Source organism: Schistocerca nitens, chromosome 6 (genome assembly GCF_023898315.1).
Source record: "Schistocerca nitens isolate TAMUIC-IGC-003100 chromosome 6, iqSchNite1.1, whole genome shotgun sequence".
Taxonomy (NCBI): domain Eukaryota; kingdom Metazoa; phylum Arthropoda; class Insecta; order Orthoptera; family Acrididae; genus Schistocerca; species Schistocerca nitens.
In genome coordinates this window covers 422,466,242-422,538,330 of record NC_064619.1, presented here as the reverse complement: position 1 = coordinate 422,538,330, position 72,089 = coordinate 422,466,242, and positions in this window count along the sequence as shown.

The window sequence follows — 72,089 nt, the reverse complement described above, 5'->3', positions numbered from 1 at the left end:
ACGAACAAAGACCTTACAACTTGGAAAATTTATCAGCGGCTAAGAGAACCGCCCTTGAAAGCCTTAGTATGATTCAAAGAAGAGCCTGTAAGTTCGTCTTGGGTTCTTTTAGTCCGTCCGAGACCGTCAGGCAAATTCTCAACTCGTCTGAAAACTCTGCAAGGAAAAACTATTTCTCTATCTCACAAGGGAACCTCCACATTGCACCCCCCTCAGATTTAGTTATAAGTTGGCACAGTGGATAGGCCTAGAAAAACTGAACACAGAGAAAACAGGAAGAAGTTGTGTGGAATTACGAGAAAAATAAGCAAAATATACTAACTGCATAGTCCATCCGGAAGATAGGCAACATCAAGGACAGTGTGAGCTCAGGACAACCGTGGTCCCGTAGTTAGCGTGAGCAGCTGCGGAACGAGAGGTCCTTGGTTCAAGTCTTCCCTCGAGTGAAAATTTTAATTTTTTATTTTCAGACAATTATTATCTGTCCGTCCATCCATCCGTCCTATGCGAGGTAACTGCGTCGTAGTATGGGGACGCTACACCCAAGTCGACTACAGCGCACGGAAGAGAGAGTATTCCTGCTAACTAGGCTCCCTGGCTGGCAGTTGACTGTTCGCTACTTTGGACGAGAGTGCATTAAACACGTGAGATGTATTCCGTGGGCAATATGAATCCAGCAAATATAGCTCACGACTTCAGTAACAAGGTCAATTAATGTTTTCCGAATTTTTGCGGTGCGGTCGCAAAACACAGACACTAAACTTATTACAGTGAACAAAGACGTCAATGAACGAACGAACAGATTATAACTTTGCGAAAATAAACTTTTCACTCGAGGGAAGACTTGAACCAAGGACCTCTCGTTCGCTGCTGCTCACGCTAACCACGGGACCACGGCGCTCCTGAGCTCACACCATCCTTGATGTTGCGTATTTGCACATGGACTACTCAGTTTGTATATTTTGCTTACTTTTTTCATAGTTCCACACAACTTCTTCCTGTTTTCTCGATTGATCAGTGTTCAGTTTTTCAAGGCCTATCCACTGTGCCAACTTACAACTAAATCTGAGGGGGGTACGAATTAAAATACATATTACTTCTTCATACCTATGTCTCATGTAATAGAGGTAAAATTAGAGAGATTTCTGCGGATACAGAGGTGTTCCGAAGGTAGTTCTTCTCTTGCACCACCTCCGAAAGGAACAGAAAGTCGAAGAAATGATACAGCAACGTAAAATAGGCTACTGATTTGCCACTGCACTTCAAGGCAGCAAGTATTGTAACGAAAGAACATACTGTAGCTGCAGTGATCCTTTGTCAGTGCCTCTGAATGTGCACAGCGGTGTACTAACCACGAAGGAGGGCTCGCTAGGTGTATTTCAAGTAGCCGAGCACCTGAGGCGGCCCGAATATAACGAGCGCACCTGCCACGCAAATATCGGCGACCTGTTTTCCAGTTCGGGCGGCCGACATTCGGGATGGAAGGCTGGCGGCGGCTGCAGCGCCAAGGCAAACACGCGGCCGAAATGTCGGAGCGCGAGGCACAAGTCGTGTCCCCATTGTACAGCGGCGGAGGCCATTCATCTCTCAAGGATGGCGCGGCGCGTGCCGAACAGTTTCTGCGATTCACCACGGCGCTGCGTGCATGGCGTGACGCAACGCGGCTGTTTCTAGCGGTGGGCGGCGCGCTCGTGCCCTGCGTGCGGGAGGATGTTCGCCGGAAGTTTAAACAGCCGGCCGTACAGTACCTGGCTGCTTCCCAGTTTCCCTCTCGCTGCAGACATAAATGGGTCAGCGACAAACATGCCGGTAATGCCACCACGCTCAAAGGACGCCTCCCAACTGTTCTCGTTAGTACAATTAACGATATCTAATTTTTAGACCTGCCTATTCAGCATTTTGACGGCCTCCCTGACCTGCCCATGGAATTAAAAACTAGGAGCCAGGTGACATTATCTGCTATAAAAGCAGTGGAAATATAGAACAGTGTATCAAAAAGGACTTTACAATTTACAGACTTAGTCTCGGCGTTGTCTAGAAGAAAAATAGATCAAGTTTGACTCACTTGGTACGTTAGTAGGGTAACCTACAATTCACAAGACTTCATGCAAACGTAACGTCATTTTGACGTCACTCGCACTTATCGAAGACCACAGGAACTGCTATCGACTTTCGCTAACCATTGGAAGCTGGGTGTTTGGGAAACACCATAATGGATTCCGAAATTTCGTATCGTAACCCGCATGTTACCAAAGTATGCCTTTTCAAGGCGACGGCAAATTGAAGATTTATAAAAACACGTCATTCTTGGTGCGATTTTTTATATTTGTCTGTCAGGTAGTGACGCATCGGCTGTTAAAGCCTTCATAATATCAACTTGCAGTACGAAAGGTTGAATACGGCTATTTCATCATGGTTTAGTGGTTATAAGCGATGAATTACGAACTGCAGGATAGTTATGAAGGTGGTTCGCATCCACCTAGAAGTAATTTTTTCCGCCTTGGCGTTTCTGGAAGGTTATGGGACTTCGTCATGAAGCTAATGCAAGTATGTTCCTCCTGTAATGTTCGTTTCTGTGTACAGAGTGAACTTTCTCTCTCTCTCAGGCGTGAGTTATCGTTGTCAGTAATTTACAAATCTAGCATGAAACACGCAAATGCGTTGATCATCTGGTAAAGCGAACTAACATTCAGAATAAAAAGCACAGAGAAGACTAATACATTGACTACAAAATTATAAGGTAACTTAGTCTCAGCCATCTATAAAGTGTACAAAAGACAATCTACAAACGAGCTAGTTCTGTTAGGCAACTTCTTTTCCAAACAAACGTTTTCAACTAAAGTACGGTACATCATTAGTCACCAATATAAAGCTTTTCGTCATTTTATTACAACAAATTTTACCAATAGCCTCAATGTGTTGGCGTTTTCAAACAACATTTACTCACTGGATATAAGATACATAAATTAACTGCTGCTTTAAGTCGTAGCTGCTAGAATTGCTATCCATCGTTCCTAATTATAGACCAACTTCTGACTAGTTTTCAGAGTTTTTTTAAAAAAATTGATTTTGTTGAGACACCTTAAAGAAGACTGTTGAACGTATACCTTATCGGATTCAGTGCTGGCTGGCTGCAGCCTATTTTTTTTTCTTTTTCTTCCTGCTTGCAAATCAGTAAGTCGTCTCACTTTCGCCGTTGTTATGGCGTATTAGGAAAAACAGTTTTTACAACTTTTACAGCAAGTTTCGGAGTTAAATCTTACCAACGCTTTACTTTCTCCCTTATCCGCAGCGCAGTCCACATGAAAGCAGAACTTTACAAATTTATAAACGATGTAACGTCGAGGCGAGCGTACCCTGCAGTAAAGAAAAAGAGTAACCTCCAGTAATCTCTTCTTGAGGTGAATATTTTCGTTTTGAACGCCATGTTGGATTCGCGTGTTATGAACCAAACGATCGCGAAAGTCCATACATATCTCCCTTCGTCTTCTATCCAGCGTGTGACGTAGAAATGACGACACGTTTGTACGATGTCTTGTGAACTACAGGTTACTCACCCTAGTACAGAATTACGGTATCGCAAACGCTAGCGTCAGTTTAGCAAAGATGGTTGCCTTTACCGGTCCCGAACATGCTCGTTGTGTGTTTTGGTTTGAAGGATCAGAATCTGTGACAACTGTGCAACGTAAATTTCGTAGAGAGTATTGTAAAGACCCTCCCAGTTGGCCAACTATTTACGAGTGGCATGTGTGTTTTACTGAAACTGGATGTTTGGTAAGATGCAACAAATCCTCAGGTCGTCCCCATGCCACTGAGGATTTCGTAGAGCAAGTGGCACAAAGTTCTCGGAACAGTCCTGCAAAATCGACCCGGCCTGCTTCTCGAGAGCTAGGTGTACTACATACGACTGTTTAGCGCGTCTTAAGAAAACGGTTGCATTTCAACGTTTACAACGATGCGAGAACTAAAAGATACTGATTGGATTGCTCGTAAGGACTTTTATGTGGGAAAGTTAGATCGGTTGTCTGAAGATGAAGATTTCATTGAAAAGATTATCTTTAGCGATGACTCAATTTTTCATGGGATTTGGGACAGGGAAAATCTACGAAAGCCCTTGGAACACGAACATGAGAGCCCAAAATTGAATGTGTTTTGTACATTGAGCAAGAGAAAAGTTAGGGACCTTTCTTTCACATAGCAAGTGAACAAGTCACGCCTGACATGCTGCAACGAGTGTGGCGAGAAATCGACTCCAGATGGGATGCGTGCGACATATCCAACTGAAGTCACACTGAACCTGTTTAGAAATACGGTAAAAAACTTGATGTATTTTGCTACAGCATGACACCAAAGCCATGTTTTTAAGTTAAATGAATAAAGCAACATGAGTTTTCAAATTTGTAGTCTTTTTTGATACACCCACTATATGCATGGAATCATTCATAACAGCAGAAAGAACAGCATCAGCCACTATAGCAGTAGTTAAGTCAAAAGCAGTAGCAATTATAAGCAGTTTATCACATAATAGACAGTATATTAAAGCAGTATATGAGTAATATGAATATTAGTTACAACATCTCTAGAGGAAGCAGAAATGATGTTATTAGCAAAAGCTTCAGCGAACGTTAAGGCAGCCTAGTGTGCAACATCTAGATTGGAATGACAACCTGCAAGAATAGCTGAGATCAAATGAAACGATAGGTTTACTGTTACTAGTTGTCACAGAGTGATGTGCTTCGGGCAAGTGAGAGACTGTTTGTTTACTCTTAGGAGAGTGTATCTTTGACATGTTGTATTGTATGTTTTGTGACTATGAGATAAAGTGTTGTTAGACTGATAATCGCTGCTCTAGTGTGATTCACGACATAAGACTTTGGTGCCGGAACCCGGGATCGAACCAGCCGTACACCTCGAACTCTCTACAGACTTGTCAACGGACAAGTTTCTTATGGTACTTCAGCGATTCGCCGGAAGACACGGACTACCCCACTCGATATATACAGATAACGCTAAAACATTCCACGCCACGAATATGGAACTAGCCCAACTTTGGAAGGCATTAACCACCACAAAAACTTATCATTTCCTCGCCCACCAAGGTATTACTTGGAAATTCATTGCCTCCCGGGCGGCTTGGTGGGTAGGATGGTGGGAAATAATGGTGGGCACTATAAAGCGTTGCCTACGGAAAGACCGGCCGGAGCGGCCAAGCGGTTCTAGGCGCTACAGTCTGGAACTGAGCGACCGCTACGGTCGCAGGTTCGAATCCTGCCTCGGGCATGGATGTGTGTGATGTCCTTAGGTTAGTTAGGTTTAAGTAGTTCTAAGTTCTAGAGGACTGATGACCACAGCAGTTGAGTCCCATAATGCTCAGAGCCATCTGAACCATTTTTGAACCTACGGAAGGTATTGGGACTCGCAAAGCTCACTGAGGAACAACTGAACACCACCTTGATCAATATTGAAGTCGCGGTGAACTCCAGGCCCATCACACCAGGAGATGATTGTGACGCACTCACACCTTCTCATCTTCTAACGGGAGAAAATTTTACGACTATTCTGACGGGACCAGAGCCTTCAGCGAACACGAATTTAACAAAGAAATTCCGACTGAGACAGCAACTCTGTGACAGTTTTTGGAACGGTTGGATTAAAGAATACCTATTGGAGCTCCGGAACTACCATGAAGTTAAATGCCCATCGGGACGAGTCATCCCCTTTCGCCCTGGCGACATCGTGCTGATCCAAGAGGACCTTCGTCCGCGACATATGTGGAAGAAGGCCGGGATAGAAAAGGTACTACCAGGAAGAGACGGCAGGGTAAGGACGATAATACTCCGGACACCAGAAGGTCACATCATTAGTCGTCCTGTGCAGCTGGCGTACCTTTGGAGGTCGACCAGGGTGGGGAGGATGTCACAGAGTGATGTACTTCGGGCAAGTGAGAGACTGTTTGTTTACTCTTAGGAGAGTGTATCTTTGACATGTTGTATTGTATGTTCTGTGACTATGAAATAAAGTGTTGTTAGACTGATAATCGCTGCTCTACTGTGATTCACGACACTAGTCACTGTTCAGCTTGGTAACAGTAAACTTGTTGTTTCATTTGATGTCCGCAACAGTCACGGCAAAGTCTAACCTAAAGTGTTCACATTTAACGAATGGCTGAAATAGCATGCAGCATGAGCATCCGATCGAACTAAATTCCCATGCGCCACCTGAGTTGGAGGACCAAGGTGCTCACGCAGCGAACTGACCTCATGGAGAAGGGAGCATAACGTGATTCTCTTGACAAAATATAGTGAAGCAATAACGCCAGAGTCATACGCAAGAACGACTTTCAGAACACAGATGCTGCAGGAATAACTGAACTAAAAGCCTGAAGAGCGGAGTTGGCACACTGTGGCGTGGGTAGAACACTGACAGGTTCAGAAAATGGGGTACATTCCATCCTTCTTGCTACATGATAACGTCACTGATGCACACTGACTGGTACAAATACCCTGTCGTCCACAGCTTAGTGCTCAGTTGTAGCTAACCAGTCCTGAGGTACAGTGCTCAGTTGTAGCTAACAAGTTCCAGGGTGGACCCTGTGATGCTCCATCTATGACCCACATAGGCGACTACGGTCTGTGATGCGACAGACAGCCTGGTATGAAGGACTTATCTGCCATGGGCTCCTGCAGTCTCACTTCTGCCTTCACTGATGAAACATTTTGGGTGCCTCCTATCATCGGACTCTCTGAAGGTCTAGCTGATGGTACGTTGTGAGCTGCTGGACTACTGTGAACCCAGGGGAGCACAGTAGCTTCTGCCCCCCCCCCCTCCCCAACCTGTGTATATGAGCAGACACTGGCGACAGTAGCAATTCTCTCACTGAGGAGTCGTGACGTACACTTCACACCTATGGCCTCTTCTTCCAGAGATGTTGGCTGTCTTGCAGGGTGTAGTCTATGTTAGCAATGAAAGCACTGTGACAGCCTGCTGGCTGCCACAGCCACTGCGGGCAACACTGATTGTGCTGCTGTGGTGCTGCTGTGAAATCACAGGGCACTGATTACGCACCTCCTTCGCTGTGGCAGCCAAGACTGTGAAAGACTGGCGTCAGTGCGTACTGGCTTGGCCAGTATCCTTCTGCTCGCCTGGCTACTGCCAGCTGAGAATGAATAATAAATGTGTATTCTGATAACAATGTCTCATCGACTTCTGATGTGCAACAGATCCTCACCACAATCCGCTCCATGCCATCCTGTCAACATAGATGCCACAGCTCAAGACCTCTATATTTGGTGTCAACAAGTAGTCGCCAGCAGTAGAAATGTTTACACTTTGTACCACACTCACACATCTACAACATCAGTATTTGATGTCCTGGAGCTTGTTGACTACAGTTCGAAGTTCCGCACTATGTGGTCTGGTGAGTGACTGTGTTTTGATGGCCTGTTTGTGTTTCTTTTCTTTAGCCACGGTGGGGTGTAATGATCACCACATAAACTTGAAAGTGTCCTCTGTTAAACTGCAGGAACATGTAGTCTTCTCCCAGTCCTGTGGCAATTATAGGAAAGTTCACTTGTGACTGGTGAGGTGCCCAAATTGCAGTTTTTCTGGTATGAAGGACTTATCTGCCATGGGCTCCTGCAGTCTCACTTCTGCCTTCATTGATGAAACATTTTGGGTGCCTCCTATCATCGGACTCTCTGAAGGTCTAGCTGATGGTACGTGGTGAGCTGCTGGACTACTGTGAACCCAGGGGAGCACAGTAGCTTCTGCCCCCCCCCCCCCTCTCCAACCTGTGTATATGAGCAGACACTGGCGACAGTATGTGGGCTATGTCAGCTATATGTAACAAATGTCGAAGGTCTGGCCATGAAGCATAGCAGTGCAAAGAATCCTGCTGGGCTATGATATGGCGCACAGTTAATAAACTTTGTTTCTTGTTTGTCCACTGTGGGTACAATTTCCTCATTGTTCTCGTATAATGATGGATGGAGATTACAAAAATGCCACTAACACTTGTGGCGACTTTGCACGAGACAGCTGAATCTTTGAAAGGGCAGATAACCACGTTGTTCGGAACTACAGCTGGACAGGAGTTGAATGATCCAATACTAACGAAAGCACCAGTGTTGGAAACCATTAGAGGACAAAATAATCTGATCCAGGAGAAATAAAAGGCTTTTTGAATATATCTATTCCTTCCATTAATGCCGTAGCAGGTAACCTACTTTTTCGGGGAAAACAGCTGAAGATGTGTAGATATACACTCCTGGAAATGGAAAAAAGAACACATTGACACCGGTGTGTCAGACCCACCATACTTGCTCCGGACACTGCGAGAGGGCTGTACAAGCAATGATCACACGCACGGCACAGCGGACACACCTTCCAATTAACCTGAGGGCTTTTGGTCTCCACGATGTTTGGTGGGCGCCTCTGCTGTAGGACATGATATACATCCCGCGCCGACGCCTGTTTCGTCGGTGGTACTGCGATACGGACATAGCTGTGTTCAATGTAAAAGTTCCCGAAGTAGTAGAAGGGTGGGGGTATGTCTTGCGTCGTCAGTGGGGGCATAAGGAAGGGTGGAGCTAATGACTCCAACAGCAAACCTGTCAAACTTTCCGGGTGGTGGCGCCACAGCTTGATGTGTGAGCTGACATGCAGGGCCACAGCTCTGTCGTGGACATGGACTAGACCAAGTCCTCCCCATTCTGGGGGAATGGTCAGTGACTCATAACTGACTTTGAAGAGCATGCCTGTACTGACGTAGGCTCCGAATGCCGCTAATAGACGTCGAGCCATCAGTAACGGTATTGGAAGAACACGCGCTATGTGTGGAAGGCGCGAGGCGAGGTAAACATTGACGAAGTGTGTCCTTTGTAGAATGTCGAGGGTCCGCAGACGAAGGTTGAAGATCTGGACACGAATTTGTTGTAATAAGCGGCGGTAGTTAAGAGCCGCAGTGCGCCGTATGTCGTCGTGAGACTCTATTCCAAGACATTTGATAGTGCCACGAAGCTGTAGGGGTTCGACACATGCTGGGGTCAACCCGTCTCCTATGGCCATGGCGACCGATTTGGCGACGTTGAGACAGCTGCCGGAATCCACACCGTACGTGGTAATCCATTCTAGTGCTCTGTTGACATCGTCGCGATTGCGGAACACGAGAACCAGGTCGTCTGCATATGCTGTACAGCGAAATGTGACGTCACGTAGGGTAAGACCGGTGAGGCGTTGACGGAGGCCACAGAGGAGCGGTTCCAGTGCCAGAGCATATAGTAACGTCTACAAGGGGCAGCCTTGACGCACGGAGCGGAAGATCGGGAGGGACTGCGAGAGACGCCCGTTGACGAGCACTTTGGAAGTCGCCCCTCGGAGGAGGCGCATCATGACGTCTGTGAATTGCTGTGGGTACTGCATGTGCTGGAGAACGGACGTTAGGTACGCGTGATCCACTCGATCAAAAGCTTGGCTAAAATCTAGTGATGCCAGCGCTCCCGGGATGCGGCGTGCCCTGGCTAGGGCTATTAAGTCACGGTATCGACACAGTGCTGTGTGGATGTTGTTGATACCCCCTAGGGACGTCTGATCTGGCGAGATGACGTAAGGTAGGGTCGGTCGTAGATGGTTTGCTAATAGTCTGGTGAATATCTTCATGTCGCAGTTGACGAGTGTTAGCGGCAGTAATCTTGTATTCGAGCCCCACCTTTAGGTTTGTGAACCGGTATAATTATTCCTGCTACGAAGGTCGCTGGGAGCGGCACCGCGGGGGACATAAGCTCCCGACAGATGTCTGTTAACTTGGGAGCCAGTAAATACTGGAAAGTTCTATAAAACTCCACAGGGAGCCCGTCGGGGCCAGGAGACTTATTCGCCGCTCCTTTACCGATGGCGTCGATAACTTCGTCTTCCGTAATGTCGTTCAATAATTCAGTTTGTAAATCCTGTGGGACAATGCCGTAAACCAGTTGTGAGACTGCTATCACCGTCGTCGGGTCGGAACATTGAGCAGAATAAAGTCGTGCGTAATGGTCGAAGAAGGCTGCAGCAATATCGCGTTGTGTGGTGTGATGACGGCCGTCCTCAGTGGTGACGGCATGTATCAGCGCCCGTCTTCGCAGTGTACGTTCTCGGATGACGTGGTACATGGTGGGTCGTTCCGTTGCGAGTCTGTCTTGTGTTCGCGCTCGGACGATCGTCCCTTCGAGGTGTCGGCGCATATGGGCTACGATCTGTGCTTTCGCACGCTGAACTGTCAACTGTCGTTCCGGTGTGGGTGGCAAGGAGGCGCATTCGCGAAGGACGGTGAAATAAAAATCAAGGGTCTGCCGCTTCCAAGCAGCAGTCTCACGACCATACGCAATAAAGGTTCGCCGTAGGGCCGGCTTGGCGCAGGTTAACCACCAACTAATCGACGTAGGATACGTTGGGAGGCGGCGGACGCACAAACTCCACGTGTCTTCGATGGCGCGTCGACAATCCGGAGAAGCGAGATGAGCAAGGTTTAATTTCCAGGGATGTCGGCTGCGCCACACCCGTTGGCGACGAAGGGTGACGGCACATATATAGGCCTCGTGATCAGAAAAGGCTACTGGCCACACCTCCGCGTCACTCACCGTTGCCGCGAGAGAACGGGAGACGTAAATCCTATCGATGCGACTAGACGAGTGACTCGTGAAATGGGTGTATCCCGGTCTATTGCCTCGGACATGTTCCCATGTATCTACCAGCTGGAGATCGCCGATGAGTGTCCCAAGTTCGGGGCACGGTGAATGGCGTGGCAGCTGATCTTTAGGTGCTTGGGTGCAATTGAAATCGCCCCCTAATATCAAGTCATCGTGCCTGCCCTGAAAAAGCGGTGCTATTCCTTCTGCGAAGAAGAGCGATCGGTCACGACGGCGATTCGTTCCGGAAGGGGCGTACACATTGATAAACCGGACGCCTTGCACCGTTACGGCCATTCCTCTAGCGTCGGGGAGATATCGGACTTCGTCCGCCTCGAGGCCCTCTCTGAGGAGAATTGCGACTCCACTGTTAGTTGCGAGGCGTGGGACACATGAGCCGTATAACCATACATACCCGGGAAATCGGCGATGGTGGTGGTGGTGGTTAGTGTTTAACGCCCCGTCGACAACGAGGTCATTAGAGACGGAGCGCAAGCTCGGGTTAGGGAAGGATTGGGAAGGAAGTCGGCCGTGCCCTTTCAAAGGACCCATCCCGGCATTTGCCTGAAACGATTTAGGGAAATCACGGAAAACCTAAATCAGGATGGCTGGAGACGGGATTGAACCGTCGTCCTCCCGAATGCGAGTCCAGTGTGCTAACCACTGCGCCACCTCGCTCGGTGGAAATCGGCGACGAAGACTTCTTGGAGAAAGACAATGTCAACGTCTGCTGCATTGAGCATGTCTTGGAGCAGCGACAACTTCGTACGTGTCCGAATGGTGTTAATGTTGATGGTCGTTAAGCGATAGGTCTGTAGATCATCTCCTGCGGTGGGGGCCGCCGTCAGTGTCGCCGTAAAAGGTGGGGCCTGTGATCTGCTGGCCGCGTCCGCGCCATCATTTGTTGCTACTCGGGAGAGGCCGAGGTGTGGGAGGAGAGAACTCTCCCCTCGTCCACCACAGGGGGCGTAGAATCGTCTTCAATGTCATCCGCCCAAGGTCCGTAAGTTAACGGTGGCTGCGGTAGAACACTTGTGGGCTGAGTACTAAGGGTGAATCCGCAGTTGTTTCCGGTTGTGTACTAACGGCGAGCGCTGTGCTGGCCACCCGTTTGTCCGAGAGAGCGGAATCGGGTTTGTCAAAATCAGACGAAGTGAGAGGTGAGGGCGATCTCGTGTCATCCATTTTCCTCGTCGTTTCGTCGGCCGTCCGGTCGTCAACTGGAGAAGTCCGCTGGAGGCAATCGTCTGAGGGTGTGCGACGTCGCTTTTTATGTTTTCTCGGGGACTTTTGTTTGCGGACGTGGGTTTCTGTGTCCGAAAGGGTTTGTGGTTCCCGTATAGCATCCCCCTCAGGTATAAAGGCAGAGGTCAGGACAACCCTAGCGTCGAGTTCCATTCTCTCGTCCGAATCTTCATGTGGAGTCGATGGGCGGCGTTCTTCAACCTCTGCAGACACCATAATGGAGTTGGTCAATCCAGGACCGGCGACAGGTGCGCATTCTAACGCTTTCTGTCTTCCGGGGAGGTTGTCGTCTGTCATGACGGTCGATCGTGTCACCTCTGCGTAATTGAGTGGGAGGGCCGTGAGTGTAGGAGGTGGTGTCGTATCATGCAATGGAAGTTGTGTAACCCGACGTTGAATACACGCCGAGCGCACATGACCCTCCTGGCCGCAACCAGAACAAGTACGAGGTTGTCCGTCGTACATTTCTATTGCTCGACAGCCACCTATGACTAAGTAGGACGGCACATGTTTCTTTAATTCTATTTTCACTTGTCGGACGCCGTTGAGGACTTGGTACGTCTCGAAGGTGTTCCATTTTTCGGCCACGTGGCTAATTACCGTCCCATAAGGGCGGAAAGCTGAGGTAACGACGTCCGGTGGTACTTCGAAAGGGAGTCCGAAGACTCTTAGTGTGCGTAATCCTAGTCCAGCATGGTCAACAGTAACCTCTCCGATGTGACCATCGGAGTGTTTGAACTTGAGAGTGTTCGCGCATCTGTTCACAACTGCGTGACATAACTCGTCATCGACCATCTTGACGTAAACGACGCTACTTGTGATGGATAGGTGGATACCGATGATGTGCTGTGTTGGTATTTGAACTTCGTCACGAATGAATCGTTCGACTTCAAAGGCTCGTGGTCGTGCGTAGTCGGGCTGGAAGCTGATCTTGATGGTAGCTTTTCTGTACGAATGAGCCATGGCGACTCAGTGTTAACGGACGCGAGTATTAGCTGCGGCGAGGAAGTAACCAAACTACGCGCGCTCGCGACTCTGCGGACGGGACGTAAACAAGACGTCCTCGCCGCTCACCGGCCGAAAGCAGACTGGTTACGCTAGCGCAGCTCGTCCTGCAACATCTCTCCATAAGGACTCTAACAGGTCACGCAAAATTCTGACAAACACTGTTGGTATGCCTAAGAATTACTCGCACTTCGTCGAAGTACAATAGGAAATAAACAATTACCGCTGTTCTTTATTGTGAAAAAGCGGTTCGTGAAATTGATACAAACACCTTTCCTTGCTATCGCCTGAATTAAGAGTCTTATTGCTTGTTTGGTTTAATTAATTAATAGAAAATGAAGCAATTGGTATAAAGAATGGTTTTTACAAACTTTCAAAAAACAAAGTCTGCTATCAAGACATTGCTTTTGTTCTATTACTTTATTTATGACTGAACGTTTCTAAAACTAAATACACTCGTCCGTGCTCTGCTCTGCAGTCGAGATCTGGCAACGTCGTTCTATGTTCATTGGCTGACTGTATTTTTTGACGTCAGATGCGCAGAACAAACCTAAACTCGGCCGCCAACATAAATGACGCGCACTTTAGTGACTGAAGCTAGATTATATTGTTTCTCAAGTGGAGACTGACATCTGACATCATAATCATTTAGCAGAACTATTTCTAAAAATCTTCTCCCAGAGTTCTTCCAACATCGAATACCATATACATCCAACGGGTGTGTTTCTCCCATCGAGCCTTTTTGGATCACTAGATGAAAAAGTTCCATGTCCTCAGGTACAATGCTCAAAATGGTTTTTTATCACTGACCAGCCCCCTTTTCATAGTGTAAAAAAAAAGTAATGGAGACAGAATGAGATTTTCACTCTGCAGTGGATTGTACGCTAATATGAAACTTCCTGGCAGATTAAAATTGCGTGCCGGATCGAGACTCGAACTCGGGACCTTTGCCTTTCGCGCGCAAATGCTCTACCATCGTTTTTTTTCCCTTCATTTTGTTCGTTGTTGTTCGTTGCGTTTGGTCTGGGCGGACGTCACAAGACACCCATTCAAGTTGATCGCTGGTTCCTTTACTCAGTTTTTTTGTTACAGAGGGCCACCGCCTCTCTGACGGAACACGCTGAGCTACCGTGCCGGCATCTGAGCAACCCAAGCACGACTCACGACGCGTCGTCACAGCTTCAATTCTGTCAGTACCTCGTCCCCTACCTTCCAAACTTCACAGAAGCTCTTCTGCGAGCCTTGCAGAACTAGCACTCCTGTAAGAAAGGATATTGCGGAGACATGGCTTAGCCACAGCCTGGGGGATATTTCCAGAATGAGATTTTCACTCTGCAGCGGAGTGTGCGCTGATATGAAACTTCCTGGCAGATTAAAACTGTATACCGGTCCGGGACTCGAACTCGGGACCTTTGGCTTTCGCGGGCAAGTGCTCTACCATCTGAGCTACCCAAGGACGACGCGTCGTCACAGCTTCAATTCTGCCAGTACCTCGTCTCCTACCTTCCAACCATCTGCCAGGAAGTTTCATATCAGCGCACACTCCGCTGCAGAGTGAAAATCTCATGCTGTAAACATCTCCCAGGCTGTGGCTACGCCATGTCTCTGCAATAACCTTTCTTCCAGGAGTGCTAGTTCTGCAAGGTTCGCAGAAGAGCTTCTGTGAAGTTTGGAAGGTAGGAGACGAGGTACTGACAGAATTTAAGCTGTGACGACGCGTCGTGAGTCGTGCTTGGGTAGCTCAGATGGTAGAGCACTAGCCCACTAAAGGCAAAGGTCCCGAGTTTGAGTCTCGGTCCAGCCTACAGTTTTAATCTGCCAGGAAGTTTCAAAGTAATGGAGAGTTTGGACTGAGAATTCAAGAGACTATTTTGGAAAGCCTAAATGTTCTTATGAGTGCCTCAAAATCTGGTAAACTAACGTGTACCACGTCAAAAGGTATTTAACGTAAGTTTTCTTTTCCAGTGTGGGAGAAAAGTCTGTATAATTGTTAGATTCTTGGGGTGGTCAATGTGAAAGAAACGCTTTGAGTATCATATCTGAGGACAAGAACTTGTTCATCTGGTTATACCAAAAGGCTCGACAGACAAGTACAGCTGTTGGATATTTACAGTATTCGATGTAGGTAGAACTTTTGAGAAGGCTTTCAGATCTAATTCTGCTGAATGATTATGATGTCAGTCGCCACTTGAGAAACAATATAATCTAGCTTCAGTCACTAGTACATGATCAGTCTCTTCACCAAGGTTTTCCAGTGTCCTGAAATATGCCTGGTATAATTCAGGATACTTAAAGGATCGTCCCCCACAATTTGGGAATCGTGCTGCATTTTGTTTTATACTGTGTTGTCCGTTGTGTGCGCTACGTGTAAAAAAAGTTATTTATTTGCAGATAATAATATTGTAATGATTTTGTATCAACTTATTATTTTCAAATAACAACATACACATATGTGAAACGGTTAACAAGAAAGAAAGAACAAGAATATCACCAATTAAAACATAAAGCAACATTAATTAAAACAAATAATTGGAATCATGAGTGTTTAGATATTTTAATTAGGTATTTTGAAAATACTGTGACAACCATTGTATACAGCTTATTTTCCAAAAACGGTATTTCAAAAACCATCTTTATTACACATGGATGGCTGTGGCGTGATGGCTTCTTTAATTTACGTTATAACAAAATTTTTCATTTTTCGACATTAATTAATCGTGGGGAGGTATTTTGCAAAATTTCAAATTATTACAAAAGTTGATTACACAGTTTTCAAGAACGTTAATTACATTTCAACTTTTTTCAGAAACACGTTTTTATATATAATGGTTTCGAAGATATTCTCTCTAAAAATAATACAGCAAATTACCTTTTGCGATGTGTTTTTTCCCTTGAAACTGAAATCGCCAACAGAACAGGATGAGTTTTTTTAGGGAGAAATTTAGTGGTTTGCCTCAAAAACGCAATGAGTCAGTGAAGTCTTTCTCTGAAAGGACGAGGAAAGGTAACGCACAGACTTATGAGCTAATGCGGAATGCAGAGACTGAGAGTCATCCTGCGTGAGTCGGAAAATAGCGTTTTGGATGTGTTTGCGAGTGCCATTTTCGCTGACACTTCAAGAAGAGTGATGATGGAAAATCTAAGAGATCTGTCTGCTGCCATAAGATCGCCATACAGTTGGAGGAAACCGAAATTGCTACTTGGGGACAGAATGACCGTAGTGTTTTCTCCTCTGAGGTAAAATGTTACAGATGTGGACGTAAGGGTCACATCGAGAAGATATGCCCCCAGCCAGAATGCTGTAAGTGTGGAGAAGTAGGACATAAGGTACATGATTGAACAGCTTCTGGGTAAGTGTTTGTTAACTGCAAAAGGGGGTGCCTCAGCCTAACGGGACGCCATTCCCTGTTAAACAAAGTACAGCACAAACACATGCAGAGACCGAATGATGCTTGTTACGCATAGTAAACGGTAGGGATCACAAATTTTTGGCGGACAAGGGAGCTCGTGTGTCAGTCATTAAGCTGGATCTCTTAGGTAGGAAGGTTACATAGGGTAGGTGGCAATGACTTGACGCCATTCGGGACAACATTGCTCAGTTTTAGAATCGGAACTAAAAGTTTTCAGGAGTGTATGGAAGTGTTACATTTTTTGGTGAAGGGGATTGTGTAATCCAAGGACTCAACTTCCTTGACAAAAATCACAAGAAAGTGGCCTTTCGCCGTATACAAGTGAGCTCAACGGGACATTGTTTCCATTGGCGTCCAAGTGCAAGTGTGATAATGTCGCAAGATTCACCAGTCATGAAGGGGGTTCCAAATGAACTGCAGGCACGTACACTAAAGATCAATTCGCATGACAGCATACCGCAAATTACAGGGAAGTTAGCCTGGGTTAGTGTAGGTACAAACATACCAAAGGGAAGTATTTTCGGTTGTGAAGCCACTGGAAAGCAGAGAGGAAATTGATTAGTGACACTGTTTTATACATAGAAGTGTAGTATACGTCAGGGAAATGGACGGAGATTTTCTGGTCCCTGTTAGTCTTGATAAATTTGGTGTGGATGAGGTGAGTCTGTCAAAGACTTTACTGTTTACTAATTTAGATGTCCTAGAGGAGAATGATATAGATAGGGTCAAGGGAGGGCCTTTCCTGCAAGAAAACCATCTATGCATCTGTGTTACACAAGAAAATGAAGCGATTACAAAAAACGATTGAAAAGCAATAGATACATTGTTACCGCAATTTACGGATTTCTTTAATCCGAGTAGTCCACTACCAGCAACACCAGTAACGCAGCATGGAACACCAACAGAAAACAACGCTCCAGTATAGAGGAAACTGTACACCGTTCCAAGATATTGGCAACCATTGTTGGAAGAGTTTATTAATCAGCAGCTGGCTCACGGGATTATTGAACATGGTGCAGCCGTGATTCTTGCCCCCCCCCCCCCCCCCAAAAAAAAAAAATCGCTACATGGAACTAAAAGGTATAGATTCTGTTGTGACCATAACACAAGAACTATTACCGATGCATATCCCATATTCGAACATAATACGGACACTGGACAGCTTGATTCACTGTAAATATTTTTCGACATTGTATTTGAAAAGTGTCTATCACCAGCTGGAGTTAGTGCCAAATGACCAACTGACGACAGCCTTTACGGCTCCATGGGGCCATTACCAGTACCGTCGAATACTGTACGGACTCAAAAATGCACTGGCTACTTTTCAGAGGCTTCTGAATGGTGCACTACGAGGGTTAAAATCAAAATGATGCATGATGTATCTGGACATCATAGTATTTTCGAAGGTCGTAGAAGAACATGTAGAACAACGGGAAGAGGTGTTCAAGAGACTATGAACAGTATGTATAACGATGTGTATTGTTACATGTCATTTTGCAACAACAGAAGACATCTACGGCATGTAATGAGTCAGGAAGGTGTAAAAACTGACCCGTGATCGGCGTTTGGCGGTTCGTTTTTGTTGCCACCGCAGGCAGCGAAATAACTACAATCATTTTTAGGCGTTTGTAATTATTATAGAAAATTAATCAAAAATTTTTTTCAAATTGTCTAGTCTTTGAACTGTTTGTTAAACACAAGAACAAAAGTAAAATAATCTACCGACTGTCAGACGCCGTTTGATGTCCAGAAGCAAGCACTGGCCTCAGATCCAGTGTTAGTATTATCCAACTTCGAAAACATTGGTTGGCTGGTTGGTTGATTTGGATGAAGGAACCAAACAGCGAGGTTATCGGTCCCATTGGATTACGGAAGGTTCAGGAAGAAAATCGGTCGCGCCCTTTCAAAGGAATCATCACAGTATTTGCCTGAAGCGATTAAGGGAAATCACGAAAACCTAAATCAGGATGGCCAGACGCGCGTTTGAACCGTCTTCCCCCCGAATGTAAGTAAGTGTGCTACTTCGAAAAGGAATTAATTTGTCCCACACAGTGTGACGGTGAGATGCGTTTTCTGCCAGATTATAGATAATAGGGAACAGCCAGTGGCATACACATCCAGATGATTAAATAACACAGAACGGAATTATTCCAATGAGGGGAAGAAAATGTTAGCACTTATCTACGGCACTTCTGATTTCTGTTGTTACTTGTGTGGTCAAAAGTTTAAAGTAGGGGCCGGATCTTGCCACATGGAATTGGCTGTCCGACTGAAAGACCTATCCAATAGATTGACACGGTGGAAATTAAATTGGAATTTAGTCGATAACGAGGTAGTACACACGCGGGAAGAAGCATAGTAATACTGAAAGTTTAAGTAGGGAAACTGGAGTTTTACAAACAATGGGCAAGAGAATTGCTGAATGACAGAGAGCACAGGAAGCTGACGCTGACTGTCAGGCATTTAGGTTGTACTTGCATGACAGCTTATTGAGTACAACTGCAAAGTGTAGACCATGCATGGTGGTACCTGTGCTGCTTAGGTGCGTACTTTTGAAACACGTGAATGACCACATGGCGGCAGCTCATGGCAGTCGTAGAACAAGTTACTAATTGGTTGCTGAAAAGTTTTGGTGGAGAACAAGGGAATAAAATGTCATGCAAAATGTTAGGAACTATGAACCTTGTGCGCAACAAGTCACTGACCAGACTGCGTGGTGCATTTAAACCATTCGAAATGATAGGACTGAGTATTTCAGATCACCATTTAATACAACATCAGAAGGTAATAGGTACACATTGACAACAATTGATCATTTTTCATGATTTGTAGTAATTATTGCAATTCCTAATCAGCAAGCAAGTACGGCAGCACAAGAAATGGTGAATAACTGGTTGCTCACATCTGGCATTCCAGATACTCCAATTAAGGACCAGGTCACTAACTTTTTGTCCGATCTAATGAAACAGATGTGTGCATTGGTTTGCAATTGCAAGCCTAAAAAAAAAAATCTTTTCACCCTCGAGTAAATACGAGAAAAGAGAGGGTGCATCGCACAATTTCTCAGATGTTAAGCTATTTGTGAACAATAATCATGACAACTGGAACGTGTACCTTCAGTAAATCACTACGGCGTACGATTATAAAGTGAATACAGCTATTGGCCTTTGTATGATGTAATGTATGGCAGGAAAATGACTTCGGCTTCCGAAATGACAAAAACAAGGCTTGGAACCAATGGAGAACCGGTAAAGAAATTGGCAAAAGGGTTATACGACATTTGGCAGAAAGCAGAACGAAGGAATGCCAAAGCTTTAGAGCGTCAAGAACGGATGGAACAATGTGTGGGGAAATTGCCACAACAAAGGGTTGGACAATGGGTTTTGGTAATAATCTGTACACACCTAAGGTAAAGCGAAGCAATTCCTAACCCGATACCAAAATCTATACCAAGCGGTGGAAATGACGTCGCCTGTCAACAATGAAATACTAATGGCGACAGAAACTTCTATTATCCTCGTAGAGCATGTCAAGCCATTCAAGGGAGATGTGGATGCTTTACCACAAGTTTCGTGAGCGTCTTCCGTACAGAATTGCGAATCTAAGAGAATCGGAAAAGGACCAGCCCCATATTGATCAAGGTACACAGAGAATGTCTCTCCGGATTGTGACTACGATATCTGAATCCAGATTATCAGTCATATCAGTGTAGAATGATACCTATTTTTCTATTAGACACGTTGGATAGAGTTTTTGAGGCCAGAGACAAGGGGGCTGGAATGGGTCAAGAATCTGACTGTTGATTATATCTCCATAATTGCGAATTTATATTAGTGTAGCCACAATGATATTTTGAAGTTATAGGTCATAGTTATTTACGGTAGGTACAAACAATGGCTATTTACAGAAACACATACACACTGGCAACACCTTCACAAACAAGTAAAACAACTGTCATCAAACGAACAAAACATACCTGCACTCGATATTACAATAATACTCGTAATAAACTTCAACGAAGACAACCAGTAGATGTATTAAAATCACAGAACGTATACACAGCGAAGTCTGGAGGAAGTAAGAAAACGGGCAGTTTCAATGCAGAAGTTCCGAAAAGATGAGGAAACGAAATGAAAATTCGACTTCAGTTCACAGTCACAAGGAAGGGAAAAAATCGCTAGAGGGCAGTTTCAAAATAAAAAATAAGAGTATAGCTCAGATAATTTAAAATGAAAATTAACTATAAATATCCTTTGCGTTTAGCTGAAAATCGAGACGTGAACTGTATTAAATCTACAACTCATATTTTTTAAAACATAAAAATCGTATAACATTTGGAAAGTAAATACACAATTCATGTAACTACTGCAGAAGATGGTAAGTCACACCAACAGTTTTTTTAAATAGCCATGTATAGCACTCCCACTGTCAGTACAGTTGGGATCTGCCGCTGGCTCTTAGTCCGCCACAAGTTACAGACCACAGGTCTCATGGACTACGTAAAGACCTGAAGTTCTCTACCTGGGGTCCGCCCCCGGTAGCTGAGTGGTCAGCGCGACAAACAGTCAATCCTAAGGGCCCGGGGTCGATTCCCGGCTGGGTCGGAGATTTTCTCCGCTCAGGGACTGGGTGTTGTGTTGTCCTAATCATCATCATTTCATCCCCATCGACGCGCAAGTCGCCGATGTGGCGTCAAATCGAAAGACTTGAACCAGGCGAGCAGTCTACCCGACCCGAGGCCCTCGTCACACGCCATTTCATTTCATTTCTCTACCTGGGGAGGACCAGAAAACGACGAAGGCAAAGTTTCACAACCACTTTCCACCATAAGCTTCATTACAGGATCCGAATTAGCCAAAACGAAACCACTTCAACATTGTACCAACCAACTGAACTATCCTCTACTCTCTGAATCTCCCCTCTTGGCTGTTCTGTTGGCCTGGTAGCTAATCCAGATACAGCACTGGGCTCCCGCACTGGGGGACCAAGCATCTGCTTTGCATATGCTGAGAGGGGCCAATCAGCGACTCAAAAATCTCTCTTGCCTGAAAAAAGAAGATTTTAGACTAGGGAGGCATCGTTCTCACGGTAAGCATGGCCACGTTTTGGCAAATAACGTCTATGTGGACAGAACCAACAGTCCCTCATTTATGGAGAGATCTAATCTTTTCAGGCCCACCATTTCCAATTTCTCAAAGAAGGATGTTAAGGTTCCCTTACAGTCGTGTTCGTGATATATATGTTTTTGCCGCTAGCTAAAATAACCTGGCGATTTCCTGGAGTCACGGAAGTTACAGTCTTGCTTCCATTAAACATGTGCACCAGCCGCTCTGTCCGTATCGTCACAGCATCTAACATGAGAATGATTGGAGTTTTAGACCTTCCCACCATTTGCACAAAAGCTCAGATGACAGAATTCGCTCTTAAATGGCATCCTCCACGCACTTTCTGCCAACTGGTCACCTTTGTGACAGAATGTCGCCTGGACCAAGTAAAATGTTTTGCGAACCGGCGCCCTCCTGCTTCGACCCAAAGCGGAAAGAGCGTAATACCACGGCCCAAAGTCCCTCTGCCGGTACAATCCACAGAGTGCTGCTTCCCACATTCGCTCCCACAGCCATGTTGCTGGACTCAGCATTTATGGTCTGCAATCCATCACTCTCCCTGTTCTCCATTGCCTCCACTATGGCCTCACGGCTAAATGTGCAACTGTATGATCATTCTGCCCACAACTTCCTCATGTAAGAAGTCATAAACCACAAATACCAAATGTAGTACTGCGAGACACTGAGATCATGACCTAAAATATGAATATTAATCTGACAGATAGTGTTATTAAAGTGAGTGTGTGGTGTGCCGCCTCCCAAGCTTTCATGTCGATCTTCATCCAATCTTACTTTCGGCTTCTTTTGATATCTTTCACTTACAACATCTCAGTGAGTCTCATATTTGGATGCAAAAAGTTGTAGTGAACATTTTGCACCTGTTTGCACAGTATTCTGCAGCTGCAGCACAAGCTAGCATGGTGCATGCGAAGTGTGTGCTATTTGTAATTCGTTTCTTTTTGTATGTGTTTGTATTTTGGGGGAATTTATTGGGGTAAACTTGTATTGTGAGTGAAAACTCTGTTTCTACTTGCGATTTTTTTGTGTGCTTAGGGTCATTTGTTTATGTCAACTTTGTGATAGCGGCAGGTCACTGGTAGGGAGAAATTTTTATGTTATTTTTTTAAAACATGGATAGGGCTAGTCTACTGCGATATAGAGAGGTAAGGAAAGTTTCTAGCCAGGAGGATTCAATAGAACCGAAGTGAGTCGTGTCGGAATTTTCTGAGGGGGAGGCGTCAGTCGTAAATGCATTGCCTGAAACCCAGGAAACTCCACCTACAACCAAATATAGTGTGGATGGCGAAACAGCGTCGACCGTGGGATAGAGTAGTTCGAATTTCGGAATCACGGGAGATATTTCAACCTGGGCAGCTAGAGAGAGCCGAAGTAGATAGAAAAGAAGCATAGGAGAGAGAGACAGAGAGAAAGAGGGAGGAAAACAGAAGCAGATAGGAAACCAACGTACAACAGAGATAGGTAGCCTGACGCACATAGAAAAGAAGTCCAGGAGGGCAGAAAACAACTTAGAAAAAGAATGATATAGAGCTACACAGAAAAGTCAATTCCAATTTGAATTCAGTTGACGAAAAGTTGGGCGATGTTACACAAAACAGTAGGAACCAGCGTGTCCAGGCTGCAGACTCTAATAGAAACTAATACGTCAATAGCTCAAAGAGTGCAGTCTGTATAGGAAACTAGGTCTAGAGAGACTGAGGAGAGAGACTGAGCGACCGCAGGATGCGCCGCCTTTAATAATACTAGCAGAGGGTAGGCTGAGAGTCAATAATGAGTTGCATATTTGTGAGTGGTACGCATTTCTCAACACAAGACAAAAATCCAGTGGGAGATTAGAAAAAAGGATTTCCCAGTGGTGAGGTAGTTTTATTGGCTGCCAAACAATGTGTTAAGGAATCACATCAGATCATCATGGGAGGTATCTACATCTACATCTACATCTATACTCCGCGAGCCACCTTACGGTGTGTGGCGGAGGGTACTTATTGTACCACTATCTGATCCCCCCTTCCCTGTTCCATTCACGAATTGTGCGTGGGAAGAACGACTGCTTGTAAGTCTCCGTATTTGCTCTAATTTCTCGGATCTTTTCGTTGTGATCATTACGCGAGATATATGTGGGCGGTAGTAATATGTTGCCCATCTCTTCCCGGAATGTGCTCTCTCGTAATTTCGATAATAAACCTCTCCGTATTGCGTAACGCCTTTCTTGAAGTGTCCGCCACTGGAGCTTGTTCAGCATCTCCGTAACGCTCTCGCGCTGACTAAATGTCCCCATGACGAATCGCGCTGCTTTTCGCTGGATCATGTCTATCTCTTCTATTAATCCAACCTGGTAAGGGTCCCATACTGATGAGCAATACTCAAGAATCGGACGAACAAGCGTTTTGTAAGCTACTTCTTTCGTCGATGAGTCACATTTTCTTAGAATTCTTCCTATGAATCTCAACCTGGCGCCTGCTTTTCCCACTATTTGTTTTATGTGATCATTCCACTTCAGATCGCTCCGGATAGTAACTCCTAAGTATTTTACGGTCGTTACCGCTTCCAATGATTTACCACCTATGGCATAATCGTACTGGAATGGATTTCTGCCCCTATGTATGCACATTGTATTACATTTATCTACGTTTAGGGAAAGCTGCCAGCTGTCGCACCATTCATTAATCCTCTGCAGGTCTTCCTGGAGTACGTACGAGTCTTCTGATGTTGCTACTTTCTTGTAGACAACCGTGTCATCTGCAAATAGCCTCACGGAGCTACCGATGTTGTCAACTAAGTCATTTATGTATATTGTAAACAATAAAGGTCCTATCACGCTTCCTTGCGGTACTCCCGAAATTACCTCTACATCTGCAGATTTTGAACCGTTAAGAATGACATGTTGTGTTCTTTCTTCTAGGAAATCCTGAATCCAATCACAAACCTGGTCCGATATTCCGTAAGCTCGTATTTTTTTCACTAAACGTAAGTGCGGAACCGTATCAAATGCCTTCCTGAAGTCCAGGAATACGGCATCAATCTGCTCGCCAGTGTCTACGGCACTGTGAATTTCTTGGACAAATAGGGCGAGCTGAGTTTCACATGATCTCTGTTTGCGGAATCCATGTTGGTTATGATGAAGGAGATTTGTATTATCTAAGAACGTCATAATACGAGAACATAAAACATGTTCCATTATTCTACAACAGATTGACGTAAGCGAAATAGGCCTATAATTATTCGCATCTGATTTATGACCCTTCTTGAAAATGGGAACGACCTGCGCTTTCTTCCAGTCGCTAGGTACTTTACGTTCTTCCAGAGATCTACGATAAATTGCTGATAGAAAGGGGGCAAGTTCTTTAGCGTAATCACTGTAGAATCTTACGGGTATCTCGTCTGGTCCGGATGCTTTTCCGCTACTAAGTGATAGCAGTTGTTTTTCAATTCCGATATCGTTTATTTCAATATTTTCCATTTTGGCGTCCGTGCGACGGCTGAAGTCAGGGACCGTGTTACGATTTTCCGCAGTGAAACAGTTTCGGAACACTGAATTCAGTATTTCTGCCTTTCTTCGGTCGTCCTCTGTTTCGGTGCCATCGTGGTCAACGAGTGACTGAATAGGGGATTCAGATCCGCTTACCGATTTTACATATGACCAAAACTTTTTAGGGTTCTTGTTTAGATTGTTTGCCAATGTTTTATGTTCGAATTCGTTGAATGCTTCTCTCATTGCTCTCTTTACGCTCTTTTTCGCTTCGTTCAGCTTTTCCTTATCAGCTATGATTCGACTACTCTTAAACCTATGATGAAGCTTTCTTTGTTTCCGTAGTACCTTTCGTACATGATTGTTATACCACGGTGGATCTTTCCCCTCGCTTTGGACCTTAGTCGGTACGAACTTATCTAAGGCGTACTGGACGATGTTTCTGAATTTTTTTCCATTTTTGTTCCACATCCTCTTCCTCAGAAATGAACGTTTGATGGTGGTCACTCAGATATTCTGCGATTTGTGCCCTATCACTCTTGTTAAGCAAATATATTTTCCTTTCTTTCTTGGCATTTCTTATTACACTTGTAGTCATTGATGCAACCACTGACTTATGATCAGTATGTGTGAAACAGAAGTTGATCAATAACCTGATCACGAGCTCCCACCTGAGCTGTGCACATTCTTTTCAAGGGAAATGTGATAGCAAATTTAAAGAATTGGGGCATTTAACTGTATGACGAAAGAGGAAACAGCTGTGCCTATGTTATTAACAAATTCGATGCAATGTTCCTTCGGAGTCGCATACATGTGTGTGCAAAGGAACAGTGCATTGTAGTTCTTAATATCACAGGCACTATTATTCCGTCTTATTCGCCAATACCAGTCTCTCGACTCTCAATAAATTTGTCCTCCTTGGATGGGAATATACATAATGAACGAGTGAAGGTTGTGACACAACAAATGGAAATTTGAGTCTGGCTGTGATTCGTGCATGGACAGCCGAAGACAAAAGGCAAAACTTTCTCCCGCAAAGAAAACTATCCCCTTTTCCCATAATGTCCCTAAGAAGTTAGGTGACTATGCGTCTGTCGACCTCCGTGGTTCGAGTGTGAGGCCAAAAGGCGGTCACCGTTCCATCCTCGTAACCACTGACTTACAAGGGGAGGCCGCCAATTGTGAAATTCAGATTCGATTCATACTGCGCATAATAAAAGCTCATGGCCTGAGGTGTAGTGTGGCAAAGCACCAAGATGCACTTTCAGCCTTTGTCGAGAAAATTGACAGTTAAAAGAAACCGTTGCGGTGAAATACTCTCTACGATTAATACGTTTCTACAGCGTCGTGGCGCAGCGGTAAGCGCTCGGGTTCGTAATCCGAAGGTCGCCGGATCGAATCTCGCGCCATGCACCTTTTGTTTTATTATTTGTTTTTTGTAATACAAATGTACACACACACACACACAAAGGCTGTCCTGGGACGCATTCGTATACGGCACAATATTCAATCGCGATGTCTGGACGAGTCTTGCCACTTGTTTTCGTATGCCTCCAAGAGTCCACAGGTACGTTTGGACCCTGAGTACAGAAGACAGTCGACGAGTACGCCAAGAAGTATACCAACGTTGTTATTACATCCTCCAAATCCGGTAAACTAACAACGGGTTTGTTCATGGACTTCTTGCGTAATACTTTGCAACCATACGTACAAAAGAAAGAATTTCTCCTTCTGATCGACTCTTGGGATGGGCAAACGAACCAGGAATTATACGATGAGATGTTCCAGAACGATAAGAAGTTACCAACGTGCACTATAAAAGTCATTCCTCCGAAGTGCACTCCTCTCGTCCAACCGTGTGACGTGTATTTTTACCGGCAGGTAAAAAATTTGATCAAGCGCCTTGAAAATTGTGCTTTTTTAATCGAGCGAAACCGTGACATCAACTCCAGAGACGATTGTATAAAAATCCAATCCATCGTCCACCACCAATTGTCTTCTCCGATTTTTGCCGATACGATACGATACGCGTGGTATGCATCAAACCTGACGAACGATGGAACAATTTTTCAGAATGTCAATCAGGTGTGTTTCCCAACAGACAATTTAAAAAACAATTGTTCTTGTAAAAACGCATCGTTTATCAGATGTGCTCGATGTCGTGCTGTTTTCTGCTTTCCATGTTTCTATGGTAACTATCTCTCTGGTTCGTGCGATACTTCAGCTACTTCTGGTCACTAATTGTTAATTATGTGCGAGTGTATACCGAACTTTTCAATAAATTGTATCCACTTGAATACTATTTGTGATATTGTGTTTTATTTCAAGTATTATTTTTCATGCATAATTGTTGCAACTGATTGCCGGGAATTATATATATATATATATATATATATATATATATATATATATATATATATATATATATATATATATATGCGTGTGTGTGTACATTTGAATTACAAAAAAACAAATAATACAAAAAAGTTGCATGCCGCGAGATTCGATCCGGCGACCTTCGGATTACGAACCCGAGCGCTTACCGCTGCGCCACGACGCTGTAGGAAAATTGTAATCGTAGAGAGTATTTCACCGCAACGGTTTCTTTTAACTGTCGATTTTCTCGACAACGGCTGAGAAGTGCATCTTGGTGCTTTGCCACATTACACCTCTGGCCATGAGCTTTTATTATGCGCAGTATGAAGCGAATCTGAATTTCACAATTGGCGGCCTCCCCTTGTTAGTGTCGAAATATGACACACTGACAGCAATGCAAATGGCTACCAGGATTTCTGTTTCAAAGGCGTTTCTCAGATATTGCCTGCGTGTGGTCGGGCAAGTAAAACATGTGCTTTCCAATAACAAGAAACGTATCACTTAAAAGATGTGGAAGAGAATGTTACGGAGGAGGTAGATAAAAGGTATTTACACTGTACGTATCACTCACAAGCAAACCCACCAGAGGGAATCATAAGCGAGTTGGGAAAGCTTTGTCATATTGTTACAATAAAAAGCCAGACACTAGGGATGAGTACATCAAGCATTTCGTATTAGTGATGTATCAGGTCTCTCACGACCCAACAAAGACGCCAGCACCAAAGATTTAATGAATCAGGAAACAGAGGACGGTATCAGAAAAGTGGCTGCATTTCCACCGCAGCAGCCGACTACGCTTAGACAGGTGATTGCAGAAGCAACTGCCAACATCAAGAGAGCAGCACTGTAACAGATGAGGAGGAATGCAAAGGGCGTGAAGTGGTAGTAAAAAACCCAACGCAACATCTGCAAAGCAAAGAATAAATCGCGCAAGTTATTCTCCCAGTACTTTGGGCCATTTCACGTAAAATGCCTAGTTTATGAAAGTGAGACCGTTCTAGAGACGTTACGGCTCAAGACAGTAATTGGGGGCACAGCACTTGCCAAATCTGGATGCAGCTGTACAGCAGGGTTGATTTAGTTTATGTTGTGTAATTGATGATACACATGTAGGTTGTTTTATTATGTATTCCTTACCTGTAAGATCCTGTTTATATTCAGCAGTAAGACTATACACTGAGAGAAAAAAAATCGCAACACCAAGAAATAACAAACGTAAAGTAATGAAATTTCGGGAATACATTTGTCTAGGTAACGTTTTTAAGTGATTAACTTTGCAAGATCACAGTTTAAAGTAAGTGTGATATAATCCATTGAAATGTGAAATGTTGGTACATTAATAAGCGGTGTAACCGGCAGAATGATGAATGCGAGCGTGCAAACGTGTCCGCTTTGTACTGTACAGGTGTCGGATGCCTGTGGGGTGGAGTTTCAAGCCTGTTGCACTTAATCGGCCAATACAGAAACAGTTAATGCTGTTTGTGGGTGACGCTGGAGTTCTTGTCCAATGATGTCCTATATGTGCTCGACTGGAGACAGATCTGGTGATGGAGCAGGCAACGCAACATGTCGACACTCTGTAGAGCATGATGGGTACAACAGCGGTATGTGGGTGAGCATTATCCTGTTGGACAGGCCCCCAGGTTCGAATGGTTCAAATGGCTCTAAGGACTATGGGACTTACCATCTGAGGTCATCAGTCCCCTAAACTTAGAACTACTTAAACCTAACTAAACTAAGGACATCACACACATCCATGCCCGGCGCAGGATTAGAGCCTGCGACCGTAGCAGCAGCGCGGTTCCTTACTGAAGTGCCTAGAACCGCTCGGCCACAAAAGGCCGGCGCGCCCTCAGGAATGTTGTTCATGAATGGCAGCACAACAGCTCGAATCACCAGACTGACATATAATTTTGCAGTCAATGGTGCGTGGGACAACCACGAAAGTGCTCCTGCTGTCATACGAAGTCGTATCCCAGACCGTAACTTCGCATATAGGTCCAGTGAGTCTAGCACATTGACAGATTGGTTGCAGACCCACAAATGGATTTCTTCTAACCAACACACGGCCATCATTGGCATCGAGGCACAACCAGCTGTCATCAGAAAAAACAAGTCATCCATTCCGCTCTCCAATGAGCTCTCGCCTGACACCACTGAAGTCGCATATGGGATAGGTTGGTGCCAGTGTAACGTACGCTACAGGGTTTCTAGCTCGGAGCTGACCTCAAAGTGACCTATTTGCACCATTTCGTTGTGTCACTGTGGTGGCAACTACTGCTCACATTTCTACTGAAGATACAAGCCGATGCGGCAGAACCATACGCCGAACACGGTGGTCTTCCCACTCAACACTGCCAAGTGGCCATCCGGAGACCGGCATTCTTGCAACCGTACATGCTCGTGACCACCTGCTAGCAATCATGTACAGTGAATACATTCCTGCCAGGGCTTTCTACAATATCGCAGAAGGGACATCCAGCTTTTCGCAGCCCTGTTACACCATCTCGTTCTAACTCAGTGGCGTCTTTGTCGCCGCGCGGGATTAGCCGAGCGGTCTGAGGCGCTGCAGTCAAGGACTGTGCGGCTGGACCCGGCGGAGGTTCGAGTCCTCCCTCGGGCATGGGTGAGTGTGTGTTTGTCCTCAGGATAATTTAGGTTAAGTAGTGTGTAAGCTTAGGGACTGATGATCTTAGAAGTTAAATCCCATAAGATTTCACACACATTAGAACATTTGGCGTCTTTGTCGCCTTAAATGCATTCTTGACTAACGTCAACTCACCAGTCCAATTTGAAAGGTAAATAACGCTCACGGCCATTACAGCGTGTATTTCAAGCAAATCTGATTTGCATCCTCATAGTAGCGCTATTAGCGACACTCTTACGTGACGGCGAGAATTAAAATAGACAACATCTTGCAGATGTACAAAAACGTCTGTCAATTTTCGTTTGTGTCGCGGAACTCCTACTTGGTATAGCAAATTTTTTTCTGTCGTTCTATGTAATTTTACTTTTGACGCTTCTGGCTGGCCTCTAAAAGAAACATCAGGGCTAGATTTGTGCGTAGGGCGCTGAAGACAGAGGCGCCTCGCTAATGACTTTTTTGGTGAACATGATTGTCTGTATATCCACGTGTGCCTGCCTCACAATCGTATCGTGTAGTAATCCAAAACTGCATGAGCATAATGCCTGTTTTACGAATGTGTTAGATAATGAAGTGCAGTTACAACCAGTGACAACTGTCAACAAATCCTAACGAAACATGTTTTTGTTCGCTTTCAGGAGCAGCAAAGGAGCAACTTGAAAGGTAACAAAACGTAATGTATAGTTCCTCTAAAATTGTACTTTTTATGGTGCCTCACCTTCCTTTGTTTTGTTGTCTTGTCCAACGTTGTGTGAAACAAGTTTTTTTGTTGTGATACGTGCAATTTTTCTTTGGCGAAACCATTAGTTTCTGCCACTTGCATTCGAGTTTTGAAGGAACCAGCGATTTGTTTTGTGGCAGGTAGGCTGACTTTTTGTAAGCGGCATGACGAGGATTTATGGATTTTATGTTCTGCGTAGTCATGAGACACAGTGTATAAGATATTAGGAGGTGTCTGTTTTGGCTTACCACCAGTTGCAAATTATGCCCTGGGGTATCTGTCAAGACGTTTTGTGGATTTGTCAGATTCTACTGTATCACTTCTATGCGTTCGCCCGCCCGTAGGGCTAAAATGTGTTGCTCAGTTTCGATTATACCACCCGCTCTGAACTTGCTACGTATAGTACTTATTTCTCTAAGATCATCACACAGATAGATCTATGGGAGAGCACTGGAAGGTTGTTAAATATTTCATATTTGGGGGTAATAGGAGTTTGGTTGGTTGGTTTGGGGAAGGAGACCAGACAGCGAGGTCATCGGTCTCATCGGATTAGGGAAGGACGGAGAAGGAAGTCGGCCGTGCCCTTTCAAAGGAACCATCCCGGCATTTGCCTGGAGCGATATAGGGAAATCACGGAAAACCTAAATCAGGATGGCCGGACGCGGGATTGAACCGTCGTCCACCCGAATGCGAGTCCAGTGTCTAACCACTGCGCCACCTCGTTCGGTTTAAAATAGGAGTTTCTTTACATTGATTAATGAGATTGTCTGCATTAGATCTGCACCTTAATTTTACTTTGGAAACAATGTTTTGCTTTGCTTTGTTTTGTGATAAAGTATATTAACAACAGACATCAAGTTTAAGTTCTTTTATCAAATTTTTCACAGCTGCACATTGACATTCACTCTAAATGTTCACTCAAGGAGAAAATTTCATGTCAGGACTATCACATGCCATTGTAATGTTGTGTACAGATGCAAAACTTGCTGAAGAATCTTACGAGTGTTACAGAAGCAGATGGGCTGTGCCGACGGGAAAAGAGGATCATCCAGCAGATAGTGTGGAGGAATTCCCTCCCATTGGGATGGCACAAGTCAGCGACCGCTCCAAGTGCTAAGGGGGCCGCTCGCAAGCGTGTGTTGTTCACGCAGTGTCAGCCAGCAGATTATAAGTGTCAGCAAACACCGGGCATCGATGAACTGTAGGCCGCAAAAGTAGCCATCCTTTCAAAGGAGAGAGCAATGCACGACATACTGGTGTAAATGAGTTGTGCCTCAGAGTGAGAAACGTTTTTAATTTTAATCTGCATATTAGATTCACGTAAAATCAACTGTGCAGAAAAATTCTATGTACAAACCTAGCTAATCTATTTAAAGAAATCTTGAGAAATATAAGAGCGGTAAATAATTTTTTCGCTCATTCTTTTTGAATTATAAACATGTAGCAGACATCTCTATTTGGTGACAGAACATATGCTCACAGCTACTACTCACCAGGTTACAGATGCTAGATAAAAAAAGTATCTGGCCCATTCAGGTGCCACTAGGATCATTTTTGAGATAACTGCGTTGATTTGTCTTTTGCGCTCATATAATATATTATATAGCTTGTAAATCGTAAAACAATTTAACAGACTTTTTCTAGCGAAGGGACGCTAAATACTTCATAAGAGAGCATAAGCTAATAGGTTCTCATAAACCAACAAGTTCATAACCTGTCATTCTGTTGCAAAGTCACTAAAGATAAATCAACCTTGTATCATATTTATGCAGACAAGCAACTCTGTTACTGTAACCTTGACATCCTGCTGTGAGAAAATTAGTTCTAAGTTCAATTTCACCTGTACTTTTACCAATTAAGTCGATTAAGAATGTACTCCTGTTATCAAGCCTGTACTGTAAACCCACGCTAAAAGACAATTCTATGAATACTACATTTGTGCCGCATGCTACGGAGATTCCTCCTACTGCACTTTTATTTTACTACCACATATTATACTAACCATACATACTTGAGGTACCATGTTTATTCTCACTTGATAAAGCTATTACAAATCAAACAGACAATATGTTGCCTTGCCATTTGCTATAACCTAATGGAAGACTCCTAGGCGTCGTTTTCTGATTCCGGAAATTGAGTTAGTTTGTTTTTGGGATGTCTAAATAATGTCACAAATGAGCACTGGGATCTGGTAAGATTTCTTTTCTTTTTGAAAGAGGGGTGAAGCAGTGAGGTGATATCACTGTCACATATTGTTATGCATTATCGTTATATTTTTGCACTAGTGTTTTCTGTCTATTTTATAATAAGTGCTGGACATTGTCTGGGAGGAAAGCTTGGCGTTTTTCTAGCTGGGAAGGTATTCTCCCAGTGTGCTTTCTATTTCATGGAAATTGGGCCACGGCTTGGTCTGTACTTCTGTTGGCAGAGACGGTGTCTATTCTCACTCGTACAGCAGATGTTGTGCCACCTCTGCCATCCCCAGAGTATAATTGAGCATGCCTTTTCTCTATGTACATCAAAGGATGAGATGTTATGATGCCACCTGACCAGTTTGAGAAAGTCTGTTGCCTTCACTACAAAACGTTGGTTTATTCAGTCGAATGATTTGCTCTTGTCGTGTTGTTTGGCGCGTAGAGGCCGATCAAATGAGGACACACTGCTCTAGGCCAGTGCCAACCTTCTGATTTTATATGTGCGTTTAGTACATCAAGAGTGGCAAGTTTCTGCTGTGTCCCCATATTTTTCGTAAAATACGTGATATTCTTGTTCATCGCTTTGACGATAGCATTGATTCGTACTCCTCATGAGGAGATTTTTTTTTCTCCGAAAGTTAGCAGTTAAGGGCTTTGAACTAAGATGCCGGGATCGATCTCCCAGTCACCGTCTGGTGTTGATTGCTGCCTGCTGGCTGATTTTGGAAAAATGTAAGCGTTGCAGTAGCACGATCCATATTCCGAGCACCTCGGTACTTACTTACTTCTCCACGTACTTCGTTTTGCTTAAATGGTTATATTTATGGATTGCTTTTGTCTCATTAACTTTTAATTCGCAAGCTGCCCAGATGAGCAGATCTTGTTGCGTTTTCACCATGCAATATTCCACAAAATTTCTTATCTCCTCACAGTGTTAACGTCATTTTGTAATTTTATTTGACCTTTTAGAGAACTTTGTTCTCTGTTAATTTTATGAATCATTAAGGGCAAGCAAAGTTACTTGTTTCGGGTAGTTTTGACTCACTGATTTCAAAATCCTTTACCTTCATACAACTTTTCTCTGTTTACGTGACACACAAACAGAAAATACAACGTGTTGTATTGCTGAACTGCTGTTATCAGTGTGACAATTTTTTCTTATAGTCACAGCGACCACGTTCAATGATCAGTAGCTTAAAAATTCAGAGAAGGGAACGACCATTACGCTCACTAGTCTTGTGTGATGTAGATTTGTTTATTGTCCTGAGATGGTTGTTTAGATTTCCACTTGAACTATACCCTGGCTTTTTGTTGTTTCATAGTATTACAGCTAACAACTTCACAGTAGACAACATCCCACAACTTTCACTAGTACCATGCGACACAGTGAAAAAAAATTTAGAGCAACAATACGTTACATCTTGTTACCTTACACGTTGCTTCCTTGACGCTCCTGAAAGAGAACAAAAACATGTATCGTCAAGATTCGCCAGCGTTTTTCGCTGATTATACACACATCAAAAAAAGTTTTGGATCACCCCGATTCCCAGAACTCCTGAAGACAGACGTTGACTGTGGCTATTGTATCACAGACACAGTCCCTTTGACTTTTCAGATATATCCCTAAACCTGCCCAAAGATATAAACAACCATGCATAAGCAGCGCCTGTTACACGGAGGGGGTACGACAGCCAATCATTTCCAGCCATTCCACCAGAAAGGAGGTACACGGCTCGTGTTGTCTGTAGTTCAACCATGCCTAGAAGGTCAGTACGGCGATTCCTTCACGTCCGCATTGTTACTTTGTGCCAGGAAGGGCTCTCAACAATGGAAGTGTCCATGCGTCTCGGAGTGAACCAAAGCAATGTTTTTCGGACATGGAGGAGATACAGAGAGACAGGAACTGTCGATGACATGCCTCGCTCAGGCCGCCCAAGAGCTAATACTGTAGTGGATGACCGCTACCTACGGATTATGACTTGGAGGAACCCTGAGAGGAACGCCACTACGTTGAATAATGCTTTTCGTGCAGCCACAGGACGTCCTGTTACCATTCAAACTGTGCGCAATAAGCTTCATGATGCGCAACTTCACTCCCGACGTCCATGGCGAGGTCCATCTTTGCAACCACGACACCATGCAGCGCGGTACAGATGGACCCAACAACGTGGCGGATGGACCGCCCAGGATTGGCATCACGTTCTCTTCACCGATGAGTGTCGCATATGCTTTCAACCAGACAATCGTCGGAGACGTGTTTGGAGGCAACCCGGTCAGGCTGAACGCCTTAGACGTGAGCCACCAACCACTCTGAGGGATCTACGCTGAATCGCCGTTGAGGAGTGGGACAATATAGACCAACAGTGCCTTGATGAACTTGCAACTGACTTTCCCGCGCTGGTCGGGTTGTGCCACAGTGTCTCATCTTTTGGTGTTTGTACAGAAAAGACAAAAACATCACGCTCAGTTATCTCTCGGACAGCAGTGGCGGCACGGCGTCCACTGCCCTGACTCAGGACAGGCACTGGATCTGCCAACAAAAGTATGGAGTAAGCCACGGCGGAACTTCCGCAAAAACAACTGAACTCTCCGGGGATGATCGCCTCTCCTAATGAGATTCAGTGACCAGCTTCTGCAGACAAACATGAACTTGAGACCACACTGGGAGTGCACATTCCCAGCTAGAAAAACGCAAATTTTTCCTCCCAGGCTTGCATGTCCAGTACTCACAATACAATAACCACAAACCTGTAGCACAAAAATGAAACAATATCGCACAGTGATATGTGACAGCCATGTAACACATAAAATGTACTGTTGCTGTTGTGGCCTTACAAATTTGGAATGTAAGCTATTGAAAATCATTCAGTATTGCAGCTGTCACTCTCCTGTTCACGATGGACTATGTGATAAAAGTATATGGAAACCTATCAATGGACATTAATTTGGGGTGTGTCCACCCTTCGCCTTTGTGACAGCTTAAACTCTCATGGAGACACTTTTATGTCTGTGCAAGAATAGCAGCCTATTCCTCCTCTAGATCCAAAACCAGAAAAGGGAGTGATGTTGGACGCTGGACTCTGTAGTGACGTCGACGTTCCAGCTCATCCCAAAGGTGTTCCACTGGGCTCAAGTCGGGACTCTGGGGTGGAGAGCCTATTTCAGGAGCCGGCCGGTGTGGCCGAGCGGTTCTAGGCGCTTCAGTCTGGAACCGCGCGACCGCTACGGTCGCAGGTTCGAATCCTGCCTCGGGCATTGATGTGTGTGATGTCCTAAGGTTAGTTAGGTTTAAGTAGTTCTAAGTTCTAGGGGACTGATGACCTCAGATGTTAAGTCCCATAGTGCTCAGAGCCATTTTATTTCAGGAACGTTATTGTCAATAACGCATTGCCTCACCGATGCTGTTTCATGACAGGTTGCATTTTCATGTTACTACAAAAAAAATAAAATCATCGTTTCCGGAGTGTTCCGCTACTGCATGCAGCACACAATGCAGTGAAATGTGTCCAAATCCTGCCGCAATTAGCGATTTATCAAGCGCAATAAGGGGAGACTACCATAAGCACTAAAATCTCAGTAGTATCATAACACCACCTTCTGCATACTTCACTTTTGGCACTATACAGCATAGCTGGTAACACCTTCTCCAGGCATTCGCCAAACACAAACGATTCTGTCGCACTGCCAGAGGATATAGCGTGATTCATTCCTGAAAATCACTCCTTTCGAGTCATAAACAGTCCAGTGGAGTCGCTCTTTACACCTCTTCAAGTATCGCTGAGCACTGACTGCAGAAATGTGTAGCTTGTGAGGAGCTGCTCGACCACTGTACCCATTCTTTGCACAGCCATTGTGCTAACTTCATTTCCGGTAGCACTTTGGAACTCGCGAGTAATTCCTCCTGCTGATTTCCTGCACTTTTTGTACTATAACCTTCCGGAATGCGCAACAGTACCTCTCTGTCCGTACATGAGATCTGCCTGGCCTTGGTTTAGCTGCGGTTGTTTCTATAACTATCGAACATAGTATGTCAAAGATAGTTATACTTTATCCTTGACAAGGTTTATCTCTGCTATCACATGAAATCCAGACTACGCCCACTTTCCACGGTATTTAGGCCGTTCCTCGACGTCCGACTCGTCAGTCGGCAAGACTCAGCACAACCAGGAGCACCTCCGAAGATGTCCAACGTAGCTTTGGACGAAACGTCAGGGATAGAAGAGTTCCATGGACCACGGCCATACAACCCAAAAGAACTCTCGGCAGCTGAAACATCCAGTCGTGAAAGCCTTCACTGTATAATTATAGGACTCGTTTGGAAAAATCTTTCATCTTTCGGGTTTTACGTGCGAAAAATCACACGTTTGCACATGAAACAGTGTTTCGTAGAAATGCGTTGCATTTTAAGCGCTGCCTTTCGATATAACTGGTTGTTATAGTTAATTATCGTTTCGTTGTTTTTACGTTACAGATTTTATTCACTGGTGGCTTAATATCATAGAAAAATCGCCGGACGTGCAAAACAATACACGTACCAAACCAGAATTTTGCCCAGCCCTGTACAAAATGACATATCGTTTGACCGAACATTTAAAACATTATCATGACTACGCATAAGATTAAACTAACCCGAAAATTGCTATAAAACAATTATAAGGAAAAAGGTCATCTTATTTATAAATCCTGATGGTGGAAAAAATTTTCAGTGCAAGCATTTGCCCGGCAAGTGGAGCATAGGTTGTGACGTGAAGTTCCTGATCACAAACTTTACCAAACACCCCCTCCGCAGGGCATGTGACACTGTTGACGGTTATCCGTCCGCCGGATGGGGACATTACGCTTGGAGGCCCCTTGCTGCTACTCGCGAGGAATGGGCTATGTGCCGGCATCGGTTTTCATCCTCCCTCTTCTCTCAACATCATCATTACACTACACACACACACACACACACACACACACACACAAATACATACATTTAGTATTACAAATAGTGCGTAATGGAGCATGTTACTGGGTTTTCTTCAGAAGCTACTATACTACCTTGTATAAAATTTATTTTCGGGCCAAACCATCTTAAGTGTATCAGTTTCCGTATAGGATTGAAAAGTTTATAGTATTTCGTCGTGCGTACAATTTTATTTTGCTTATTTCAGCCAATCATACTCATACTTCATTCGAATTCGTTGTTGCAACATTTCGTGACAACATTACTCATGTCAGCTTTTCTAGCAGCTGTTTCTTAATTTTCAGTTTTTCTATTATTGCACCCTTTAAATAATCAGTGACAATAATTTTAGGATGTGAGATAACAACAAAAATGTATGCTTGTCAGTAGCTTATTATCTGTTGTGCGAAACTTTCAGGGTTCACATTGTAAGATGACAAGAACTATGCCCCTTACATGAAGTCATTAAAGATCACCTCACGTTGAGTGAACAGTAGGGCTGAACAAAAATGACTGGCAAGGCACAATGCATCTTGTAGAGGGTATAGTATAGACGTATTGGAATAATTAACGTCAGGTGACGGTTTTAAAGTAATTCACACGACATGAAAACTTTGTGGAAACGCGTCAATTTACTGGAGGCTAGTTTATCCCAGGGAAGTATTCAGAATTGACCATGGCCGGCTGGTGAGAGGCGAAGGGAATCGACAATAGGCAGCTTAGGGCGGCTCAAGCTCTGAGAAAGCGATAACGGGGTGCGGCTTCCAGCTACCTTAAGATGCGAGACAGTGAGTGGGTGATTGACCCCATGCTGGTGTACCGGGAAGCAGATAGAGAACTTGTACGCCTGTTGATAAATGTCCGTCGTCCCGTTTTCAGTGAAACATGCGAGAAAGCCGCGCAAAGCTACAGTGGAGCGGTCAACAGAGGCCAAAATATGCGTGTTCGTAACTATAGCAACTTCACGCTGAATTCAGGGTCTGAAGTAAATCAGGTGAAGAGCGACAGAATGAAATACGCCAGCCTCCGATGGGAACGTAGGACCAAGGAATTTGAACTACTCTCCTGGGAGTCAGAATTCCGGAAAAATTGGTGTTTTGTGCAGACGCTAACCTTGATGGGTGGCCTGGGAGGAGCTAAGTAGCAGAAGTTGAGAGGAAGGGAAATTCTGTGGAAATTTATTCATTTCCCAGAGCAGGCATTGGTCCACGCTGGGAAGCGACGCATAATTAACGCGACTTGCGCTGCAATTGGCGTAAGTGATTTTGCTGGAGGGGAAACCGAGGCGAAGAGCAGACTGGGAGAAGTCTCCGTAGTGGTTTTCTGTTCCCAGCTTGCCTAGAGTGCAGACGTGGCGTTCTTTACTCAGCTTGCCTGAGAGAGAGTGAGCATCTCTGCAGTTTAGGACTTAGCAAACGGAACGATTGAGCTTGGGGATAGAAAGTTTTCGTTCAGCTATGTACTGAGCAAGATAGCTAGAAGTGAATAGACGAGCGCAGCCTTGCAGCACCACGAGGTCGGCCGACGTCCGCATAACGACGACGCCCCGTCACGCTGAATTCGGTGATATTGCGCCCGCTCCAGCCACTGATTAATTTGTTGGATCACGTCGATAAAGTTTCTACGAGGGTTTCATGGGCCGTGTATTGTAGAATTCTTCTTGCACTTCGCATTACGCCTGGGTCAGTCGATAGGAATTACTTTTGATTTATCGCGCTTTACTCCACACAAACGCAATTTATTACCACTGCCTGTTAGCAGAGTCATGTAATGTGATGATTGAAGGTCGTGAGTTAAAATAAATCTGTGCTAATCGACTAAATCTGTTTTTAATCAAGTAGTTGAAATCCCAAGTCACTTTCTTAATTAATTTTATGTTCAACATTTGCATCTGGTGTTCAATAGCTGAATATAACATCAATGTGCACCCTTTTTTAATTAAAAGGAATCAATTCTGGATCAATTAATGTCAGCACTGCCACTGCAGTTCAGTCAGTAGTCACAGGGCCTTATTACTTTCTTTGCATTATCCGAAATTGCGGCAGTTTTGCACTCTCTGTTGATCTGTTAGTCAATTACCTGGGGTGAACACACAACAAAACCAGATAAGTGACGGGTGGGGTGTTACAACATGTAGTGCATGATTCATTACAAAGTCATTTTTTCTTGTTTTATTTTAGATGTAACATTTCATTTACAACATCAAGCGGGAAAATTTTCAAATATTTCGCAACGATACATTCATTCAGATGATAGGTAAGTTAGATTTAACCATAGATCAGTAGGGTTCCCAATAAGTTGGGCATATTTTGGTCTATATGTTAATTGGTCAACGCCTCAACTAGTTAAAAGGTCAAACACATTATCAATTAGTCAAATTAGTTAAACTGTCAGTTGGTTCTCTGTGCCTTAGTATGTTTCTTCCGGCTGGTCATCAAATCACTGGATGTCGAAGGCCAGTCTATCCAAGCGTATTATTGCCCGCACTTCGTGATTCATTGTAGAAACCTCCACATTTTATAATGGCCGATTATAACTTTGTCTGTTATTTCGTACTGTTTTTTCGCGCGGTTAGTCACATGGTTATTGTGAGTTACACTGCAGCTACTTTTAAGAAGCAGGTCCAGAGGCCATTTAACAAGCAACCTTTCTTAACAGCAGCATGTGGGCATGGAGAGATTCGCACAACTTCCGAAGTTTCGAATCTGCTATTTCATATAAATCACGTGACCATGTCTTTTTTTGTACAACCATTCTACATTTTTGTTCGCAACGTAAGTCTATCTATGTAATATGGTCGTATCGTAAGTTTATCTATGTAATTGTATTATGGTCGTATCATAAGTTTATCTACGTAATATAAACTATTTAAATACATTATTATCATAAGCTTCTTACTATTTAATATTTGTTTGGTATCGTAGTATTATGTTTCCTGTTTTTTGTGAACTGTACTAAGTATTTAAGGTTATTTTTATATCTTTGGGTATACATTCTCATGCTTAAATGTGTATCTATAAAACAAAAAATTAAAAAACAATAAAAAATTAAACAAAATTAGAAAATTTAAAAAATATTAAATAAAACAACAAAATCATAAAAATAGTAGACAATAAAAAATATGAAAAAATTAAAATTGTGGACTTCATGTGGTGATGAGGCTTACGTACTCTGATGACATAGTAGGCTATATTGGACAGGCTCAACCATAACAAGCAGGTGACTATAGAGGAGCCAGACTAACAATGCCCAAATCAAGCAATATGGTTCAAAAGACAATAAAAAGATCGATACTCGATCAGTCGTCGTCCAAGTCAACAAATATTTGCATTGGTTGCCAAGCTATGGCGGTCTAATATCAAAATTTTGGTAGATTGAAAGTCGGGGAACCAGAATGTAAAATGCTCTTACCATAGCACAAAAAAGGCGAATATGTCCTGGGGAGAGTTAGAAAACTAGCTTTTCGACTTATTTGGCAGCTTCAGAGACATTTAAATCAAACCATCTTGGCATATTCGTGCCTTTTTAATAGTCAACTTTACTTCCCCAGCGCAGTGAGCTTTCTTAGCTTGAAGTTGTTGGTACATCTTGCAATTTATAAAGTCCCTGACCCTGTGACCAAACTCCAGAAGATTCGCAAGCCATAGTAAAAAATATACTACAGCATATGGCTGAGGAGTATTCATGCAATAGCAAAAAAAGTTTTTCTGGGGGGACATAAAATTCCAGGAAGAGGTTCATTCCTGCGGAGCCCATGAAACATTGTTTTGATTTCTTGGTGGGGGGGGGGGTTGATTTTTTCCCTGAGGGGACCATTTCTCCCATAAACCTACAGCCTGTTACATGCATGGTGAGGGGTTTAAGAACAGATACGAATTTATGTGCTTCTAGAGAGTGAGATGCTTCTATAATAGGAAATTTTCCACGTTGGCATTGTCATGTTATACAACGTGACGTCATGTATCAATTTACTTTACTTGACATGATGCATTCTATTACATGACATGGGTACTAATAGTAACAAGCAAAATTGCGCGAGCATGTCAAGATGTTTTAATTGAAATGTTTTGGAAGCTGCCAGGTAAGTCGAAATGCTAGAGGCGGCTGCCATCTTGTAAGTGTCTGCAGCATACTCTTCTTAAAAGTACATAAGAAAAGTCTTGGTTCATGACCACGGCATGTGTTTTTGGACTGTCGGTGCAGTCGACACTTGCATCGTTTGAAAAAGAAACACATTCGTGAATTGTCGGATCGCATTTCACCCGTTCAGTCAGCTGCGGAATAGTTTCTGCATTGTTTGGTCCGATACAGAAGTGTTGTGATCTATGGCCTTTCGCGAGATACCCGATTCCTGGAAATACACTCCTGGAAATTGAAATAAGAACACCGTGAATTCATTGTCCCAGGAAGGGGAAACTTTATTGACACATTCCTGGGGTCAGATACATCACATGATCACACTGACAGAACCACAGGCACATAGACACAGGCAACAGAGCATGCACAATGTCGGCACTAGTACAGTGTATATCCACCTTTCGCAGCAATGCAGGCTGCTATTCTCCCATGGAGACGATCGTAGAGATGCTGGATGTAGTCCTGTGGAACGGCTTGCCATGCCATTTCCACCTGGCGCCTCAGTTGGACCAGCGTTCGTGCTGGACGTGCAGACCGCGTGAGACGACGCTTCATCCAGTCCCAAACATGCTCAATGGGGGACAGATCCGGAGATCTTGCTGGCCAGGGTAGTTGACTTACACCTTCTAGAGCACGTTGGGTGGCACGGGATACATGCGGACGTGCATTGTCCTGTTGGAACAGCAAGTTCCCTTGCCGGTCTAGGAATGGTAGAACGATGGGTTCGATGACGGTTTGGATGTACCGTGCACTATTCAGTGTCCCCTCGACGATCACCAGTGGTGTACGGCCAGTGTAGGAGATCGCTCCCCACACCATGATGCCGGGTGTTGGCCCTGTGTGCCTCGGTCGTATGCAGTCCTGATTGTGGCGCTCACCTGCACGGCGCCAAACACGCATACGACCATCATTGGCACCAAGGCAGAAGCGACTCTCATCGCTGAAGACGACACGTCTCCATTCGTCCCTCCATTCACGCCTGTCGCGACACCACTGGAGGCGGGCTGCACGATGTTGGGGCGTGAGCGGAAGACGGCCTAACGGTGTGCGGGACCGTAGCCCAGCTTCATGGAGACGGTTGCGAATGGTCCTCGCCGATACCCCAGGAGCAACAGTGTCCCTAATTTGCTGGGAAGTGGCGGTGCGGTCCCCTACGGCACTGCGTAGGATCCTACGGTCTTGGCGTGCATCCGTGCGTCGCTGCGGTCCGGTCCCAGGTCGACGGGCACGTGCACCTTCCGCCGACCACTGGCGACAACATCGATGTACTGTGGAGACCTCACGCCCCACGTGTTGAGCAATTCGGCGGTACGTCCACCTGGCCTCCCGCATGCCCACTATACGCCCTCGCTCAAAGTCCGTCAACTGCACATACGGTTCACGTCCACGCTGTCGCGGCATGCTACCAGTGTTAAAGACTGCGATGGAGCTCCGTATGCCACGGCAAACTGGCTGACACTGACGGCGGCGGTGCACAAATGCTGCGCAGCTAGCGCCATTCGACGGCCAACACCGCGGTTCCTGGTGTGTCCGCTGTGCCGTGCGTGTGATCATTGCTTGTACAGCCCTCTCGCAGTGTCAGGAGCAAGTATGGTGGGTCTGACACACCGGTGTCAATGTGTTCTTTTTTTCATTTCCAGGAGTGTAGTTCCCTTCGCAATGGTCACAACGATAAACTTTATCAGACTGACATATATTCGCTGACATCAGCAACTCCTGTGGCGTTTGAAACCGGCTGTCAGTGATACGAAGTGACACTCGTTTCCGATTCCTGTCGGTTAGAATCTTTTAACGGCCATTGTTCTTGTGCCGTGTTACATCGTCGCGAGTGGTACACCATTACCTGTAGACACGGAGGACAGTTCGCGTAGATACTGCAATAAATCGGTTAACTTCATCCACGGGCGGTCATGGGCACGTCCAAATATGACAACTCCTTTCTGCCTTTCTGTCACGTTCTCTCGCCGACCAATATTCCTTATAACAGACTGGCACATACACAACGCTTCACTGCCATGAGTCACGTCAGCGCTGCAGGAACACACGACCGCTGGTGCGTGTTTTATGTCTAATGCTTTCCGAAGTGAGCGGTGTGCTGTTAAGGGATGACTAACAGTTCGGTAAGCTTAGGTAAACGTAACACAGCATTTATACAGTATACTGAAAAAAGGATAGAAGTTTTGGGTTGGTGACGCGGTCATTTGAAACAGAACACGAGCTCGGTTTCAAAAAGGACAGGGAAACTAATCGGCCATGACTTTCTAAAAATCAGCAGCATGGATTTCGCTTTGAGCGATTTACGGAAACAACTACGGAAGACAAATCTGGATGGCCTGACGAGTATTTGAATCTCCATACTCTACCATGCAAATCCACTGTCTTACCGCTGTGCCACCTACCACCGCCGTCAAAAACGTGAATCTTTTACTGCATTTCTTATCTTCTAAAGAAACTGGTATAGGCACGCGTATACAAGTACAAAGATTGGAAACAAGCAGAATATGGTGCTGCGGTCGGCAACGCCTGTATGACAAGTGTCTAGTGAAATTGTTAGATCGGTTACTGCTGCTACAATGACAGGCTATCAAGATTTGATTGAGTTTGAACGTGGTGTTATAGTCGGCGCACGAGTGATGGGACACAGTATGTCCGAGGTAGAGATGAAGTGGGTATTTTCCCGTACGACCATTTCACGAGTGTACCGTCAGTATCAGGAATCCAGTAGAAATTGTTAGATCGGTTACTGCTGCTACAATGACAGGCTATCAAGATTTGATTGAGTTTGAACGTGGTGTTATAGTCGGCGCACGAGTGATGGGACACAGTATGTCCGAGGTAGAGATGAAGTGGGTATTTTCCCGTACGACCATTTCACGAGTGTACCGTCAGTATCAGGAATCCAGTAAAACATCAAATCTCCGACATCGCTTCGGCCGAAAAAAGTTCCGGCAAGAACGGGAATAAAGACGACTGAAGAGAATCGTTCAGCGTGACAGAAGTGCAACATTTCCGCAAATTGCTTCAGATTTCAATGCTAGGCCATCAACAAGTGTCAGCAGGCGAATCATTCACCCATACATAATCGATATGGGCTTTCGGAGCCGAAGGCCTACTTGTGTATCCTGGTGACTGCACGACACAAAGTTTTACGCCTCACCTAGGCCCATCAACACCGACATTGGATTGTTGATGACTGGACACATGTTGCCTAGTCGGACGAGTCACGTTTCAAACTGTATCGAGCGGATGGACGTATACCGGTAGGGAGACAACCTCGTGAAACCATGGACTCTGCATGTCAGCAGGGGACTGTTCAAACTCGTGGACGCTCTGTAATGGTGTGGGGCGTGTGCGGTTGGAATGATATGGGACCCAATGATACGTCTAGATACGACTCTAACAGGTGCCACGTACGTAAGCATCCTGTAAGACCACCTGCATCCATTAATGTACATTGTACATTCCGACGGACTAGAGCAATTCCAGCAGGACAATGCGACACCCCAACGTCCATAACTGCTACAGTGTGGCTCCAGGAACACTCTTCTAAGTTTAAACACTTCCGTGGCCACCAAACTCCCCAGACATGAACATTATTGAGCATATCTGAGATGCCTTGCAACGTGGTGTTCAGAATGGATTTCCACCCTCTCGTACTCTTAAGAATTTACGGGCAGCTCCGCAGGATTCATGCTGTCAGTTCCCTCCAGCACTACTTCAGACATTAGTCGAGTCCATGCCACGTCGTGTTGTGGCATTTCTGCGTGCTCGCTGGGGCGCTACACGATATTAGGCACGTGTACCAGTTTCTTTGGCTCTTCAGTGTATCTTTTTATACAATATATAGGGTGTTTGTTTTAACTTGAGGCAACTAATATCTCGAAAACGACACATCGTACAAAAAATGTTTTAGTGACAAGTTCATATTAGTAAAGACGATATCTATCTGCGACCACAACTGGCCATCGCCTAACCGCATCATTTTCGTGGGAGGGGTCAGCTTTGTGTTTTCAAATGGGAACGCTACATCTTTATTGCATGTTCGAATTCTATGCCAAAAATACGTACGAATTTACTCAAACCATTGTTTTCCATTAGTGGAAGATGATGGCGCTGTAATTGACAAATATCAAGTGTGTCTGTTTTTGCTAAAAAGACCCGACTCATTTCATTGTATATTTCGTATACGATGTAAATATAAACCTTTGCGTTCTAATTGTTGATACTGATGTTCAGTCGCTACTTGTGTGTTGCAAAGGGATTGTACAGTACAGATAATACGGCTAGACAATGACATTTCTGGCAAATAAACTACTTGTACAGTAACCTAGTTTTCTTTTCCCTACGGAGTTCATTGTAGTGAGTCCCCAAAGCATCGGTATGCTTGCTGTCGATGGCCGCCCTTGAATCCAGCCATCAGGGTGACTGATTTCTGTGTGTCTTTCCATCCAACCGCCGTGACTCTTGTGCTGGCCGCTACGCGGTTACTGGTGGAATAAAAACCACAACCACTAGAATAATGTGAAATTTCCATGAAGTGATAGTGACAGGCGCACCTGTCATAGATACTTACCGACATCAAACACCCCGTTGGTAAGAGGCAAGGGTATTCATCGAAATCAAGCACTTCCGTGGTGAGAGGCAGGAGGAGTCACAGATCAAACATCCCGATGGGAACAGAAAAGTATTACGTTCATGTCGTTGTTCCCGGACCACACTAAATGTAATTTGTAATCAAATGTTGAAACAGCTAACCATGTACTGTAGAATCAAATTTGCAACACTAAAGTAAGTATCGAACGTAAATATCAATGGCTAGGACAGAAAGGTTTACATTTACATCGTAAATGACATGTAAAATCAAATGCCTCCGGTCCCAAGTGCAAAAACGGGCACACTTAATATTTATCGATTATAGCGCCATCTACCACGAATGGCAAACTATGATTTGAGTAAACCATACGTATTTTTTGGTGCAGAATCTCAATATACAATAAAACTGAGGGCGTTCCCATCTGAAAATACAAGGCTGACCCTGCCCACATAGGAAATGTGATTGGGTGGCCAGTTGTAGCACAGACTGATGTCCCCTGTACTAATCAGTGTGTCCCACATAAAACACATACTCCTCACGTACTAGTTAAATCATCTCTAGTCAGATTGCTTGTGAAATGCCTGGATGCCTATGATAACCACATCCAGCATCTCTTGTAAACAGGTAGCCAAATGAAACTTCCTGGCAGATTAAAACTGTGTGCCGGACCGAGACTCGAACTCGGGACCTTTGCCTTTCGCGGGCAAGTGCTGGTCTGAAGGAGAGCTTCGGTTAAGTTTGGAAGGTAGGAGACGAGGTACTGGCAGAATTGAAGCTGTGAGGAGGGGGCGTGAGTCGTTCTTGGGTAGCTCAGTTGGTAGAGCACTTGCCCGCGAAAGGCAAAGGTCCCGAGTTCGAGTCTCGGTCCCGCACACAGTTTTAATCTGCCAGGAAGTTTCATATCAGCGCACAGTCCGCTGCAGAGTGAAATTCTCATTCAGGTAGCCAATTTTTTTTTAACGTTACAATTATCTATTCTTTTTTAGTTAGTTCATTGTTACTTGAATCTCGGGCGTGAACCGTACCGGTTTTAAGTGGGATACCCTGCATGAACTTTTAATCTACAAAATTTTTTTTTTCGTACGATGTGTCTTTTCGAGATATTTAATGGTCTCAAATTAAAGCGAATACCCTGCATAGTGGCATCAATAGAGAATGACTGGAAGTATAAGGTCCAGTGACTCCTGCTCGTGTTGGACTTGCAGCTTCCGCGGACGCCTCCTGCGGCATGTGCACCGACCCGTGGGCGATGCGTGGTCACAGTGTCGCAACTGACATCTGGGAGACCATTGTCCTCTGTTGGCCGCTCGCCACCAGGCCAGGCAGCCGGCAGCGGCAACTCGCAGCTCCGCAGCATCCGCTGCCATTTATATGCGACACCCTATAAACGGGTTCACATTTAAGTCTGCGGAGCTATAACCTTGCAATGAAATTTAGGCATATAGACGGCCTCGGTATATCCAACATATGCGACGCAGAGAATAAAAGATACATTTACATCTACAAGATTACTCTGCAACTCACAGTTAAGTGCCTGGCAGCGAGTGTCATAGAACCACCTTTACACTATTTCTCTACCGTTCCAATTTCGAACAGAGAATGGAAATGCTCTCGTTGCCCTTATTTTATTACGATGATCGTTTCTCCGCATGTAGGTCGGCATCAACAAAATATTGCCGGCCGCGGTGGTCTAGCGGTTCTAGGCGCTCAGTCCGGAACCGCGCGATTGCTACGGTCGCAGGTTCGAATCCTGCCTCGGGCATGGATGTTTGTGATGTCCTCAGGTTAGTTAGGTTTAAGTAGTTCTAAGTTCTAGGGGACTGATGACCACAGATGTTACGTCCCATAGTGCTCAGAGCCATTTGAACCATTTTGAACAAAATATTTTCACAATCTGAGGAGAAACTAGGTGACTGAAATTTATGAGAAGGTCCTGCCGCAGGGAAAAACGCCTTTGTTTTAATGAATGCCACCCGAATTCGTGTTTCATATTCGTGGCACTCTCCCCCTATTTCGCGATAATACAAAACGAGCTGTCCTTCTTTGATCTTGTTCGATGTCTTCCGTCAATCCTGTGAGATGCGGATCCCACACCACGCACCAGTACTCCAGAAAAGGGCGGACAAGCGTAGTCTCTTTAGTAGATACGTTGCATGATCTAAGTGTTTGCCAGTAAAACGCAGTCTTAGTTGGCCTTCCCCATAAAATTATCTATACCATCGTTTCAATTTAAGCTATTCGTAATTGTAATCTTTAAGTATCTAGCTGAATTTACAGCCTCTATATTTGTGTGAATTATCGTGTAACCGAATTTTAGGGGATACCTTCTAGTACTTATATGGATGACTTAACATTCTTCATTATTTAGAGTTAATCGCCACTTTACGCACCGTGCAGATATCTTGTCTAAATCATTTCGCATTTGGTTTCGATTATCTGATGACTTTATTAGACATCATCTTGCAAACAATCTAAGACGGCTGCTCAGGTTGTCTCCCAAATCGTTTATCTAGAGCAGGAACAGCAGAGGGCCTATAACACTCCCTTGGGGAGCGCCATATATTATTTCTGTTTTACTCGATGACTTCCTTTCAGTTACTACGAATTGTGACCTTAGGCATTCAATTTGATTAGAAGTCGCTCTTGAGGAACTGTGTCAAAAGCCTTTTGGAAATCTAAAAATAAGGAATCAATTTGACATTCCTTGTCGATAACACTTATTACTTCGTGAAAATAGAGAGTTAGTTTGACCACAAGAAGGATATTTTCTGAAACTGTGTTGGCTGTTTGTCAATAAATCGTTTTCTTTGACGTAATTCTCAATGTTCGATTACAGTACACGTTGCAAAATCCTACAGCAAATCGACGTTAGCGATATGGGACTGTAATACAGCGCATTACTTCTGTTTACTTTCTTCAGCATTGTTGTGACTTGTGCAGCTTTCCAGACTTCAGGTACGAATCTTTCGACGAACGAGCGATTGATATGATGGCTAAGTAAGGAGCTATTGTATCAGCTTACTCTGAAAGGAGCCTGACTGGTATCTGGACCGGAGGTCTTGCCTTTATTAAGTGATTTAACCTGCTTCGCTACACCGAGAGACAGATACGGAGAGAGGGAGAGAGAGAGAGAAATTATGCGAGGAGCTTTTCAAAGTAGGTTGCTTCATTCCTGCCTGACAAAGTACAAGGTGCTTTTTGCAAAGTTTTGTTCCATCAGCGGATTTACATACTAAAATTTGTAGTGCATTTACCCACTACATGGATATGACACCGTCCACATCGAATACCGAAAAGATAACTTTGTATTTATCATATTCCACTATATAACTAGTACCAAATCAATTTATAGCGTGTTGTTAACGAATTTCAAAAATTGTGCTTCATATGACCGTGGAATATTCCTCATAGAATTCCAGTAAACCTTAATCTCTATCTGCATTCTTGCCTTAATATCTACTGTCTCTCCTGGTTGAAAGATTAGTGGTGTCATTCTCTAAGAAGCAGTGAATTTTTACTAAATACTGTACTAAATACAACGATAAAAATGTGGACAATCATACTGAAATTCGTTGTTGGCACTTTCACATACTTTTCAGATCCGAAGCTATGAGTAATTTCTTATAAGTACAAGATGCCTCGAAATGTGCCACCTGCAGATTCGCGCCACACAAAGTAGTGTAGTAGACCGCTGACCAAGAAAATAGCAAAAACAGGAAGGACGTCTAATCACGACATTTTAATTATTGGGCGTATACAGCATAAGGAAATAGAAAGAATACATGATTAGCTTCGTAGGTAATCTGGGGATAGACCGGGGGTGGGGGAGTGGGGGTGGGGGGGAGGGGGAGAATTTAATACAAAGAGCTCGCTTCTCTAGCAGCAGCAAGCATCAATGGTTCTAAACTGGCTGGATATCAGGTTGAACTAAGCGTCATATCATGCTGTTTTACGCCAGAGTTCATGAATTGTGGGGCTGGCTACACATGACAAAATCTGAGACATCTGGAGAGCATGTTGATAACACACACTGTATCGAGGTAAGTCTGATCAGAATGGACCGTGATGGGTACCTAATGGCACCCCATATGATCACGCTAGGTGCTGTGCTGAGCCTGTATGGCAATGACGAACGCGATGTGGCGGCGTTCGTTCCCCTCAGAGCTTGTAGGCACGGATACGTCCATCATAAATCTGTACGCAAAAATGGGACTCGTCTCAAAAGACGAAGTTGTGTCACTTTCTGTGTCCGCTTTCGTTGTTTGTCGTACCGCTGTCGACGCTCCTCTGTTGGGGAATAAGAGACTTATACGCCATCTGTTGGTCTTCTACACAAACCTGAAAGACACTGCTACCCTATGCAGCATGTCTATATAATTGTAACGGAAAGTGTAATGGACACTGTGAATAACTATGTTAGCTAAAGTTACTGTGCTTAATTGTTTTACATACTATTGAGTAGCAACAGCCTCTCTTTGTTGCCATGTCAAAAAAAGCGTACCAACGGCTGTTATGCTGATTATCTGTGCTGCTGAGGAGATCTTTGGAGTGTTGATTTTCAAATAACTGTATGGCGGATACGGTTAAGAAAAGGGCATAAGTTCATTACCAGTTTTTTTGTTCAGAATCACTAATACTATCACTCCTCAAAGCATGTACCTTTCCTCCTGTTTCACCCCGTATACAGAGAGTAGATGGCGTTGCTTCTACATACTCTCTCGGTTGCATTTACATGCTAATTATTTGCACGTCCAGCCACAGAACTCATGTCTTCCAAGATTAACGTTTGTTGAACGTCGCCGGCGTCATGCTGCAGTTTTAATGGCCAGCAGTAAATTTACGGCATGACGCTCCCATCCAGAGCAGTAAGAATCATTTCCTCGCTAAATCATTTTTCCACAATTTGCCTAAATTACTTGAGGTAGACGCCGGGGCGTTTTATTAATAGGCCAGTTGTGATTTCCTGTATCATCCTTGTCGAACAAATCTTCTGCTTTGTCTCTGATGAATAGGTCATCAACGAGATCTTAAATCGTAATCATAATTGCTAGACTCCCGGTGTGCAACGGAATTCGGAAAGTACCTTCCTTGTTACTAAGCTTATATTGTTTACTACATGCATCTTAAAATTATAGCTTAACGCTTTTCATTACAGTTTCCTGTGACTTTCTGCTTTCTGTTCTGATCCGATTTGCGTACCACAAATCTTGAAGCCATAGGATTGTTTAGAACATTAGAGTGCTTAACTAAGCGTAGTCGTATGGACCTGATATGTTCTGATCTTCCTCCGGCCTTTGAACTGACTTACCCAGCCAGTTACAGAGTGACCTAAAATTTGACATTGACTCGAAACCACTTGACGTTCTTCATGTACACAATTAATTGTCGGAAGTGAAAGAACCGTTAAGTGAAAAAAATAAAATCTTGGGAGCGACAACGAATTAAACTGCAGACCTTTGGGCTCTACAGCTGATAGAGTACAAAATTGCTCATCCAAAAGTAACAAAGTTGTTTTTGTATCTTTTTCTAACACGACTCTTATAAAGTAGCATTTGCATGTACTGGAAAATAATGTTCACAAATCAGAAAGAACACTCAGTGTGTTTTCTACCATAACGAGACTTAGTCAGCAATATTAGTGTAAATATCGTGCAATGTGTGGTAAGATGCTATCTGATGTCTTGAGAATTAAGTCACGGAATTAAAGTTGATGAATACTGGATGTTACTTCATTAATGAAAACATGCAGACCGTCAAGATAAGATAAAAAAAACATAGGCGCTAATGGGCTAGTCCTTTGTGCAACAAATTAGTTTGCACGAGTTAATGAGAATTACAGTTTACAAATAGGTCTGTCCACACAAATGTCTAGCTTTCTTCAAATACAGTGCAAATACCTGATGCTTTGTTGACTAATGACAACATGCTCCAATATGGCTTTGCAGTTACCGAGTGAGATGGTGCATTGGTTAAGGAATTAGGTGCGGATTAGGAATGAGATTAAACCATATGTAAGAGACCTGTAGTTTCTCCAAATCCTGTAAAGCATTCAAGTTCTTCTGAAAAGGTTACGGTCGATTTCTTCTGCATCTTTGCCGAAGCCGAGCTTGTGCTACTTTTCTGATGACAATGTCGACGGGACATTAAATTTTAATCTTAGGTCTACTTCCTTCCTTTGTCTGTAGCCGAGATATTATGTCGTGAGGAAGATAATAGTTATCTCAACCGCGTCGTTCTCTACGATGCGGCGACGTTTTAAGTTACTAGCGTAGAGGACTTGCGACTTTGGAACTCAGAAACCCACGCGAGACGACCACTCAGAAGACACAGCGATAGTATTGTCGGTATCTCATGGCATGTTGCAAATGTTTGTTATTTCCTAGTTGCACTAATACCACACAACTGAGATAACTCCTTTACATTCTTTATTGAGTCTGTAGTTGGATGGCGAATACAGAATACTTGTACTTGATACTGAAATTCTGAAACGAATAGTATCTTAAGTTTTACAATGATTCTTCTTGTGGTGGTGGATACTACACTATCAAATATGCAACACCAAGAACGCGGCATGCAAGAAAGACTAGGAGTAACGGCATATACATTTTTTTCACATAAGAAAGGATTACGCAGCTGATTTCTCATTCAGAAATCGCATTTAAATGTTCGTTGTGTGTGAGGAGATCAAGCTGGGCCTCATGCAAAAGTATAAACGCCTACCAGCAAGTGTTAGAATTAGTCAGCGACAGGATCGTGGCCAATACAAATTGTGATTTATCGTTATGGATATTGCTGCTCACTTTGGTCAAGATCCCACAACTGCCACGCGAACACACACTCATGCTCATAAATTAAGGATAACTGCAGAATGTAGTGCCACACAACGTGGCACTATATAAAACTGGCGCTGATAGCACAGGCACATAGAGAACACACACGACACAGATCTCTAAGTCTACAGTATTGGTGATAAGTTGAGAAAACCGTCCCGAAAGACATATGCTACAAAACGCCACTGTTTCCTGTCCATGCACCCCGACATCAATATGGGATATAATCACCATGCACACCTACACAGGCCGCACAAAGGATTGGCATACTCTGGATCAGGTAGTCGAGCAGCTGCTGGCGTATAACCTCCCATTCCTGCACCAGTGCCTGTCGGAGCTCCTGATGTGTCCTAGGCGTTTGAAACGTGCAGCGATACGTCGACCGAGAGCATCCCAGACTTGCTCGAGCTGGTTTAAGTCTGGAGAACAGACAGGCCACTCCATTCGCCTGATATCTTCTGTTTCGAGGTACTCCTCCACGATGGCAGCTCGGTGGGGCCGTGCGTTATCATCCATCAAGGGGAAGGTGTACTCCTGAAAAGGCGGACATACTGGTGAAAAATGACGTCCCGATACACCTGACCTGTTACAGTTCCTCTGTCAAAGACATGCAGGGGTGTACGTGCACTAATCATAATCCCACTCCACACCATCAAACCACGACCTCCATACAGGTCCCTTTCAAGGACATTAAGTGGTTGGTATCTGGTTCCTGGTTCACGCCAGAAAGGCGAGAATCAATATCCTTGAACATAACCTGGGACCACTGTTCCAATGACCATGTACTGTGTTCTTGACAGAAGGCTTTACGGGGTCTCCTGTGACCAGGGGTCAGTGGAATGCACCTTGCAGGTCTCCGGGCGAATAAACCATGTCTGTTCAGTCGTCTGTAGATTGTGTGTCTGGAGATAACTGTTCCAGTGGCTGCGGTAAGGTCCCGAGCAAGGCTACCTGCTGTACTCCGTGCCCGTCTGCGGGCACTAATGGTGAGATATCGGTTTTCTTCTGGTGTTGTACGCTGTGGACGACCCGTACTGTAGCGCCTGAACACTTTCCCTGTCTGCTGGAATCGATGCCATAATCTTGAGATCACACTTTGTAGCACACAGATGGCCCGTGCTGCGACCTGCTGTGTTTGACCAGCCTCCAGTCTCCATAGTATTCTACCCCTCATAATGTCATCAATATGTGTTCTTTGAGCCATTCTCAACACACAGTCACCGTTAGCACGTCTGAAAACGTCTGCACGCTTACTCGCTGCACCATACTCTGACATGCACCAACACACCTCTGTCTATGTGGACTGCTGCCAGCGCCACCGAGCGACTACCGCAGGTCAAATGCACCGCATGGTCATACATCGAGGTGATTTAAACCCGCAAACCGCCCACTAGAGCGCTGTTTCACCGTGTATCAGCATTATCCTTAATTTATGAGCATGAGCGTAGAATCGATGGGTTCGGTAGAAAAATGCTCAACGCCGCGCAAGAGCTGAACGACCCCATGCGGCTAACACCTTAAAGGACTGCATATTGTTCGCTGGGCCGTGCAAGATGTACAGCCATATCACGAGACTTGACTCAGGAAATGAACTTGTTTGCAGTTGGACAAGTATAGAGATGGACAGTCCAAAAGAATTCTGTAGCACCTCGGACAACCGCGGTTGTCACTTCACTTGGAGTGGCAGCAGAGAGTGGTGTGTCCCGACAACAGCGTGCCAGACAACAACACTGTACACAACGTCGTCTTTTGAGAGGAGTCCCAGTTCTGTGTACAGCTTTATGACGAAAGTACGTGCGAGTGGAAGCTCCAAGGAGAATGGCTCTGAGCACTATGCGACTTAACTTCTGAGGTCATCAATCGCCTAGAAGTTAGAACTAATTAAACCTAACTAACCTAAGGACATCGCACACATCCATGCCCGTAGCGGTCACTCGGTTCCAGACTGCAGCGCCTAGAACCGCAAGGTCACTCCGGCCGTCTCCAAGTAGAATGAACGTAGCCAGATTGCATTTGTCATTGTCATATGGGAAGACGGTATGTGGGTGATACTGGGCACACAACATGGTACACGAGCTTCTCTGGTTTGTATAGCTGGTAATTTGGATAATGGCTGCTGCATTTCTACGCTTTAACGCTACCAATACCAAGCCATTTTCCATAACGCGCCTTACTAACGAGGGAGGTACTTTATGCCCACACGGAAAAAATTTGAAAAAAGAATTGTTGCAGAATTATATTAACAACATACTTTTTAATGAGCTATTAATGTACAACTAGCGTTCATAACCTGAAAATATCTTTTAGCACACTCTTAGCCATATCAGTCTACTTTCAATAATGTGTACTACCGACTTCATGACCACCACAAAAAAATTAAAAAATGCAGATTTACTTAAGTGTTGTTGACTTTTACTCTCAACAAACATTTTAATGAGATACTGATATGTAAGTAAGGCACTGAACCTGAAATATTGAATATGACATTCACTGGGGGAAGTGAGATCTGCTACAGACTTACATTTTGGATTAATTTAACTGAAAAATTTAAAAGATGCGTGGAATCCGGTAGAATAATTCATCAAATATAATAAGTATATTTCAAAACTTTAAGATATAAAGCAACTAACTATATTACAATATTTTCAAGGGGTGTGCAAGAAGTAGCCCCCTCCCCCCGTACCGGTACTGCGAGGGTTAATGGTACTAAGCTGCCTGTGCTATCCTGCTCTAACTTGGCATAAAAGTTGTTCGACTGTTGCCTTGGCCAGCACGTTCCTACAGATCTCTCGCTCACTGAAAATATCTGGTCATGGGCTGTGTAGAGATTGGCAAAGCTCCACTCGCCAGCCACTACGATTGACGAACTCTGATGTAGAGCTAATGCAAGATGGATGACATCTTGAAAGCGGTGCGCCAGTGTCTTCTGGCAGATGCTACGGACCTCTGCTGTAAGGAAACGTACGAACAGAGTGGTGGCAGGGAAGTGGGCAGAGAAGAGTACATTGAAAAGTAACAAAGAAATCTGAGGATCAAGGCAGAACTTCTTAACGGAAGACATTGGCACAAACGAAACCAGCGTCGAGCGTATTCCGATGACGTGTAGTAAGACCGTCACTATTGATGATGTTATCCCTGACGTGTTAGGAAGCACTTTCGTCTCTCTGACTCTGTTCACGGAGGATGTAGCTGTACACTGGAAAGTAGGTTACAAAAGTAATAGAGAAATGTGCGGCGATTTCAAGATGCTCAGCGTTTAATGCAAAGACTTCCAGTTGAACTTCGACATAAATAAATGAAATGTATTTGCGCGTAGCCCCCCGTCGGAGATTCGAGTCCTCCCTAGGGCATGGGTGTGTTTGTTGTTGTAAGCGTAAGTTAGTGTACGTTAGATCAAGTAGTGTATAAACCTAGGGACCGATGACCTCAGCAGTTTGGTCCCATAGGACCTTATCACAAATTTCCAGTTTCCAACCAACAAATATCTAGTAGTGTGTTCAGAGTTATGTAAGTTGGATGTGTCACGTAATCCAGACATAGGAAAGGCGGATTACAGACTGGGAGTTATTGGAAGAATCCTGAGGAAGTGCATCTCACAAAACATGTGTTCGGCAAGTTCTTGAGTATTGCACCTAGGTTTAAAAAAGAGCTGTTCGCCAGGTCACCGATCTCTTTAGCCGGTATCATCATCGTGGCAGACGGTACAGGCCGTTCAGCTTACACAGGAATTCAATATTATCCTCTTACCTCCTCTACGCGCATCCAACTACCCCGACCACAAGCTTTTTACAGCAAGTCTTTTTTGCAGGCTTTTACCCTTTCACCAGTAAATCCCCATCCCTGATTCTTTAAAAAAATCGAACTTCCCCTTAGAAAAGGCCAGTTCACCCCGAACTATGTGTCGTAAAATGATATAATTTTGCATGATATGTGGTAAATGTGTGTACTGCCGGCAAAATGTGTTGCGAATAAATATAGTAGTAAACAATTAATAAATTAAAGCGTCATAATCGTCTTATGAATGTCGCAGTTCTTGTTATTTACATGGTGAAAACAAAAGGTGTCTTGCAAAGGCGGAGGTCCTCTCCAAATAAAACGTCATGCCTGATGCTGCAGTTTTTTACTGCGTGAAAGCGAAAAAGTAGTAAACGATCAACTTCTTTCCCTTTCATCGTTTAGAGTGAGTGTGTGTGTGTGCCTGAGTGTGCGCGCGCATATGTGTGGAAGGAAGAAGGGTGTCAACGAGAAAATGTTTCGCAAAGGTTTGAAATGATATGTAAAGTTTGTTGTAATACGCTAAGTCCTTTCATTCTCAAGCACTGGATGAAAGTCTGCATAATTTGCGCTGCCTCAAGACATATACCGTACTTTACGGACTACAACACGCACCTCAATTTTTAAGCATCTCTTTAAAAATATAACATTTTCAGCACTTTTATTATTAGATTCATCACCATCATAAGTCATTGTGCTCATTGCTGAGCGTCTTGACCCCATGAACCAAGCGTCTCCATCCCAGGCTGTTGCCCGCTTCTCTTAGTGCCTGCTGAAGAGTTAGACCGGAGATCTTCTTGATTTGATCCATCCACCTGCCCGCTGCTCTTCCTCTTGGTCTCATGCCCTCGATCTTCCCTTGAAAGATTATTTTCTCTAGATTTTCTCCATCTTTTCTCACAATATGGCCAAAGAACTTCAGAATGTTTTCCGTGACTCGAAAAGAAAGGCGTCTGGAGATATCGAGTTGTTCAATAGTGGACAGATTTTTTCTTCTTTTGCTCAATTTTATGCGTAGCATCCTACGCCAGCACCAAAGCTCAAACGCATCAATGCGTGAATCCTAATCGTTGTGCAACTGATTCATACAAAAGGGTGACACCTTTCGTATGAATCCGTTACAGAACGATTGGGATTCACGGTATCCAGTTTTATGGCGCTATACGATAAGATCGTTGATTCGAAAAAAGCGTATGGGGCCTGAAGATTGCAAAATGAATTGCCGAAACTGGTTGCGTTCGAAATAAAATAAAATAACCTAAAGTATATGGTTGTTGGTAAAGTTTATTGAATTGAGAAGTACGTACCAGCCGATGTCCCCTGGCCATAATGGACCGACAGAGACTGAATATTATAGAGGGTGCTCAGAAACAGTCAGACAAACTTGTAAGGGTGTTACAGGCGAACGTGTGCTCAGAAATAACTGTTAAGAAAAAAAAATCGATACGTTGCGGCGTTTCCGAGTTATGTAGCATTCGGGTTAACCAATCATGTCGTTGCACGTTCGAATTTTTTTCTTAACGATTATTTCTGTCACTGCAAAACCCTGACAAGCTTTCCAGACTGTTCCTGACCACCCTGAAGATTCAAGAGAGGAGGTCTGTTACGTTTCTGTTCTTCTATATATTCGTTTATATTAAATTTCTTCAGCCGGCCGGAGTGGCCGTGCGGTTCTAGGCGCTACAGTCTGGAACCGAGCGACCGCTACGGTCGCAGGTTCGAATCCTGCCTCGGGCATGGATGTGTGTGCTGTCCTTAGGTTAGTTAGGTTTAATTAGTTCTAAGTTCTCGGCGACTGATGACCTCAGAAGTTAAGTCGCATAGTGTTCAGAGCCATTTGAACCAAATTCCTTCAATTCCGCTTTTCTTATAAATTTCATTATCTCTTTTACGATACCTCTCTTCTCCTTTCTGTTACGGCCAGTCCTCATAATCATAGTACACAAGCTGCCACAATTTGTACTATTTCATTTGTGTGAACTTTTTTTATTTTCTCAGTAATCGTTCTCGTCACGGTGTCACACATATGTTGGAACTTGTTCAACGCATTTCTCAGATATTCATCCTGGTCATAGGAAACAAGCATTCTCAACCTGTTTAATTATTTTATTATCACCAACAACATTCAAGAGCACTGGATATTTTCCCTGAAGTACCATTACCTTAAATTTCGCGAAGAACAACGGCAGATCGCAATTTAAAACTGAACTGAAGAGCTGATGTGTGGCCAATTGTAGGCTGCCTGGAAGCAGCACCTGGCCATCAGCAATTACGGTTGTTTTTAAAATCGTGTAGGTAGTTTTAAAAAGTTTGCTTTTCTGTCCCAGCCTGTCTTCTATGAAGCTTTCTTCTTAAGTACCTTTCGTGTATGAAAAAGGAAGAGACAAAAAAGCTCCCTGAACATTGTGTCACACACGATCTGATGGCTTGTCGACTACAAGTAAATGAACGCATATTCTTGATGAAAGATAAAAGAAAATTTTATTGGAACCATAATTTTAGGAGTGTCAAGGAAATCCATCGAACTGGAAAACGATGATAGGCGATACTATTATGAAAAAAAAACCTAAATAAATTACCCAGGAACTGTATTTCCAGCTGTGTCTGTCGTGTCCTCGTGAAGTTTACATTCCGTGAATTGACGTCACATAATGGGGGAACGCGAGTTTTACGAGGGCGCGGGCTGCAGGCCTGTAATCGGACACGGTGACGGAACTATTACTGGCGTCGGCAGACCGCCAGCCTTCCGGGCGCCTCTGAAGTTCAAAGGGCCTTTACATTTGTCTCCCCAGCTTTGCAGCCGGGAAGAATAGCGCCGGCTATGCCGCTGACACAATCGCGACCTCTTGTTCACGCAACCACGGCAGACGCCGGACGCCACCAGTATGTGCGAAACTTGTCTTGCGTAAGGGGCGTGATAAACTGAAATTTACGGGGCTAGAGCGACTGGGATGATATGCTCGTGAAACCAACATCAAAGAAAAAAATGGTCGCGACTAATTCTCTGGGTTGATTCCTGAATGAGAATACAGGGGGAATGGTAGAGGGACGAGAGATGATAAAACGAGGGAATGGAAAGGCAGGGTCTGAGACCTGTCGATACCAAGATTGTCAGCGGCGAAACAATAATTCGTTAGATAACGACAGAAAAGAATACCGGATGCTGATTTGTCAAAAGAACCGTTAGGCTTTCGGCCAAAGTGCTTTAAGGAGGCTACTGAAAACCTTAATCAGGATGTGTAGACGAAGATAAGATCCCTGACTTCGTTAAAGACGACGTAGCGAAGTAGAGAAACAAGGAAATTACATAGGTTGGATTACAAATACTTACTAAGTAAGTACAGAAGAAGACCGATACCCTTTTATTTTAATGAAGCAGAATCTCCAGTTATTTATATATGTATCGGGATATTAACACAGTTAGTAGAATAACATCACAAGCGTGGTACTAACTATGATTTGTGACTAAAACGTTGACAATTGCCTAAGGTGGTGAGGAATATTGGAACAATGTTTAAAGGTCTCTATGGCATATACATTGATGACCCAAAACATTGTGGCTACCTGCTTAATAGCGTGTTGATCACCTTCGGAACGCAATACAACAGCGATTCTGTGTGGCATAGATTTGACAAATATTTGGTAGGTTTCTGGAGGTAAATTATGGACTGGTGGCTTGCACGCGCTGCGTCAAACTGTGGTGCAACAACATCCCAGATGTTTCCACTGGATTCAGATCAGGCGATTTTGGTGGCCAAAACTTCAGCGTAAGTTCACTACCATGCTCCTCAAACCACTGTATCACGATTCTGGCCTTCTGACACGGACAGATATCCTGCTCACAACGTGCCATCGCTGTCGAGGAAGATAAGGCTCTTGAAGGGGTGAGGATGGTCCGAAATGATGTTCACTTAGTCTAGAGCTGTCATTGTGCTTCCGATTACTATCACAGGTCCCGCGGAAGCGAAGGCGAATATCCCCCCATAGCATCGTACTGTTCCCATTGGCCTGGGTCCGTGGCGTAGTACATGTTTCGAGCAGCCGTTTTTCTTGGTGACGGAACGTCTGGACACGCCCCTCGATCTGTTGTAACAAGAAATATGATTCATACGACAAGGCAACACGTTTTCGTTGATCCACGATCCAATTTAGATGACCCCGTGGCCATTGCAACCGTAACTGACAATATCGTTGTAGATGCAATGTAGATATCGTTAGGCCAACATGGGAACACTGCGGAGCTCCGTGTTCAACAATGCGCGCTGAACGGTGTGCTTCGAAACTCTTGCGCCTGCACCAGCATCTACTCTGCTGTCAGATCTGCCGCAGATCGCCCCCAATCCAGCTTTACAGGCGGAGCACACCCCCGAGTTCCACGTACTGTGACACGGAAGTCCAGCAGTTTGTCGCTACTTGTGGTTTCACCGTCCTCCAGCTACTTTCCATAGAAGCTCATGACTGTTGAACAGTCGACCAGCTTCGCTTTTTGCCGAAACGCTCGTTCGCAGGCGCACGGCAATAGCAATCTGTGCATTGTCAAAGTCGCTTATGTCACTGGTTTTCCCCATATTCTGCACTAGAATGATTCCCAATTCGTCTGTGCTCCGCTTATACGCTTTCTTACCGCGTCTAATGCTCGCAACGCCATTGGACAGCAGTGTCGCGGTGGGCAGTGGTCATAAGACTTTGCTTGTCTAAGTACGTCGGCCTCCATAGCTGAACAGTCATTTTCCACACAGAAGATCCAGGTCCAACATCCAGTACTGCCTAGCTGTCTACCTGGCAGTGAAGGTGGAATGGGAGGCACTCAGATTCGTTGGAATTTGGAATAACTGACGTTAACGGAATGCGTCTGTCTATAGCCAGGCACTATATTTGAACAGTGTTAATATGAACTTAAAATATATATGAACTTAAAATATTTCTTTAGAAATGAAAAGCATAAAACATGAAGTTTATTTGAGAAGGAGTTGTAAAAGATGCTAAAATCTAATAGTTTCTATAGCTCTGAGAACTGCGTAAATTTTTCACACGGACACACGTCAGACACTTTGTTCAAGAAAATGTGTTGAGTGTTTACTATGTCTTTCTATTAAGAATATTTCTGCTGCTAATTCTCTGTTTTGATTGTCCCAGGTGTGGTGAGAGACCCTACTAACCATGGAGGTCAGCCTGGCGAAGAGTATTAATGACTGTGCGAATGAAACTGTGTGAGTGAAGCTGAGTGGAGTTTGTATTTAGGGTTCCGTATTTTAATCGGTAAAACGGAATCCTTATAGGACCATATTGTTATCTATCTGCCTGTCTGCCCGGCTGCTAAGACCCCTTCTTATCAGGATTGGGTAAAGGTATCAAGTTGAAATTCACGTCAAATACTAAAGTCTGCGTTTCCTTGGCGCTGTAAACAAATTAAGCTCCTACGAGAATGCAATAAATAGATACGGCCATTTATTTCACATATTTCGATACTTTGCACACTCACTCGTCGAGGAGTCGTCAGAAAACAACACGTGGTTCGGATTCTACGTTAAACTGTAGGTGCCCTTTCCCCGGCTGGATAACTGGGGTAGTTTAAGGACACGCAAGCTGCCTAAGTGGTGTCCAATAGAAAGACTTTCACAAGGTCATTATGCCACAAGAAATTATTATTATTGTCTGTTAAGTTTGTATGGAACCCTCGGAGCGCGAATCCTTACTCGCACATACCCGGTTTTTTATATAATTAAGAACCTAGATTTGAATCCATGTGACATTATCTACACTGTACGTATTATATACAAGGTGATTCTGTGATGATGTTAAAAACTTCCAGAAAAAATGGAACAGGCTAAATGTTTCAACTTTAGGTAAGAGAACCTTGTCCGGAAACGACTGAATCGAAAGCTACAAGCGAAAATCGTTCCGATACCTCTGTTGACAAGTTTCAGAGTTGGTCGTATGGACCAAAACAAGGGAAAAAGTCTTGTAAACATGGGCTCTAAAATGTATGCCTGAAGAGCTATGAGCACATGTTCATTTTAGATACTGTGAAACACATCTCTTCTACTGAAGGCTCTTTGATTTCCATATTTTGGGAAGATGTAGTATGGACTAAAACAAGAAAAAAGGTCAAGTCAACTTGGTCTTTAAAATACATACCTTAAGAGCTTTGCACACTTGTTCAGTACAAGAGATGTGTTTCACAGCACCAAAGAGGAACAAGTGCTCGTAGCTCTTAACGTACGCATTTTAGAGTCCATATTCACCAGACATTATTTCTTCTTTTGGTCCATATTTTCTTCTTCAAAAATATGGAAACTAAAGAACTTGCAGAACAGAACACGTGTTTCACAGTATCGAAGATGAGCAGGTGCTCACAGCTCTTAAGATGTACTTTAGAGCCCAAATTTACCAGACTTCCTTTTTGTTTTGGTCCTTACTACCACATTTGAAAGTTTCTACCCTACAATCTTAGCAACAACAGTACTGGTACATGTATTTCACAGCCAGAGGTGTCAGACTGATTTTCGGTTGTAACTTTCGACTCAGTCCCGGGTCCCTTACCTCACGGAAATTGATACATTTACCCTTCCAGAATGAGATTTTCACTCTGCAGCGGAGTGTGCGCTGATATGAAACTTCCTGGCAGATTAAAACTGTGTGCCCGACCGAGACTCGAACTCGGGACCTTTGCCTTTCGCGGGCAAATGCTCTACCATCTGAGCTACCGAAGCACGACTCACGCCCGGTACTCACAGCTTTACTTCTGCCAGTATCTCGTCTCCTACCTTCCAAACTTTACAGAAGCTCTCCTGCGAACCTTGCAGAACTAGCACTCCTGAAAGAAAGGATACTGCGGAGACATGGCTTAGCCACAGCCTGGGGGATGTTTCCAGAATGAGATTTTCAATTTGCAGCGGAGTGTGCGCTGATATGAAACTTCCTGGCAGATTAAAACTGTGTGCCCGACTGAGACTCGAACTCGGGACCTTCGCCTTTCGCGGGCAAGTGCTCTACCATCTGAGCTACCGAAGCACGACTCACGCCCGGTACTCACAGCTTTACTTCTGCCAGTATCTCGTCTCCTACCTTCCAAACTTTACAGAAGCTCTCCTGCGAACCTTGCAGAACGAGCACTCCTGAAAGAAAGGATACTGCGGAGACATGGCTTAGCCACAGCCTGGGGGATGTTTCCAGAATGAGATTTTCACTCTGCAGCGGAGTGTGCGCTGATATGAAACTTCCTGGCAGATTAAAACTGTGTGCCCGACCGAGACTCGAACTCGGGACCTTTGCCTTTCGCGGGCAAGTGCTCTACCATCTGAGCTACCGAAGCACGACTCACGCCCGGTACTCACAGCTTTACTTCTGCCAGTATCTCGTCTCCTACCTTCCAAACTTTACAGAAGCTCTCCTGCGAACCTTGCAGAACTAGCACTCCTGAAAGAAAGGATACTGCGGAGACATGGCTTATCCACAGCCTGGGGGATGTTTCCAGAATGAGATTTTCACTCTGCAGCGGAGTGTGCGCTGATATGAAACTTCCTCGCAGATTAAAACTGTGTGCCCGACCGAGACTCGAACTCGGGACCTTTGCCTTTCATATCAGCGCACACTCCGCTGCAGAGCGAAAATCTCTTTCTGGAAACATCCCCCAGGCTGTGGCTAAGCCATGTCTCCGCAGTATCCTTTCTTTCGGGAGTGCTAGTTCTGCAAGGTTCGCAGGAGAGCTTCTGTAAAGTTTGGAAGGTAGGAGACGAGATACTGGCAGAAGTAAAGCTGTGAGTACCGGGTGTGAGTCGTGCTTCGGTAGCTCAGTCGGCTTTCAGCCGTGTTACCGTGCGGACGGGCTCGGCGCGCCGGGCAGTGCTCCGTAGGTGTTGTTGTTTACCCGCTAGCGCGCGGTCGCGTCGTTGTATTGCCGTATAGTACCTGTACCGACCCGACATGGCGTTCTCATATCGAAAAGCTACAATCAAACTAACGTTCAACGCATCGTACACGAGACCGAAGGCCCATGAAATTGAACGGTTTCTACGAGACATCACGCACATCGGACCACAAGAACTGATAGGAATTCATCTGTCTATTGTAACCAGCACAGTGTACCTCAAACTGATTGACGAAGCGGCCTGCGACAGATTACTCCAACGATCTGCAAACGGCTTTCGCTTCTGTCACGCAGACGGTAACGTGAGCGTGGTAGGAGTTGACCATGCTGGTCTGGGGGTGCGTACCGTGCGCATCTTTGAACAACCGTTCGAAGTTCCTGCCAACCTAGTCGTTGATGCAATGCGGACATACGGCACAGTTCTGAGCCACACAGAGGGGAAATGGAACAAATTCGAAACGTACCCTGTCCTTAACGGGGTACGACAAGTGCGCATAGAACTTAAGAAGCACGTTCCATCATATGTTTTCGTTGGTGGCTGCCGCGCAATTGTTATATATGATGGACAACCGAGGACCTGCTCGGGCTGCGGCCAGGAGGGCCATGTTAGAACTGAGTGTCTGCAGCGCCGCCTCGTTCAGGTGCCCCGCAATGAACTTCCGCAACGATCCACTATGACCTCTCTCCCGCTAACATATGTGGAGGCGGCACGACATGATGTGATGGATGATCAAAACTTGCTACCTCCTCAAGCCGCTGCCAGCTCCGTTGGAGAGTCAGCGCCGTCGACGACGCCGCAGCCCAACGGTGCAGAGGTTCCTACAGCCTCTGCCCACCGCAGCGTCGTGGGCACCCAGCCACCGTCACTGTCGGGATCAGACACAGGGGTTCCTAGCGACCGAGACTGGATGTCGAATCTCGGACCCGAAAGCAAAAATCACCCAAGCGACACAAGAAGAGGCGATTGTCAGCTGAAGAACAGGACAGGGATGTGAAGCTGGCGGAAGACATCGACTCGCCCACAATTGCAACGGACTCCAGTGGCATCATTCACCAGAAGGTGCCTGAAGACAAGGAACACTCTCCTAAATCTGGTGGCCCAGAAAACGAGGCGCACTGCGTCGTCTCCCAAAATGTAGGCTCCTGTGAAAGCGACCAGCCCCCAATGACATCACAATCGTCTCTTGGTGATTGGGCAGACGATATGGAGGCAGATGATGCACAGCAAACATCGATATCTCCACCAGAGCCCATGGCTGACATTGAGCCCGGAGGGCTCTGCCAGTCAGGGACTCCTACGGCACAGTAATGCACAGCATGCAGATGGATGGCTGTGTGGTGTGTGGTGTGTGAGATCACTGTGGGATTGCACCGACACACTGCCTCCGCCACTTGATATGTCTCAGTCATACCGTGTGGGAACAGTCAATGTAAATGGTGTCCACTCCACTGTCAAGACCCGCATGTTACACGACATGATCAGAGCAGCAGACTTGGACACTGCCCTTCTCCAGGAGGTCCGTCCCGAGCTGTGTTCAGACCTATATGGCTACACCACGTACAGCCTACCCGTAGCTGATGGCGCAGGAGGAACGGCCATCCTTCTCCGAGATGGCATCGACGCGACGGACGCGACGTACTTGCCGAACGGGCGCGGCATCGCACTCACACTTGGCGCAGTCCGCCTCATTAACGTCTACGCTCCTTCCGGTAATTCGCACCGTGGTGACAGGCATGTCTTCTATTCGGAGGAGGTGGCCCCACTTTTGCTAGGAAATATGGACCATTACATTGTGGGCGGCGATTTTAACAGTCTTCTGAGGCCCGAGGACCAGATACCGCATTACGTCCCATGCCCGGCTCTACAAGCATTGATACGTGACCTCGCGCTCCACGACACATGGCTCTTACATTATGGGACCCAGAGTGGATATACGCACTTTACCAGCCATTCTGCCAGTCGTCTGGACCGGATATACGTCTCGCGTGCCCTCCGCACAGCAACCCGTGATGCAGAACTCTGGCCGACGGCCTTCACGGACCATCTCGCGTACATCTGCACTGTCACCTTGCCCCGACAACTCACAAGACGCAGCAGGGGCCCGTGGACGCTGAACGTCTCCCTCCTTCGCGAGGAAGCGTGTCGGCGAGCAGTCACTGACACGTGGCGTCCATGTATCAGGCGCCTGCCTCTGTATGCTTCCACGTTGCTGTGGCGGCTGGGATGTGTCAAACCTGCACTCCGAAAGACCTTGATGGCCTACGGGCGTGATAGATCGAACTGGAAAAGGGCAACATCGGAATTTTACTATATAGCGTTACGTGAGCTGGCGACGCAACCGCCGTCTCCCGAACGTCAGATGTCCGTACAACGCATCAAAGCTCGTCTACTTCGCATCAGGACAGAGCAGCTAGACGGTGTCCGCATCCGTGCGCGAGTGCAAGACTGTATCCCCAACGAAACAGCGTCAGTGCATCACATTGTGCGCGAGAGGCGCCACCGCAAACGTCAGCTCATTACGGCGGTAAACACGGAGGACGGCGGGCGCGCAGTGGCACAAACGGACATCGCGCACACGTTCGCCAGACACTATGGGACCTTGTACATGGAAGATCCGCGAAATGTACGTGATTATGACGAGCTATTACACGATTTTCCCGCCCCTCGGGACGTGGCACCCGATGATAGTCTGCTGTTGCCCATTACACCCGACGAGCTGACATCGGCCTTGGCACGTGGAGCACCGAACAAGTCGCCTGGACCGGACGGTTTACCCCTGGAATTCTACCGCACTTTTTACCACCTTATGGGTAACAAGTGGCTCCAAATGTTTCAAGACCTGATCCGCCATGATTTCACTGTCCCCACAGAATTCACAGAAGGCATCTTGATCCCAGTTCCGAAACCGAATGGTGGTTGTAGGTGGCAGGATTTTCGCCCACTCACACTCCTCAACAACGACTACAAGATCTTCGCCCGTATCCTCCGCGCGCGTCTCCACACCGCTATCGGGAAAGCCATCCACACCGATAAGACATGTTTAGGTGGTGTCAGCAACATTCATACGGCGTTAGGAGCATACCGCGACGTAATTGCTTTGACGGCGGCCTGCAAAATACGAGGCGCCCTTGTCGCCGTAGATTTTGACCACGCATTCGACCGCGTCGACCACGGCTTCTTACGCGCAGTTTTGCAACACATGGGCCTCTCTCCGGAGTCTGCACAGGTGGTCCTTCGACTGGTCCACGGAGCGCGCTCCCGCATGATGGTCAACGGTTATCAGTCTGGTCACATTGTTGTTGGACGGTCAGTGCGACAAGGGTGCCCCCTGTCGGGCATATTATTTGCTGCAGCGCTTGAACCAGCTTTACATGGTCTACGGCAGCGATTAACTGGTATCTCCTTGCGGGACGTGACCTTTTGTTGTGGTGCATTCGCCGATGACGTGGTGTTCCTGGCCAGGTCAGAGGATGAAATGCATATGGCGCTACAGTGGCTACGCCAGTACGGGGCGGTCGCTGGGAGCGTCATCAACGTGAAGAAGACAAAATACACGGATGTCGGAGGGGGGATTTCCCACACAACGGCGGTGCCCTTTGACAACGTGCCCGTACTCAAGTGTTTAGGAGTGCAATTCTATAGCAATATTCGCCGCACGGCGGCGGCTACGTACCGCCGGCTCCTACACCAGACACGTGCTCTGCTGCAGGACAACAAACTGCGTAGCTTGGATATGCTCCTCAGAACACGTTATGTCAACACCTATCTTGTCTCAAAACTAAACTATTTTGCGCATATCCTTCCCTTGACAGCTACGATGGCCGACAGATCTCAAGCAGCATATGGACATTTCGTAAGCACCGGTCTGGTTTTTAAAGTCCGATACGCCACCCTGACACTGCCGCAGCGGGCGGGCGGTATCGGTTTAATTCACGTATATAACCGTGCGCGATCGCTTTATCTCAACGCTATGCGTCGCACGTGGACCTCTGCCCACGCCACTCTGACGGGCACCCTGATAGCGGAAGTGGCACCACACTCTCTGCTTCCCCCGGTTTCTGTAGGACACATTTCACCGGCACTCACCCACATCAGAGAGTTCTTTATTGACTTCAGCTACTTACGATCAGAACTTCCGACGACACGGAAGCCCAGCACAAAAGACTATTATCGCCTCTATCAACAGCGGCAACCTGTAAATACGGTCACCCACAGACATCCTGAAGTTGCTTGGGACACGGTGTGGCGAGCGGTACACACGCCTTGTCTACCTACGACGGTGCGTTCATTGTGGTACGTGGTTGTGAATGGGAAGTTTGCTACTCGTCAGAGGTTACATTCCATACATCTGGCGGACGACCCCTTGTGTCCGACATGCTCAGTCGCTGACTCGGATGCACACCGTCTGACGTGTGCCACGACCAGCGAGTGCTGGCTACTGACGCAGCGCATGCTGGCATTACTCTCGCGGCGATTGCCGGAGTCTATCTCCCCTGATGACGTATTGCGCCCCGACGGCGTATACTTTCCATCAACCAGAACGAACGCCGTTAACTGGCTAAAAGGCATGGCCGTTTACTACATATTTTGCGATGCTCCCAAAGGCACACTCGACTTTTGGTCCCTATTGATGACGACACATGCAGCTTTCAGCCGCCACCCGAAGTACAGAACTCGTTTCGCAAATTATTTAGGTTCATTATTTGCGGATCCTCCTGCTCACTGGGGCGTTCCGGGTATGAGACGCTGAAAATTAAGAAGAATCCTGGAGCATATTGATCCTCTACGGACGGAATAGGGGGGAACCCCTCCCAACAGACGAGAAGACGACTCAGACGCTCGGCTACGGCAGTTGTAGGATCTTTCTTTGTAATGAAACAAAAATAAATCTATAATAAAAAATGTTATAAAAATTAAAGAAATAAATAAATAAAACAACATTGACAAACCCACTACATCCTCTTCCTGATCCTTCGATCCTCGAACTCGAACACGTTGCTTGGGCGTGGCGGCGGGATGGCCAGGCTTCGGGTGTCGACCCCTGCCCTACCCGTCGTCCTGCTCCTGCAGCGGTTCATTAGATAAAAAAGATGGTAGAGCACTTGCCCGCGAAAGGCAAAGGTCCCGAGTTCGAGTCTCGGTCGGGCACACAGTTTTAATCTGCCAGGAAGTTTCATATCAGCGCACACTGCGTTGCAGAGTGAAAATCTCAATCTGGAAACATCCCCCAGGCTGTGGCTAAGCCATGTCTCCGCAGTATCCTTTCTTTCAGGAGTGCTAGTTCTGCAAGGTTCGCAGGAGAGCTTCTGTAAAGTTTGGAAGGTAGGAGACGAGATACTGGCAGAAGTAAAGCTGTGAGTACCGGGCGTGAGTCGTGCTTCGGTAGCTCAGATGGTAGAGCACTTGCCCGCGAAAGGCAAAGGTCCCGAGTTCGAGTCTCGGTCGGGCACACAGTTTTAATCTGCCAGGAAGTTTCATATCAGCGCACACTGCGCTGCAGAGTGAAAATCTCAATCTGGAAACATCCCCCAGGCTGTGGCTAAACCGTGTCTCCGCAGTATCCTTTCTTTCAGGAGTGCTAGTTCTGCAAGGTTCGCAGGAGAGCTTCTGTAAAGTTTGGAAGGTAGGAGACGAGATACTGGCAGAAGTAAAGCTGTGAGTACCGGGCGTGAGTCGTGCTTCGGTAGCTCAGATGGTAGAGCACTTGCCCGCGAAAGGCGAAGGTCCCGAGTTCGAGTCTCGGTCGGGCACGCAGTTTTAATCTGCCAGGAAGTTTCACATTTACCCTTCTCCATCATCTCTGAAAGTTTCTAACATCATCGTAGAGTCACCCTGTATATCATTACAAGTGAGTTGTCTGTATCATTATACAAAATGAACGAAGGTTGAATAAATTATAACACATGGATGACACACTAGTCGGTCGATGTGAGAGGCTTGGAGCTTAGGTTACAGGGTTTACTGCGTACTCTGACAACATGTGAATCCATTGCCTAGAGACATCATACCCAGCAGCTTCTGTGCACGAGGTTTGGGAAAATTTATGTGGTCCATTACGTTTTGCTAATCATATTCCGGTCTATATTTACACATCACACACGCCATAAACAGACGGATGAAACACTGATCGGTCGACATCGCATGACCCCAAGGAGCCAAAAAATCTCGATGAACAATGAAAAATACTCAGACCAACGCTCAGTGTGGAGAGTACGTCACTACTACTCGGACTAGATGCGAGTTTCAAACTCCTTACCGGCCATTATACCTTAAGTTTATCAGGATTTTTCTCACTTCAGCAAGGTTACCGCCGACTCTTTCACACGTCCCTGTCTCATTCGAGTGTGTGTTTCACTGCCCTCGTCTTGTTGCCGGTGGACTTTAAACTAGAATACTTCCATATTTTGGAGGTGTGAGGGGGAGGGAAGGATAAAAAAGGGTCGGAGTATTTCTTAAACCCTAGCAGATATTCGCGTCACGTTCTGCACACGAAATGTACTACTTCCGCAAACCCAATGCCGACTGGTCACTGTTAGGATTGCCCTACTATGCAGTGTGTCAAGAAAATTACAAGTGAATGTGCTCGTATTCACCTAGTTTTTTTGTCAAGACAACTTTGCAGTTTACATCTCTTTAATGAGTCTGCCACAGGAAAAGGACAGCGTACCAAGTGATGTGATTCAGTAGCTCAAATACTAGATTCATATGGAAGGCGCGGTTTCACATCTTTATGTGGCCATAGTGACTTTCTATCGCCCTTCACCCATTCCATTTTAGTGACCGGTCCTTGAATCAATTTATACCGATTTCTTCCTTCAGCCTTTGCATACTGAGGTTTTACTTCGTACACAGTTAAGCCGCTATCGATTACCATGATTAAAAAACAAATACACACATACTAGTTTGACAAGGCGAAAATCGGTGATAACTTACATCGGCCTTGATTTTAGTTAACGATCCTTGCTGGAATTCGTCTGGTATGGTTTCAAGAAACCACGGAGAACCAAAGTAAGGGGAGGGGGGATTTGAACCTGATTTCCAGTAAAACGTGTTCGTGTTTTTACGCATCATCTCACTGGATTTCTT